Source organism: Giraffa tippelskirchi, chromosome 12 (genome assembly GCF_054371585.1).
Source record: "Giraffa tippelskirchi isolate mGirTip1 chromosome 12, T2T-mGirTip1v1.2.pri, whole genome shotgun sequence".
NCBI lineage: Eukaryota > Metazoa > Chordata > Mammalia > Artiodactyla > Giraffidae > Giraffa > Giraffa tippelskirchi.
This window is the reverse complement of record NC_137286.1, coordinates 100,981,441-101,052,678: the sequence shown is the minus strand read 5'-3', so window position 1 is coordinate 101,052,678 and position 71,238 is coordinate 100,981,441. Positions and strand designations below refer to the sequence as shown.

At 47.7% G+C, this 71,238-nt stretch overlaps 1 protein-coding gene and 1 long non-coding RNA gene across 2 annotated transcripts; one reads left to right on the top strand and one right to left on the bottom strand.

The window, feature by feature from the left end:
• Positions 1-12,396: 12,396 nt before the first annotated feature.
• Positions 12,397-35,798, top strand: ALOX5AP (arachidonate 5-lipoxygenase activating protein). Its single transcript, XM_081547229.1, has 5 exons — positions 12,397-12,523; positions 18,969-19,068; positions 26,916-26,986; positions 29,934-30,015; positions 35,080-35,798. The coding sequence occupies exons 1-5, from the start codon at positions 12,454-12,456 to the stop codon at positions 35,240-35,242; spliced, it is 486 nt and encodes a 161-aa protein (XP_081403355.1). The 5' UTR covers positions 12,397-12,453; the 3' UTR covers positions 35,243-35,798.
• Positions 35,799-48,982: 13,184 nt separating this feature from the next.
• Positions 48,983-56,412, bottom strand: LOC145528553 (uncharacterized). Its single transcript, XR_014070497.1, has 2 exons — positions 55,462-56,412; positions 48,983-52,825 (listed from the first exon to the last, which is right to left on the bottom strand). It is a non-coding gene; the product is annotated as an uncharacterized LOC145528553 (long non-coding RNA).
• Positions 56,413-71,238: the final 14,826 nt, after the last annotated feature.

Genomic DNA, 71,238 nt, shown 5'->3' with positions numbered 1-71,238 from the left:
CTTTTCATGGGAATCGGGACATAGTCTAAACAATTCTGGCATCTATGATGGGACCATGAAAAGAAAGGGAGAAAGAGATTCAACCTGTGTTGAACCACTGGTGTGTCCACGCTTCTCCAGGTCCCTCTCTCTGTTGGCTGCAGAGCCTAAAATGAGGGTTTCCTCCTGCCCCTCCTCCACTCTGCTCTCTCCACCAGACTGATGAGGCCGTTGTCAGGACCCATCTGATAATATATGTAAACTGCTTAGAGCAGTGCCTGGCACATGATAAGGGCTCAGAAATATTAACTCTTCTTATTACTAATAATCTGACATATATTTCTTCAGCAGGGTAGTGGGTCCATGGTGTTCATTTTATTAAGCTTCAAACCGTGCATATATCTTACGAATCCTTTTTATGTGTATCATATATTTTGCATACATTAAAACACACACATTAAAAATAAATGAGCATTTATGAGGTTTGCTTTAGCAATCATGAGTCCCAGGGTTCTAGGGCAACTATGAAGGAAAATATTCCACCTGATTACTAACCCATGTGCCAAACAGCAGGACTGCCCAGGTGTTCTTATTCAGGGATCAAAAGAAATATGGTAACAATAAGAATAGTCCTGATTCCCTGGGAATTAATTTGAGCACATTTTTGTTTTTTCCTTTTTTCTTTTTTGCTTAGAAGATTGATAGGTTCTAGATTCCTTGGAGCCCCTACCATTGAATCACTGGTGTGCCCATTCTCTCCAGTCCAGCCAGCATGGTCCAGAGCGGGGACAGCCAGCCCTGGGCAGTCCAAGGGGAGAACTGGCCTGCTTGCTTTCCCAGAGAAAGCACATTGATGGACTTATTACATAGAGAGCTTCAGTGCATCTTTGATCCTATTTCCTTTCCTGGCTCTCAATTCCCTGCATAGAAAGAGGCAGAGATTGGCACAGATATTTAGTTCTGTGGATCAGGGGATGATCCAGATCTTCCTGGATGAAAAAGACACAGCCTTTTCTCTCTGATGAAGTTTGTGGAGGTTACCGTGCTCTCAGCAGCTCCTACAGCCAAAGCCAGAGCCCTGCCCCGCGCACGCTGGCAGAAGATCATCTCTTGAATCATTGCTGAAATTTGTTCCTGCAGTGCTCCTGGCTGTGTCAGAGTCATTTCTGCACACACTTGTCTCCTCCCCTGGATTACAATGGTCCTAACAAGAGAAACTCCCTTATTTATCTTTGAATCCCCACAGTGACTTCCTCAGTGTTTTTTGAGCATAAATGGGTGAGTAGGTGAAGGAATGAGTGAATGAACAAATAGGAACCATCACACACACACACAAAACGCTGAGAATAAAGTGGAAGGACTTGGGCATGAAATCTTTATAAAATCTTATTCTAAAGTACTTTCAGGAATATTCTAAGGTACTGAGTTGACAGAATAGAGATTTTTCAATGTGGGGCCACCTGTCTGGTCATTTGTGAGAATTTATCAATGTTTCACTAGACTGGAAACTCCGAGGAAACAAGAACCATGCCTGTCCCCAAGAGCTGGCACCTAGTACGAAGTCAAATGAAATAGTCTCTTCCCAATCAGTAACCCGGGCAGGAAGAAAGACACATTCAATTCAGTGCCACTCAGTTTTGCATAGAGCATCGTCTTCAGATATTTTGCCAAGGATAGGTGAAAATGTGAACATCATGGATTCTCTCTGTAGGAGTTTTCAATCTTTTGGCGGTAGATACATTTGTACCCAACTATAATACAAGGTGGAGCTTCCCAGGTGGCACTAGTGGTATAGAAAATCTGCCTGACAATGCAGGGGTTGTAAGAGATGCGGGTTTGATCCCCGGGTCGGGGAGATCCTCTGGAGGAGGGCATGGCAACCCACTCCAGTATTCTTGCCTGGAGAATACCATGGACAGAGGAGCCTGGAGGGCTACAGTCCATGGGGTCGCAAAGAGTTGGGCACGACTGAAGCAACTTACCATCCAAGCACATGTAATACAAGGAAGAGCATGATAAGCACTGTAACAGAAGTAACAGTGCCACGTGAACCAGGAGTTTATCAAAGCTGATGAGCTCGGGGTGCCTTTAAGAACGGTGAGTTCTGGCAGGACTGGAATGAGTTTGGCAGCCAGGGATGGAGGAGGGTTATTTGGAGAGGCTACCATGCAGGGTGCATAGGAAGGAGACTGAGGGTCAAGATGGGAGATCCTGGTAGCTGGCCTCCAAGGTTGTTCCCAGGGATCCTCACCTACAGTCATTCATGCTCTTAAATAGTCCCCCCAACACTGTATGAGGGTTGGTCTGTGTGACAAGTTAAATATAGCAGAAGTGATAGTACGTGGCCTCTCGGACTAGGTAGGTCATAGAAGATGTTGCCACTTCCCATCCTGGAAGATCCCCTGGAGAACGGCTGGGCAACCCACTCCTGTATTCTTGCCTGGAGAATCCCATGGACAGAGGAGCCTGGGGAGCTACAGTCTGTGCGATGGCAAAACAGTTGGACACGACTGAGCGAGTAACACACTCTAGCCAAGTGACCGGGTTCTCTGAGCTTAATTTCCTCCTCTGTACAAAGGGCGATAACAATAGGGTTTTGTCCATGTTAAATGAGGCATTGAATGCAAAGCACTTGGTGAGGCACCTCGTGCATTTGCGTATGTTAGCTATTATTATGAGGAATGTTCTATGACCACATAGCTGTCCACGTGGCACTGGCCAGAGTGAAGGTGGTAAAGGCTCCCTCGTGCACTAGGGGCAGGGAATATCTCCTGAGCCGAAGGCCTCCCTATCAGCACACACAGAGGAAAAGGCAGCAGAACCCCCAGAGCCCGTCGGCAGAACGGAGGAGACAGGGTCACGCTAATGGGGTGAGAAGTGGTCCAGGCGCCCGCTCTGGGGGCCCCTCCTGGTGTGAGCCCCCATGGAAGCTGCCCTCATGATGGGAAGGGCCCATCCATCAGGATGTGTTTAGAGCCCAGAACATTTGAAAAGCTCCCTATTGAGCTTCCTTTTTCAGACGTTAGCATCCCTTTCTGCTCTTGGGCTTCTTTTCAGAAACTAGGGTTTAAGCAAGTGGCCCTTTGATTTCGAAGGTGATCCCTTCCTGACCATCAAATCCAGCATTGTTATCCAGTGATTAAAAAAAAAAAAAACAAAAAAACTTTGGTCACAGTCAAACAGAAATGTCTGCATCGAAGGGCCTGAGCATCACTGTGAGGCTGAGCTGGGGGCAACGTCTGCCAACTCATGCCCTTGAGCCCTCTCCCCCCAACCCCCAACCCCATCAGAGCCAAGCTGCTTCCAGGGGTCGGAGTCACTGGGTATGTGGCATTGGGGTGATGGAGCTACCAGCCTGGGGCAAGCAATTGGCAGGGGCCAGGGGAGCCCCAGATGGAGACACGCTCCTTGGTCAGTTTCACAGGGCTTGGGCTCATTTTCACGTTTCCCAACCATAAGCAGACCTGTGGGGCTACAGTGCGGGCTTGAGGTCATACCAGGAGGTGGGGGGGTCAGGGTGGCCCTGGATTCCCAGTGCAGCTTCCAGACCTCCTGTGAAATCCCTGGGTTTTGAGGCCACGACAGTCCCTTCCTCTGATGTTCCTGGCTGCCCCCTGACCTCCCAACTCTTCCTCCCCCCAAGTTCACTGCTCATGTGGCCACGGGCTTCACAGTCTTCTCCTCCCAAGCTCCTGCCCTCTTCCTGAGTGACAGTAGCATTTTTTGTACGCCCGCAGCCTGGGCAGCTTTATTTCTGTATTCTGGTTGCTTCTTGATTTTTTTTTCCTTTATTCTCCCTTGCTGTCAAGTTGCCCGTTCTTACTGTTGCCATAGTACCTGCTTCCAGCTGTCCCTCCTCCCGGTCAGTGCAGGAACCCAATGGGCTTGGAGTCACGTTGTTCTGGATCCGAGGCCCATCTCTGCTCTTGACTGTTTGCGTGATGGTAGGAAAGTGATTGAAACTTTGCAAGTCTCCGTTCCCTCCTCTGTGACACGGTTACAATAAAGAAGGGTCCCTTAAAGTTCTTTTGTAAGAATTAAGGGTTATAATGGATGTAAAGTGCTTGGGACCATATCTGGCACCCATAGAAAACATCCAATAAATGTTAGCAAGGACAGTTATTACTGTCATGATTCTCTAGGCTCCAGCAAACCTAAGGCTAGGATTTCAGCTTTATCATGTGCCTGTGTGACCTCTCTCACCCTCAGTGTTCTCAGCTCTAAAATGGAACAATAATGCCTCTTCATAGGGTTCTTGTAAAGATTAAACAGTGTGCTGCTATTGCTTCACTTAGCCGCTTTTGTTCCCAAAGCCTCATGGTCCTTCCTCTGTGTTTGCTCCCTGTAGGTGTGGACTTCAGAGAAAGAAGTGTGTTACCATCCTGCATACAATGACCAGGCTCTTTAGGGCATTTCAAAGAGTCAAATGGCATTTAGTGAGTATTCTCTGTTAAACCTGCTCGAATGGCTCAGGGTTGTTCACTGTGGGGTTAATGGGCAAGTTCCAGGCAAGTGAGGAGTGACTGTTTGGGATGTTTTGTTCATGAACTCCTGTCAGTTCTAACTGGAGAATGTGATTCAAGCAGTCAGAGAACAATAGCGCTGTGGTTCAGATGCTTTGATTTTTCTCAAGGATGCTTTTAAAATATGTGCTTGCACTTGGAAAATGTGATTGGCATTGTTTTCTAACTTTATATTACAGATTTTTTTTCTAACTTTATAATGTGACAGAAAATCAGATGCTAAGGATTATTGAAGCCTTGGCCACCTAAGAAAAATTTTAAGTGGTTCTCAACACCCCTCATCTACAATGTAAATTGTAATATCTCTCAGGATATGTGAGAACATCTGTTTTTCTTCTAATGCAGTAAACATATAAGGGTCCCTTGGGATGTCTTTTAAATAGACTTAATGCAACATTCAGGAATGATAAGCAAAATATAATCACAGTCGTAGGGGAATGTGAACATTTTATATCAATAATGTTGGAATCTTATGTTTAATGCAGTGTTAAAAGTTGACAATTAAATGTGCAGGAGTCAGGAAACTCAATTAAAATGATCACAGTAATATGAATTTAGCAACATCCTGTATTAGTTGTGAAATCCATTTAACACCACAAACAGTAATGTTTTCAGCTAGTTTATGCGAAAGAAAAACAGGAACAAAAACACTTTAATACTATATATCCTCTGTTAATGTGGTCAGGCTAATTTTGCCAGAAGAAGAATCTTAACTTTTGAATCTTTGAATGCCCAGTCATTTGAGTTCTATATACTTGCATGTTGCATAATTTCTGTCAATAAAGAAAGAACGACAAACAAAGAAGATTTTCTCTCTTCTGTCTGCTGCTCCCTAATAGAAAGGGGTGTCTGCATCCCGAGGGCCCCCTCTGGGGAGCAGAAGCATCATTCTGATTTCTCTCCCCACTTCTCTGCTGGCACCGGTGCTCTTTGGTTGTGGGGGGTGTATTTCGGTGTGGATGCTGTACCTCTAATCTAGAACTGGGAATCCGCTGTGGCTGTGTATCTGGGGGGAAATGAAGCTTGTAATTCAGTTCTCCAGCCATCACACTAGGCTCTTGTACTCTGTTGAGTCTACTCCATACGCCTTCCTTCTGCTAGCTGGGCACACATCCCCCCATTCCTCCTTTTATCAGGACACCATAGGAGATGAGCATCCATTTTTAGTACACGTACATCTGCATCAAGTCTAATTTTTGCTACATCTCAATAGTACTGTCAGGTGGATCATTTGAGAGCCGTGATGCTTATCAAAATTCACTCAAAAATAGCCAAAGTCAGCCAAGCACTGGGGCCTTCAGCTATGCACCCAAATAACCCCTGACGAGGTACTGTAAGAATGATGATAGTGAAAGGGTCTCGAGAGGAAATTCTCAAAGAGTTAAGTCAACCGTCGTCCAGATCCAGAGTGTTGTCAGAAATCTGAGAATCACACTTGTCCTCTCTCCCCTACCCCATATCCTCACTAAACCTTATAGATACTGTTTAATACCAGTAGCAGTATTAGTTGCTCAGTTGTGTCCGACTCTTTGCGACCCCTCAAACTGTAGCCCGTCAGACTCCTCTATCCATGGGATTCTCCAGGCAAGAATACTGGAGTGATTGCCATTCCTTTCTCTAAAGCATCTTCCTGACCCAGGGATTGAAACCAGGCCTCCTGCATTGCAGGCAGATTCTTTACCATCTGATAAGTAGCCCTCAAATCCATCAACTTCTGCCCAATTCCATTGCCACCACAGGAGTCTGGTCATCATCTTTTCTCCATAAATCTCTGGAATGGACCCCAGCTGCTTTCCCGTGTTGATGCTGGCTCCTCCAAATTGTTCTCTACATTGTGGCCAGGGTGATCGTCTGAACTGCAAATCCAGCCATGAGACAATCTTTTCAACATCCCCCAGTGGCTTCTCTTTGCCTCCAGGATCATTTCAAACCTTGTTGAGGGCACCTACATGGCCCTTTGCCATGTGGTCCCCCAGGCCCCTCCCACACCACCTCTCCATGGTGGTTATGGTGTTGAGCATCTCTTCATGCACTTATTGACTATTTGCCTGTCTTCCTTTGTGAAATATCTGTGCAAGTCATTTACTCATTTTAAAAACGAGTTGTTTATATTCTTATCACTGACTGAAATAAGTTCCTTATATATTCTGAATACTCTGAATATAGATTCTGATCCTTCATCAGATTTATATATTACACACATTTTCTCCCTGTCTCTGTGTGGCTTGCCTTTTTATTTTCTTAATGGTCTTTTAAAGTGCAGAAGTTTTCAATCTTGATGACATCTAACTTATTGATTATTTTCCCCCTTATCTAGTTCACCATTTTTCTGTTTTATCTAAAAATCCTCTTCCTTCCTCAGTCACAAAGGCTTTCTCCTATGTTTTCTTCTAGAAGTTTTATAATTTTAGTTTTTATGTTTAGGTTAAAGACTCATTTCTAGTTATATTTTGTGTGATTTGGGGATGGGGTCAGGGTTCATTTTCCCCACATATGAATATCCAGTTGTTCTAGTACCCTTTGTTGAAAAGACTTTTCTTTCCTCATTGAATTACTTTGTCAAAAATCAGCTAAGCATATGTGAGTATCACAATTTTCAATGCTGTTAGAACTGAATACTTCCAAGTCAGGTCATACTGTTTCTGGTCTCCCTTCCCTGGAGAGTTTATAAGGCAGACTAAGCTGATCCTTGGGTGACAGAATCTATGTCTAACATCTGTTTTTGTACACAGAACACAGCATGATATCTTCTGCTCTCATGGGTTATTGTTGTTCAGTCGCTCAGTTGTGTCTGACTCTTTGTGACCCCGTGGACTGCAGCACACCAGGCTTTCCTGTCCTTCACCATCTCCCGGAGCTTGCTCAAACTCATGTCCATTGAGTCAGTGAAGCCATCCATCCATCTCAGCCTCTGTCACCCCCTTCTCCTCCTGCCTTCAATCTTTCCAAGCATCAGGGTCTTTTCCAATGAGTCACCCTTTTGCATTAGGTGGCTGAAGTATCAGAGCCTCAGCTTCAGCTTCAGTCCTTCCAATGAATATTCAGGGTTGATTTCCTTTAGGATGGACTGGTTGGATCTCCTTGCTGTCCAAAGGACTGTCAAGAATCTTCTCCAGCACCACAGCTCAAAAGCATCAATTCTTTGATGCTCAGCCTTCCTTATGGTCCAATTTTCACATCTGTTGAGGATTACTGGGAAAACCATAGCTTTGACTATACAGACCTTTGTCGGAAAAGTGATATCTCTGCTTTTTAATATGCTGTCTAGGTTTGTCATGGCTTTTCTTCCAAGGAGCAAGCATCTTTAGTTTCATGGCTGCAGTCATGAGTTACTTGCTTAATTTTAATTTTTAACTTCTGCTTCTACTTGTTTCCTTGCACTGATATTATCATCCTGTACCTTGAGGTTCTAGAGAACTGAGATCATAACTGTCCATGTGATTTTGATTTGTGACCCATCTTGCCCGGTTGCCCTGAGCACATGTGGACTTTCATCAGGAGCACTGGGGTTGCAGCATATGCACTATCCCTCAGTTTCCCCACCTTTCAATGGCATGAGGGTTCATCTCTATCCAGCTCAGTTCAGTGTGGAACCACAGGCTGTTCATGTAAAGAAAAGCCGTCAGGTTGTGGGCGGGGAAGAAGACATGACACTGTGACCAGGCTGGCTGGTTCTCTTGGCAACTATCGCCATATGACATCTGTAACAGGCTGTGGTCTGGTCTTTGCTCCTATCACTTATTGTTCAGATCAGTATTGGTCTGATATCCTTTAGATTAACTGAAATTAAGAGAAAGTGCTTGACTTAGAGAATAGGCTTATGGTTGCTTGGGGGAAGGAAGGGGCAAAGAGATAGCTAGGGAGTTTGGGATGAACGTGAACACACTGCTATATTTTAAATGGATGACCAAGAAGGACCTCCTGTAGAGCACTGGGAACTCTGTTCAATGTTATGTGGCAGCCTGGATGGGGGGTTAGGGGAGAACGGATACATGTATACATAGGGCTGAGTCCCTTTGCTATTCATCTGAAACTATCACTTATTTTGTAATCAACCCAATACAAAAATGTTTCTTTCTTTCTTTCTTTTTTTTTAAGAAGCACTCTGTAGCCACTTCCAGTGTGTGCCTACAGACAGACCTGAGCTATATCTCTATGCTGGTCTAGAGGTGACCCGCACCCTGGGAGCATTCTGCACTCTCTCCCTCACACCCAACATCTATATGCAGGGAAATCCTCCTCATAATGGACGCTGAGGGCAACCTTGGCCGGAGAGCAAAAGGAAGAGATGGCATGAACCTGCAACATGCCGCTCTAGGTGAGATGAAGGATGCGTGAGTGCTCTTGTCTGTACTGGACCCATGTTGCCATGGTGATGGAGGCGCTGATGCTAAGTGGATGAGCAGCAGCTCCCATGGATTTTAATAGCAGCTGGTCAGTGCCAGCACCTTTGCTGAATTGCTGCCCCCCTGAGTCACTGCTTGGCCCTGGCTGTCCTGATCTCTGTTGACAAATGGTTGTCCTTCACAGTCAAACTACTAACAGTGCTCTAATTAATGAACGTGCTAATTATTCTTCCCTACTCCCAGCACATTTGTCTAACTAACCTGTCACACGAGGATAAGTGCAGCGTCTGCATGAGCACTGAGGGCACTGAGACAGGGGTCCGGGGGGCAGAGGGGGTGGGCTTGCAGCTGGGGAGCGATGGGCTGTTTCTTGTTAAATTACCTTTACTGAATGGTCAGGTGTCCAGGGAATACACTATTTCCTGCAAAATGTATACATTGTCCTTTCTTTTCTTTAAAAAGACCATCTCTTTAGGGATTGATCAGCTGTTGGTCACTTCACTAACCCCTGAAGGGGTTGCCAAATAGGGATGCAGAAGGGCCAGGAGCCCTGAGCTCTGAAGACTATTCCAGAAGCAGCATTCAGGGTGGTTAGAACTTTAGACGCTGGAGCTAAACAGGCCTGGATTTGAATCTCAGGTCTGCTCCTTACTTCCTGTGGTTTAACCCCCCTGCACCTCTGTCTCATTTTTTGGGCAATGGGAGGGATAGTTTGTCCCCAGAGGGGTGTTTTGAGGAGAAAATGCACAAGCTAGGTCCCCAGGACATGGCTGCACAGTGCCTTGGGTCCTGGACTGGGTGTGGTCTGGTTTTGGCTGGGCCAGGGGAGTTGCAGGCCTGGAGACTGTCCTGCTAGGAATCCGGAATCTGGCTCGAGCCTCTTCCTCCACCCACCCACCCCATGCCCCTGGCACCCCTCCCTTTTTGTTCTGTCTCAGCAGCTCTCTATTGAGATGAATGGCATTTCCACAGGCTTCACCTCTGATAAGTAAGTGCTCCTCTGCAGCTGCAGCCAGAATCCTAATGTGCAGCTGTAATTTAATGGCCATCTCGGCTGACTATTAAAATGCTCTCTTCCCGGGTGAAGTGGACTCACCCCAGTGGCACATGTGCCCCATTCAGGCAGGGTGACCCCAGGAACTCAGATGTGGGGGGGGTCCCATCACAGGTCTCTCCTTGCAGTTGCCTTCTCAGCTTTCTAAAGTGGGGCTGGCTGGGTATCCCCACCCCCGACCCTGTTTGCGGGGCTCCTGAGGCTTGGGAAACCAGCGGGAGAGGCTACTCCTTCCTGCATTCCTGGGGTCTGATGAAGTTTGCACAAGCGCCCTGGGCAGACCATGTAGGACTGTGCTGATACTGTGTCTGTGTGCCTGCAAGTCTTGGCACAAACTAACCCACCACAAACAGGAAGGAGATTAGAATAAGTCTTAAATACAGGAGACTATAGGATACAGAAACTTCTTTAAAGTTGAGCAGTTTAATGTGGGATTATGAGTCCTGAACAGTCTCAACAGGACAATAGACATACCCAGCACTCCTCACCCCCCACTGACCCCTGTTTTTCTTTAGGGACCAGCCTCCCTCAACCACAGGACGACTGTGGAAACCCCCAGGTTCTCTCACTTTTCTGCCAGCTGGTTGTCCCAGCAACCCCATGGACTGTAGCCTTCCAGGCTCTTCTGTCCGTGGAATTTCCCAGGCAAGAATACTGGAGTGGATTCACTGAGAAAAGTCAGTCCTTTACAGATGACAGAGCTGTAAAACGTAAAACTCCAGAAGTGGAGGTGGAAATATTTTCCACTGTGTGGAGAAAGCTGGTCTGCAGAGCAAAGAAGGCTGGTAAGCTATAAGAAAGTGGAGAGAGATAGAGAGAGAGACTGAGACAGGAAACTTCATCTGAGAGGCCCAATCTCATCTCTGCTCATTTCCATGTTTGGCTGTTCAGGTCCTTGGGGTCTTTGAATCAATAAAGACTTCCCTTTTGGCTCAAGCTATCTAGAGCTGAGCTTCTATTGTTTGTAACTAGAGAACTTTTCAAGGGTCTGACCTTCACTTCTGATGTACTGTTACTAAAATAGGAGGAGTCTTAGAAGGACCAACTTTATGGGGGCCAGACCCCTTGTCGGCTGAGACCCAAGTGTTCCCTGACATTTACACATCAGATCCCATTGAAGTGAACACATGCATCTTGCTAGTGCTGAGCCCCTAGACAATCATGTAATGACTCCACGTGGTGCAAAATGGTCCAGGTGCTTGGTTCTTGGGAGCATTGTGAACTGGCCAGGGCTGCCCTTGTTATTGGCCTCTGTGCATCCAAGCTCCAAATGCCTCCTCCAAGGACCTCTTTCCCTCCAGCTGGCTGCAGCCATTCAAATACAAGGCCTGTGTGATCTCTTCTCCTCGAGATGAAAACCCCACCACCACCAAGTAAAGTGGTCAGCGTTCTCTTTCAAAGTAAGGTTTTGATAAACACTCTTCTTTATCACTGTCAAATAGATGTTGAGTCTGGGATGAAGATCACAGAATCTTGCATGTTCTGTGTAACTTCTGAGTGGTTGCTGTTTACAGGGAGAAACCTCCTGTAAAATACCAGGTACCACCTACTTCACTCAGCAGGTTCCCTCTTTTACCTTTTCTCTACTCATCATTATGTGAAGAAGATTCCAGGGGAGCATCTCAGTAATGACCTCAGAGAAACCAGTTGAGGTGTTGAGCAATCCTTCCTGTGTGGAGGCTTTCCTTGGGAGTCACCTGTGACCCTCTTTCTGCTCCTTATTTTTATTTTTTATCATTTTATTTATTTACTTATTTTACTTTTAGTTGTGCTGGGTCTCCACTGCTGCTCAGGCTTTTCTCTAGTTGCAGCGAGCAGGGGCTGCTTTCTAGTTGTGGTGTGCAGACATCTCATTGCAGTGGATTCTCTTGTGGAACACAGATCTAGGGAGTGTGGGCTTCAGTAGTTGTGGCACATGGGCTCAGCAGTTGTGGCTAGTGGTTCCTAGACCACAGGCTCAGTAGTTGTGGCGCACAAGCTTTGTTGCTCCGTGGCATGTTGGATCTTCCCAGACCAGGGATCGAACCTGTGTCTCCTGCATTGGCAGGCAGACTCTTTATCACTGAGCCACTAGGGAAGCCCCCTTGGTTTAGTTTTCATTCTCTTGTTGCTTGTTTCCTGTAGAAACATCATCATTCCTTCATTAGTTCATTCATTCATCCAGGGCTTATGCGGCTGCTACTCTGGACCCTGCCATGTGTCAAGTATTTATTTATTTTCCTAGGAATTCAAAGAAAGAAAGAAAGAAAGACGGTACCCTGGACACAGACCTTTTAGGTGCTCCATGAATGAAAAACAAGTTTCACTTTTTATTCCCTTCCTTTTCTACTCCTGAGCCCTGCTTCTTCTGGCAGGAGAGGCTGAGCCCAGGGCACTTCAGTGGCTAGTTTAAAAAAATAAAAAGGAAGAAGAAGAAGGCCTGTAACTGTGCTGGGACCTTCGGAAATTCTAATGATGAAAGGCAGAGTCCGGCTCCCACTTCCCCTTCCTGCACAGTGCGGGCGTGGGGTGCCAGGGAGCTGAGCGGTCCTGCTAGGAACTCGAAACAACCATGGACCAAGAAGCCGTGGGCAATATCGTCCTGCTGGCCATTGTCACCCTCATCAGCGTGGTCCAGAATGGTAAGGGAAGCCCCTCCCTCAGGGTTGGCTTGGTGTCTCCGTGTTTGAGAGTCAGGCTTACACACTTGTGTGTTTGTGTGCATATATGTGTGTACACTTTTTCTTATCTGTATTTGTGTCTTTATTTGACTGTACAGGGATGCATACACTTCTGTGTGAATTGGGAGTTTTCCTTCTCCCCATCTTTGGCTTTAATGGGGATGATTAATCTTGTCTGTAGAGCTGGACCAGCAAGTTGGTTGTACAGAAACCTCAACGAAGTGTTTGCAATCAGCACTTTAACTATTAATTACTGTGGTCAGTTGGAGGGCAGGAAGCCTGGAAGCGACAATCAGATATATGTTCACCCAGACACTGGGTTATACCGAGTGCAGCAGGCTGAGTTCAGTGCAGTAGGAGTTACCTGTTACCTGTAGGCTAAAAAAAAATAAATTTGGCTAGTGTGAGGCGGGACTTCACTTTTTCATTATTTTACCTCTGTATTTCTTTTTTATTTCTTTTGACGAAATATGTTCTTTGCAATACTTCCTTTTTTCTAGCAATGTGTAATTTTGGAAGCATTCTTTGGTAGACATCATGTACTTACATAAAGGGAGAGAGGGTCAGAAGGATTTCCTTGTTTGAGGGTTGCATTTCCGTTAACCCTGTGCTGTGCTGTTTTTAGTCGCTCAGTCGTGTCTGACTCTTTGCAACCCCATGGACTGTAGTCCACCAGGATGCTCTGTCCTTGGGGATTCTCCAGACAAGAATACTGGAGTGGGTTGCCATGCCCTCCTCCAGGGGATCTTCCTGACCCAGGGATCAAACCCAGTTCTCCTGCATTACAGGCGGATTCTTTACCATCTGAGCCACCGGGGAAGCCTAAGAATACTGGAGTGGGTAGCCTATCCCTTCTCCAGGGGATTTCCATTAACCATGCTGTCACTTAACCCAGGCAAGGGACCTAGAACTGAGAAAGGCAGGACAGGGCAGAATTTCTCTTTAAATTTCTAAGTTAGGACTGTCTCAGACTCTTTTTATCAGCATGGCCGGTATGTTTGGGATTTGCAGTTTATGATGACAGAGGAAAAAAGGGGAAGACTTACTCTGTAACTTAATGGTAATTTCTGAATGTTCATATACTGTTAAACTTTGGAAATGTGGGTATTCACTCAGTTTGGGATTTTCTGATATTTTCCCCCAACATGAGTGTGGACTTAGGCTGGTGATAAGCCTTCTGGGCACAGAGTAAGGCTCCCCATGGCTTCCTGGCACCAGAGAGACCAACTTTGCATACTCCAAGTCTGTTTCCTCTGTGGAACAACACTTGGCAGCTTTCTGACCTGAACATTTTCATAGTAAGTGTCACACAACAGAGCTGCAGCTCTGAGAGGCAACGAATGGCCCTGGGTGAGGCTGCCATTGCCCTAAGCCACTGCTGTTTCAAGCAGGTGCCATGCTTAGTCTCTGTAAATCTCCAAAGGATCAGTCATTCAACCTTCATACTCCTACGGGGATTCTGCCTGGTCCAGGAAGGGTCCTGCATCCATGGGGACGTAGCAGCAAACAGGGAAACCAGGTTCCTGCCCCCAGGAAAGAGGAGGGTAGCAGGAGAAGATGGGTGGGCAGGAAGCAAGAGGCCTGCCGTGAAGCCTTGAGTTCTCGTGGAGGCAGTTGCATGGGTGCTGTTGTTTGGGTGCCCCCTCTGGCCCTCCCGGATACCCGTCAAGATCGGTGACAGGGGAGGGGAGCCAGGGTCCCCTCAGCCACCCCTGCAGAAGTTTGCTTCCACCCTGAGCTGCTGGCCCTCGGTCCAGAGCTGAGTGAGGGGATGCCGCGCGGTCCTCCCCCTGTGAGAACAGAGTCTCTTCCCCTCCCCCGAGATACCCCGGGACCTGGCCCTGGAGTGTCTGGTGAGTCCTGGGCTTTTCTGTAGAAGCGCAGGGAACCCTGAGCAGACTTGAGGCGGATGATGAGATTTCTAGTCATTTTTGGCAGATGAGATTAGGTCGTGGGGAGGAGAGAGGATAGATGGCCACATGTCTGAGTTCTAACCTCAATCTTTCTGCTGGCCATCTTGGATAGGTAACAACAGGACATGATGGCCTTGCTGACACAGTCCCATGAGCTGATGAGGCTTCCTGAGGGGGACGGAGACAAGAGTGGACCAGCTCCTGCTTTGGGCTGGACACTTTTCATCCTGGACACATTGTCAATTGGGCTGTGTTTGTGGCAGTGTGGACAGCACGGCGTCCATGTCACGGCCTCTGTTCCTCCCCGTCCCCGGCCCCGTGAGCAGCAAGGGCACCGTGTGGACAGAGTGATTTTGCAATGGTTGGGGCAGTTTTGAAGCCACAGAAGGAGTCCTTGTCTCCCTTCAGAGGCTCAGGATCAGCCCTGCTCCTCTCTGAGGCACAGAGCAAGGCTCGCTGGTCACACCGAGACCACGTTTTAACTCTGTTCAATGCGGTGGTGCAGGGGAACGAGAGAAATTCAAGATAACACCTCTACCTGTTTTAACCTTGGGCTTTTAGGCAAACACAAAGGTCCAACCAAGGTCCAGAACCTCTCTTTGCAATTCTAATTAACCTCGAGGTTGCAGCCATAGGTCTACCGTATTGAGTGCAGGAAATATGCAAAAACTCTGCCCCCACCCCAGTTACATTGGAAACCCTTCCTGTTAGCTTTAGAAATGATTTACATGCTGTTGCCAGGCACTGTGTACTTCATGTTTGTCTCAAGACAAGGAGTTCCAGCCCCTGTGTCTGTGACAGTATGGGGGATGAGGGGGGTGCCCTCTGGCTCCCAATTCCCCAGGGGAGAGACAGAGCCCACCAGCCCAGTGAACTTCCTCCTCTGCCTTCCAAACGCTTTGGAATCATCAAGATCATTGAACCTGAGTCCCCCTCCCAGCTTGATCCAACATAATGCACGTTTGGGAACCAGACCACATTTAAAGTTTGAGCGACTGGACCACAGCTACCAAAGCCGGGTTTCCCAGGTCGTGTCAACAGATGCATTTCCTCTGCGTAGCACCCAGAGGGCCTCCCACTTCTCGGCCAGGGTGCCAGCAGCTTTGACATTAAGCAAACCTGGGAAACATGGCTTTGGAGAAAATGATTCCCACGGGAAGCCGAACTGATTAGCTTGGAGGGGGAGAGAGTGAGCTGAGGGGAGGGAACCAGGGCCTTGTGCACGGAGACCTTGTGAATGGTGACAGCAGAAGTCTAGACTGCATTCTCAACAGCCTCTACTGAACACTCCCAGGACGGAGTGCTCACAACGCATTGGGCTCACTCTTCCCATTGTCAAGTGTATTGAGAATTTGCTTTGTGTCGTGTATGGTGCCTCTGCGCTGGTCATAACATGATCTCATTTAATCCTTGCACCCTATGAAATATTCTACTATTATTACTCTTATTTCACAGAATAACTAAGTGGAGCTTAGAGAGTTAGCTGGAGATTCCAGAGTCAGTACTGGTGAAACTGGGATTCAAAGCTACTTCAAAACGTGGAAGTTTACACAATGTGGATTGTCTTGGATTCATTCATTCAAACACTCACTGCTCGGGAAGTTCTCTGTTACACTAAACTGAAACCTGCTGCCCTCTAACTTCTATCCACTGGTGTGTCTGTTCTTTGGAAAAGCTTAGACTGTGCCTGCAGCTTCTGTGTTTCCAAAGTCACCTGGAACATCCCTGGTTCAACATATCATTTCTCAGCCACCAGCCGACTTGGTTTCCAGAGTCCCTAGTTATCAGATTACTCCTTCCCTCCCCACCCACCACCAACTTGCCATCTTCTTCCTAAGATGCAGGTGGGTGTTTTTTATGCAAGAAATCTGTTCCCGAAATCCAGACACCAGTTCTGTTAAAATGATGGAGGTGTGAGCTATTCTTGTGTATCACAGGGCTGACTCATACTAAACGAAAATCTCAGAATCTTTTTATGTGATCCTGAGAAAGTTATTCACCTTCTCTGACCCACAGTTTCCTCAACAGAGAGGTGGAATTACTAATACCTTCCACGTGTGGTGGCTGAAGGTGTTGCCTGAGATAATACCTGAGTCGCTGGCAGAGGCCAGCATGTGGCAGGTTCTTGGTGACCGTTTGCAGCCTTCCCCCTCTGGTCTCTCCCTGTCCCTCTGGTTTGGCCTGATGTTAGCAGCCAGCCAAGAGCAGTGTGTGAATGCTCTCTGCCTGCATAGTTTCTGTAACATGTTCAAGGATATGGAGTATGGCGTGTCAGTGTTTGGAGGAGTGGACAAATGTGGCCCAACTCTTTCAAGTTTAGCTTGGAAGGAAAGAGAGATGGACCCTAGTGGGGGTTCAGGACAGAGGCAGGCTTGTTTTTGTTCTGTTTTGGGGTTAGGAGAGATTTGAGCATGTTTCAAGGGTAAAGATTAGGAGATAAACAGAGACCAAAGACTTACAAAGTAGGGCAAACATCGATGAACAAAGACCCGAAGAGGCTGGCCAAAGCAGGGTCAAGGTCGCAGGTGGAGGGCTAAGACTTGAAAAAGAGGAAGGGGCTGTTCTTGGGCAAGGAGAGGAAGAAGAGAGGAAGGCTGAGAGGAGGGTCCCGCCGTGCAGCTGGTTGCAGAAATAACCTCAGACTTTCTTAACACTGTCCCTGCTTATGTGTTCAGAGGCACGGGCATCACCTTGGCATCTGGAAAGACAGTGATCAGAATTTCCACTATATTCTATGGGGAGAAGAGACATCCAGAGTGGACAGTCAGGTACTCAGACCCCAAATCGCTGATGGAGTCCCTGCAGTGAGCTTCCATGTGATAATAAGAGGATGAACACACTCTCGAATGCCCAGCTGGACTCGAATCCCAGCACTCCCCCTGCTCCCCAGCGGAGGGACTGAGAAGGTTATTCAAACTGTCTGAGCCACAGTGCCCTTGTTGACAGCGTGAGGATGTGCTGCCCGCTTCACAGAGCACGTGTCCGGCATCCACCAGAGTGCCATCGTGAAGCAAGCCCTGTGGCTCTACCCGGTGTGGGCACAGTCCTGGGGGAAGAATGTTCTTTCACCAAAAAGCAAATCACGACGGCTTTTATCCATGGACACAATGGATGAGGCATCCTTTTCAGGTCTTTTTGAGGAGGCTAATGTGAAGTTGATGACAAGAAATCCTGCGAGTGGGATCACTGACCGTCACACTTTTTCCTTTTTTCACTCTTGAATTAGGAGGAAAGGAATAAAATAGGAGGGGTGGGAGAGAGAGAAAGAGAAAGGAAGAAAGAGAGAGAGGGAAGGAGAGACCGTGTTCCCCCATCCCCACTATCCAGTCTATAGACAAGACAGACTGTCTTCCCAGCATCTCTTCATCCCACAGCCATCACCCTAACCAGCTCCCTGCTGTCTTTCCCCCTGTCCTGGGTCTCACCCCTCTAAGCCCTCACCACGCTAAAACAGAGTGGCTTTCTGGCCATGCCATTCATCAGCTTATACCTGTCAGTAACTCCATGTTTCCCCAAGATGGCAATAAATTCAGAAGTTCTTAACGTGGCTCTCCTCAAGGGCACAGTCACGCTGCTGGTTTGAGGGCCACGTCCCTACCACCGTCTGCTTGGCCTTGGCTCACTTACCACTTTTTCTCTGAGGCTCCCTCTGGCCACCCTGACCAGCATCCCCGGGGGCCCCTGCCCCGCTCTGCCCTCGCTTCTGTCCACAGCTCGGCACACCGTGTGATGTTAATTCTTGCATATTGTTTACGGTGTGTGGTCTGTCTCCTCTCCTTGTGTCCTCGCTGGAACACAAGCTCCTGAGGCCAAGGCTCTGTGTGTGTGTTCAGTTCTCTGATATAAGCTGAGTGTCTGGCACATGGCGAGTGATAACAGAGAAATGGCATTAAAAGAGCAATTCACCGCCTACCTCTCTTCGGCCTCATTTGTAATTCTACCGGGTTAATACGCCCCATTACCACCCCCCTCCCCATCTCCCAGTAAACTGGATGTACTGAACCCCAGAGGGTCTTGCCGCTGGACCTCTGCATATTCCATTCCGATAGAGGAAAGCGGACTGCTCAGCTGTCCCCGCCCCCTCCATCTGCTTGTTCTTCAGGTTTTATCTTACATGTCCTCCCTCTAGGAATCCTTCTGTGACCCAAACACTGAATTGTTACCCCTCTTTGACCCTTGATGGCTCCATGTTCTCACTCAGTCTCAGCACGAGTCTCTCTGTAGGCCTTTCTTTACTTGGTTGTCTATTTCTTCTGGTGGTAGTGTCCTTGAAAGGGGGGGCGTGTCTTGCTCACAGTTGCCTCACCAACACCAAATGTAGCAATTAGTCGAGAGTAGCGCTGAATACCTTTGTGCTCAGTGATATTTGATGGACGACAATTAGGGCTGTTTAGAGGTCGAGAGAAGGAAACATTTAACATTCCAGGAAAAAAATTAAGATACCAGGCTCTGGATACATGCTCATTATAAATCCAAACCTTTCCTTCTGGCAGGGTTCTTTGCCCACAAGGTGGAGCATGAAAGCAAGACCCACAACGGGCGGAGCTTCCAGAGGACTGGGACGCTGGCCTTTGAGCGGGTCTACACTGCCAAGTGAGTCCAAACTCTGACACTGCTCTTTGACCCAAAGTGGGCCTGGGACAACCTTCTGGAGGCTGGGGTGTGGCGGGGGGGTGGGTGGGTTCCAGGGAAGCTTGAACTTCACCCGGGAGACTTTGGAGGCACTTTCCATCATCTTAGCAGGCGCTGGTGTTTGAAGAGAGGAAGTAGAGGTGTTGGGGGTGGGGGAGTAGACTTCACAACTCCTGCCTGGTCAGGAAACCTCTCAGCCAGTCATTTGGTCATGGAGTTGACCAATTTCCTGGGGGGTTAGTGCCGAGGTGCCACCATGCAAACCAGCCATTACTCACCAGCCAGCATCAGAAGCAACAAGCAGGACTGGCAGGAGGCTGCCTGCTGCGCTGCGGGCACCTAAGCCTGGTCTCCTGGAACGACCGGGACAGAGAGCATGAGGGGACTATGCACTTGCTTTTCTATCTCTCCTTCTTTACTTCTGCAAGGAGAGGTGGCTAGAAAACACCGGAACAACTCAGGGAAGGAGGAGGGGTGCTATTTGGGATGCAAATCCAAATGGTATTGTTTGAACATTCATTTTCCTCTCTGCCAAATACGTTTAGACAAAGGGTTCAGCCATCAGCCTGTGGCCTGCTTCTCCACGCCTGTGGCTGGGGGCCTGTTAGGAAGGGCGGGCTGTAGCCCCAAGCCACCAGGGAGCTGGCCTTCACTCTCAGCTTGGAGGTGACTTTGACGTTTCCCAGAGAGCCTTCTAAAACAGGGCTTAGGGCCACACAAGGAAAGTTCTAGAAGGGTAGGGAGAAGTTGAAAGACATGGTTTTAAGCCATGTAAGATGTTCACATTTATAGGAGGAGGGGGGACCATGTGTGGGGCACCCTCAGCCCTTCTGTGCCATGTGCAGGGGGCAATGGAGAGGAGCAAAGACAGGGCGCTCCATCAGGGATGATGACAGAACCTCCCTGAAAATGGAATCCAAAAACCAGGAATCCTGCTCTACAGACAGACTGGAATGGGAAGCTTCTTCCCGCCCAGATCACTGCATTCTCACCAGCAGCACTGTGCTCTTATGAACACAGCTGGTCAGTATTGGAGAAGTGGCAGCAGGGGAATTCCTCTGTACCCAGTGGGAAGCCAAGCTTCCACCTTGCCAGCAATGAGGAAGAGCCACAGCAGGCCAGGCCACCTGGTTTCTGCCTTTTATTCCAGGAGTAAACCAGCTCTGCTTCTCAGAAGCTGCCCTGGGACTGCCCTGGTGGTTGAGACTCGGCGCTCTCAATGCAAGGGGCCTGTGTTCGGTCCCTGGTCAGGGAGCTAGATCCCATATGCTGCAACTAAGACCTGGAGCAACCAAATAAATAAAAATAAAATTAAAAAAAAGAAGAAGACGACAAAGCCACCACACTGACGCCTGGTCCCCACGGCCAGCCTCTGGACTGTGGAAGTGCCCTACGGGGGTGGCTGTGCTGCCATTGGAAAGACATTCTGGAAGTTCTGCAATGGCGTGGGGTCCCTGAGGTCAGAAGATGCTAGAGGAGAGTGGTGGGCGATCATTGTTGCCTGGGGGTCCTGACTTTCCTACTTACCCTTCAAGAGAGGGGAAGGAGACTGAGGGGAGGAGAGTGAGCTGCAGAGAGGTCAGACCTATGACGGGGGTGGAGGAGAATTTTCTGTAAGATAAAGGTCATCCAGACACTGCCATGGTTCTGTTACAGAGACCATTTCCTCCCTGGCCAGCTCGCAGCACCCTGTGTGTGCCTGAGGTGGGTTGTGGAAGGCGCTGGAGATAACGCAGTGGCTGTTACTGCCCACTGGCCACCCCCAGGGCCTCCAGTCTGATTGCCTTGGCCAGGAAGCTACCAGAAAGAAAGTCACCCCCAATAAGAGCTTCCCCAGGGGCCTCCAAAAGCACCCAAGAGGGGTGAGAGATGAGCCATGGGGATGCGAGAAGAGAACATGTATTTACTGTTGCTGTCTATAGGAAGCTAAGCTTTTCTCAGTTTTAATATACAGATCGAGAGGAGTATGTGTATATAATTTGTACATAAATGTACCTGTCATAGGCTTATATCATCAAAAGTCTTGGCTGATGGAGTGTGGGATCGTAAATGTTTAGAGACCATAGAAAAGGAAGATAGCATAAAGAATAAATGATGCTGGTGGACTGAAAGGATTAATGCACGTTTTTCAGCATAAAATATGGCTGTGAACTGATACAGACCATTCAAGATTTGGGGGCTGTCGATAAACAAGATGTCCCAGCCAGGTTATGCCGTTAGTTCAGACTGGACTTTGGTTAATGGGCTGTTCTACCACCTATAATATTCTGAAAGAGATGGGAATACCAGACCATCTAACCTATCTCTTGAGAAATCTGTATGCAGGTCAGGAAGCAACAGTTAGAACTGGACATGGAACAACAGACTGGTTCCAAATAGGAAAAGGAGTATGTCAAGGCTGTATATTGTCACCCTGCTTATTTAACTTATATGCAGAGTACATCATGAGAAACGCTGGGCTGGTAGAAATACAAGCTGGACTCAAGATTGCCGGGAGAAATATCAATAACCTCAGATATGCGGATGACACCACCCTTATGGCAGAAAGTGAAGAAGAACTAAAGAGCCTCTTGATGAAAGTGAAAATGTTGGCTTAAAGCTCAACGTTCAGAAAACTAAGATCATGGCATCTGGTCCCATCACTTCATGGGAAATAGATGGAGAAACAGTGGAAACAGTGTCAGACTTTATTTTTTTGGGCTCCAAAATCACTGCTGATGGTGATTGCAGCCATGAAATTAAAAGACACTTACTCCTTGGAAGGAAGGTTATGACCAACCTAGACAGCATATTTAAAAGCAGAGACATTATTTTGCCAATTAAGTTCCGTCTAGTCAAGGCTATGGTCTTTCCAGTGGTCACATATGGATGTGAGAGATGGATAGTGAAGAAAGCTGAGTGCCGAAGAATTGATGCTTTTGAACTGTGGTGTTGGAGAAGACTCTTGAGAGTCCCTTGGACTGCAAGGGGATCCAACCTGTCCGTCCTAAAGGAGATCAGTCCTGGGTGTTCATTGGAAGGACTGATGTTGAAGCTGAAACTCCAATCCTTTGGCCACCTGGTGCGAAGAGTTGACTCATTGGAAAAGACCCTAATGCTGGAAAGGATTGGGGACAGGAGGAGAAGGGGATGACAGAGGATGAGATGGTTGGATGGCATCACCGACTCGATGGACATGGGTTTGGGTAAACTCCGGGAGTTGGTGATGGACAGGGAGGCCTGGCGTGCTCTGATTCATGGGGTCGCAAAGAGTCGGACACAACTGAGCGACTGAATTGAACTAAACTGAACTACTCTGAGGGCAGAGCTGAGTCTGATTTTGAGAGAGAAAAGGCCCTTGACTGTCTTATCCTGTGTCTAACACGCAGCTTGAAGCTCTGTTCCCAGCTGATAAGTGCAGGCAGAGCAAAGTTTGATTTTTGGAGAAAAGTCTCAGTTAAGGGACCTAAGATTCTTTCCCAGGAGTGCAGGTGAGCACAGGCTGTGAAGAGAAGATGGGTCTCTACTACTACTACTACTAAGTCACTTCAGTCGTGTCCGACTCTGTGCGACCCCATAGACGGCAGCCCACCAGGCTCCGCCATCCCTGGGATTCTCCAGGCAAGAATACTGGAGAGGGTTGCCATTTCCTTCTCCAGTGCATGAAAGGGAAAAGTGAAAGTGAAGTCGCTCAGTCGTGTCCGACTCTTAGCGACCCCATGGACTGTAGCCTACCAGGCTCCTCCGTCCATGGTATTTTCCAGGCAAGAGTACTGGAGTGGGGTGCCATTGCCTTCTCCAATGGGTCTCTGGAGGTGTGTAATTTTCCAAAATGGGTCCCATAGGTTACAAGTTCGTGGGCTGCTAAAAAGGTGTGACAGGGAAACAGGTTCCACACAGCAAGACTTTTGAGACCCTTTAAAGTACTAAGAGACACTGTGATGCTTGGTTCTCCAAGAAGGGGAGGTCTTATTGAACTACAGAAAACTCTCCTTAAAAAAAAAAAAGCGTATCAAATGTAATGTCTCACAAAATGCATTTTGGTAAATGACACCCTAAGGTTTCTTCTCCCCTGCACCTCTCACCCTAGGCTCACTTCTAAGTAGCGTGGACTTGTCCAATGATTTGAATGTGATCCATCTACATTGGTTCTATTGATTGGTATTGATCCTATTACTGTTATCAATGATATTTGCTTCATTAATTAATTAAAGTATTATTGAAATAGAGTTGATTTACAATGTTCTGTTAGTTTCAAGCATACAGCAAAATGATTCAGTTACATGCATGCATTCCAAGTTGCTCAGCCGTGTCCAATTCTTTGTGACCCCATAGACTGCAGCATACTAGACTTTTCTTTTACTATCTCCTGGAGTTTGTTCAAACTCATGTCCATTGAATCTGCAATGCCATCCAACCATTTCATCCTTTGTTGCCCCTTTCTCCTTTTGCCCTCAATCCTTCCTAGCATTGGGGTCTTTTCCAATGAATTGGCTCTTTGCATTATATGGCCAAAGTATTGGAGCTTCAGCTTCAACATCAGTCCTTCCAATGAATATTCAGTGTTGATTTCCTTTAGAGTTGACTGGTTTGATTTCCTTGTGTTCAAGGCACTTTCAAGAGTCTTCTCTAGCACCACAGTTCATAAACATCAATTCTTCAGTGCTCAGCCTTCTTTATGGTCCAACTCACATCCATACATGACTACTGGAAAAGCCATAGCTTTGACTAGACAGACCTTTGTTGGCAAAGTGATGTCTCTGCTTTTTAATACACTGTCTAGGTTTGTCATAGCTTTCCTTCCAAGGAACAAGTGTCTTTTAATTTCACAGCTGCAGTCACCATCCACAGTGATTTTGGCACCCAAGAAAATACAATCTGCCACTATTTCCACTTTTTCCCCATCTATTTGCCATGAAGTGATGGAACCAGATGCCATGATTTTAGCTTTTTGAATGTTGAACTTTAAGCCAGCTTTTTCACTCTTGTCTTTCACCCTCATCAAGAGGCTCTTATTCACTAAGTGCTCCACCCCAAATAGTAGATCATTAAGGGGCTCCTGTCCTTTGGAATTATTGCTGTGTCCACAGGTCTGTGGAAGTTCTGGGTGTCCTAGTGAGTCACCTAGTGAGTCAGCAGGCTTTGTTGGCCCCCCTATGCCCATATCTCAGGGCAGGATACATGGGTTTCTTATCTTTTCCACTTGTCAGCTTCTCCAGTAAAGGATTTTTGACCATCAGAAAGACATGAAGGCCCCCATGGCCAAGGACACAGCCCAGCTTCCCTGGGGGCTCTGTAAGGGACACACCAAAGACCGGTCATTCCAGGGTTCTCAGTGGTACCAACTGAATCGTGAGGCCCTATCAATTTGAAGGTTGATATTTAGGAGAAAAATCATGAGAAGCTCATCAAGAAGCTGCCAGAGGAAGACTCTAAGAAAGGAATTTGGATAAAAGGCCAAATGTATTTTGAAGATTGCATTTTTTTTTAATACCTTTTTGGCTGCATCACACAGCATGTGGGATATTCACTGACCAGGGATTGAATCTGCAACCCGTGCATTGGAAGCACAGAGTCTTAACCACTGAACTGCCAGGGAAGTCTGAAGAAAATTGCATCTTTGAGTTTACCTCTGTAGTTTGAATTACCTTAGACCAGTGGTTCTCAAACTTGAGCATGTGTCAGAATCACCTGGAGGGCTGTTTAAAATCTTACTGAACAGCCCCCAGAATTTTTAATTCCATAGGTCCAAGGAAGGCATTAACATTTACATTTTTAAGAAGGTCCCTGGTGATTCTGATACAGCTGAAACAGGGACCACACCTTGAGAACCAGTGCATTAAACCATTGACTCTTAGAGGTTAAGTGGATCTCAGAGTTATTCATTATTCATCTCTTGGTTTTACCAGTAAGGAAACCAAGTCCAGAGAGATTGCTTTGCCAATGACAAACAGCTGGTTAATGTCAGGTTGAGGACTAATCCTCATCACGTGCCCCTCCCGCTGTGTTGCATCGCCTTTCCCTGTTCATCCTGTGTCTTGTCATGTTGTGTTTCCATGGATGTCCGGATAGATTGTCCTGATCGCAACTGAAGCTTTTCAAGAGGGCACTCACTATTTAATTGAGTGCAGGCATATCTCGTTTTATTATACTTCACAGATACTGTGTTTTTCACCAGCTGAAAATTTGTGGCGGCCCTGCATCATCAGATGATGGATAGCATTTTTTAGCAATAAAATATTTGTCATTAAGGGATGTACCTTGTGCTTTAGACATCATGCTATGGGGCACTTACTGGGCTGCAGTGTAGCATAAACATAACTTTTATGTGCACCAGGAAACCAGAACATTCCTGTGAGTTGTTTTATTGCGGTGTTTGCTTCATTGTGGTGGTCTGGAGCTCAACCCACGCTATCTCCGAGCTGTGCCTGTAGGGTCAAAGAGGTAACAGTCCTGGCTTTAGAGTCGTATTAAGTCCTGGCTTTGCTACTCTGTAGCTGGGTGACCCTGGGTAAGTTATCTTCAGCTTCTCCAAGATTCAGTTTCTCATCTGACACATGAGAAAACTGTGGTAGGCAGAAGAATGACCCCCCAAAGATGTTCACAACCTGATCCCAGAAACACGTGAATAGGTTATGTTACGTGGCAAGGGGGAATTAAGGTTGCTAAGCTGTTGAGTTTAAATTAAGAGACTATTTGGGATTATCTGGGTGGGACCCAATGTCATCGCAAAGGTCCTTCAGATGTGCAAGAAGGCAGAAGAGTTGGGGTTGCAAAGACATGATCAGTCATGGCGCACTTATTGCAGGTTGGGTGGGGCTTTGAGCTAAGGAACACAGGTGGCCTCTAGAAGCTGGGAAAGGCAAAGAGACAGCAGCAGTGCATCTCCAGAAGGGATGTAGCAACGCTGACATCTTCATTTTGGTCCATCGAGACTGACTTCAGACTTCTCACCTGCAGATAATACATTTGTCCTAACCCTCTGAGTTTGTGGCTACTTGTCCCAGAAGCCACAGGAAACCGTACAGTCACCACGTGTACTGGCAGGATTGCTGTAGCTTAAAGAAGACCAAGGGTGTCAGACCCCAGCACGGGGGCCAGGACTGCTCCCTGACAAAGCCATCAGCAAGATAACTCCCTGAACGCCACCTTTGCCTAATCCACCCTGGCTCCTGTAATGTGGAGGCTCACCTGTTCTTCTTCAGGTTGGCCCACGTATCTGAGCTGACTTGTATGTTTGAGCTAAAGGTCTCCTCAGTTGGGTCCCTCTCTTGACCCCACCCTGACTGCCACCCAGCCCTGCTGTCCGTGCCACTCACTTTTCAATTCCAAGAAGTGCTTTGGCATAGCTGGGAGCAGGACCCCTGCCAAGGAGAATCCATTAAGAAATGGCTTCACCAGGGAAGGGAGTAGATGGATTCCAAGCTTGTGTCCACTTTACCCTGCTGTCTGTTTCTGGAGGTCAGAGGAATTATGAATGGAGTCCATGCCTTGTGAGATGTGTGAGCATGTGTGCTAAGTGACTTCAGTCGTGTCTGACTGGTGTGCAACCCTATGGACTACAGCCTGTCAGGCTCTTCTGTCCATGTCTGCCAGGCTCCAGGCAAGAATACCAGAGTGGGTTGCCATGCCCTCCTCCAGGGGATCTTCCTGACCCAGGGATCAAACCCACATCTCTTATGTCTCTTGCATTGGCAGGCAGGTTCTTTACCACTAGGGCCACCTGGGAAGCCCGCCTTGCAAGACAGTGATTATTATTTAGGGTTTCAGGTAATTTTCAGACTAAACTGTGTCCTCTGATTTTTTCCCCTTGTTTATTTATTCTGCAGCCAGAACTGTGTGGATGCCTACCCCACCTTCCTCGTCATGCTCTGGAGCGCCGGGCTTCTCTGCAGCCAAGGTAACCCGGGCTTTTCTCCTTGTGTGTTCTCTCTCTGAAACATGTGTCACCAGGAGGTACAAGTGTAGGCTTTTTTGTTGAAAAGATTTTGCCTGCCCTCCAGCTCCAATCTGCAAAGACCCAGAGAGGTGAGACCCTCCGGAGGTCGTGTGCCGGCGGACTGGTTGCCGGCACGGGGCCCTGTGGTAATGCATCGCTAATGCTGGCTCCCTGGTGGCTGGTTGAGAGCGGCTGCGCTGACAAGGGTGGTTTCAGGCTAAATGTGACTCAGAAGCCTTAAGTAGCATAAGCTCAGACACAAGGGCATTCTGAATGAGAGCGCAAGGTGTCTGTTCTGGGCAACCGTCGCCTGGCTGACTGCTCATTGCCTTCTGCATGGCGCTCCTCCTTCCGGCATGGGTCGAGGTCTCCAGCCTCCCTGGTCCTCAGCAGCCAACAGTCTTGACTTCAGCAAGTTGGATTCCCCAAACTGATTTAAAGTTAAATGGAAACCGAGTGGTATTTTTGGTTCGCTTTGGAGACTGGCCTTGTGTCTGCTGAAGGTTTGGTGTGACCTGGCTGGCTTCCATGGCGTGGCCCAGCCGTGCGAGAGAAAAGGCTGCGAGTGTCCTCTGATAGATGATTTCATCCTTACTGTGGTCACTCACCCAATAAAGTAGGTAAAGCGGACATTGTTGCCCCCTGTTGTTACTTTTGAGGATCCTTTGATTCAGGGAGGTAAGTGACTTATTCAAGGTTGCTCAGCTGGTGGATAACAGAGCCAGGATGGACTCCCAGGGGTTTCAGGATAAATCCTGGGTTTTCACATGTGTCCTCTTACTTTATTCATTTCCGTAAAAATATACACTGAACACCTACTATGTGCCAAGCCCTGTTCCCTGGACACACAGCTTTAAATAAGACTGAGATGGTGGTGAAGCACACAGCAGTTGGCAAGATGGACCACAGAAAATAAATGAATGGATAAATTCATTGCCAAGAGTGAGACACGCTATGAAGGAAGAGAATCAGGTGCAGTGAGAGAGGAGAGAGCAGAAACCACTTCAGGAGCACGAGGTGATCCATAAGGCTGTCAGGAAACATGTCTTAATCTCCCACTTTCTACCCTCAGTTAAATAAGAACCATGTCTGGCATCACCTGATAAATGAAGTCAAACTACACTTAGAGTAGGAGTTATGATTCCTTTGATGTCTTCTTAGATGATACTTGATAGAGATGAATCTGGAGTTATTCTGGTTGGATAAAGGAAGTTGAAAAGGGTTTCAGGGCCTGGAAGTAAGCATTTTCTGCCAAAACAAGTGTTGGCATTGCTGGGAGACAAAACTGTCAGTCACTCCTGCTCAGTGTAATAGTCATTTCCTGTAAATATGGTAGATTGGATAATTTTTCAGGTAAAAGGAACACCAGCCTAAACCCATCACATTACAGAGCAGGAGCCCTGACTCATTACAGAGTCAGGGGAATCTGCTCAAACCCGAGAATTTTAGAGACTTGGTTTGAATGCACGACATCCCTCCTGGTGTTCCAAGCAGCTCAGGTCCAAGCCAGAGGCAGGCACCGATTCCCAAATATGGGCAGTGAGTTCAGTCACTTTGCACCCTGATTTCTATCAGTTCATGTTCAGTTCAGTTCCTGGTGACAGAAAGTTGGGCCAGTAAGTTAGTTCAGAGCCATCTGGAAGGAACCAACCAGGAAAAACCTTGTCCAAGGCAGCTGTGAGTTGTCACAACTTTGAAACCATCGGAGAAGAGAGGATTGGAGACCCGAGTAACCAGAGTGCCTGGAGCACTACCCGACACATAACAAGTGCTCGGTTAATGTACTTTATTTGGTATTTGAATAACGCTGGGGGGGGGGGGGATAAGTTTCGAAGAACTTTTATACCCATACTTCTGTTTCACCCTCATAGTAATTCCTGATAGGTAGGAAAAGTGTAATCAGCCCTTAGTCAAATACATTAATAGAATGAGTTAAGCATTAGCTCCTGATCGTAACAGTCCTGATGGGGCTGGGTTTCTAACTCTTGGCTCCAAGTGTTCAGGACTCCATGGGTTGGTTTGGCTTGTGTGTATTCCTCACAGGGTTGGAATGCAAGGGGCATTTCTTTCACTGGAGATCTTTCCTAAACCGTAGCAATTGTTCAGAAAAGGTTGAGCATCATGATTCCCGGAGGTCCACAGGTGAAGGGTGTACTTTGTAAGGACCACCTTCAGAGTAGGGCTCCAGGAGCAAGTCTAGCTTTCCTCCTAGATACACACACACGCAAACACACACACATGTACATGCACCTACCAGCTGACAATCTTACACAAGTCACTTGACTGCTGGAATCCACGTTTCCACATCTGGAAATAGAAAAGACCATACCAAGACTTCCCTGGTGGTTCAGTGGCTAAGGATCCGCCTGCCAGTGCAGGGAGCACAGGTTTGATCCCTGCTCCAGGAAGATCCCACACGCTGCAGGGCAAGTAAGACTGTGTCCCTCAATTACTGAGCCCGTGCTCCTGAAACACGAGGAGCCACCACAACGAGAAACCCACTCGCTGCAACCAGAGAGTAGCCCCCACTTGCCACAACTAGAGAAAGTCCAGGTACAGCAAGGAAGATCCGGCACAGCCAAAAATACAATAAATACATAAAAAAGAAAAAGATGATACCAGTCATGTGAAAAGGATTCAGATTAGATGATGGGTATGAAAAGACTGTATGAAACGACACTGTGATGCCAGTACAAGGTAGCATGACTATTCTTAAGGATCTCAGGATGCTTCCTGTCCCTGGCTCTTTGCTGAACTTCACGTCAGCCCTGACTGGCAGAAGCTGAGGCCTCTGCTCGATTTTGTGACCAACACTGATTACCTATTGGCTGTATTAGTACTGGGTTCACTTAGTACTTAGTTTTGGCGTCTCGGACACTAACACGGGTGTTGTCCTTTCTCCTCTTAGTTCCTGCCACCTTTGCTGGACTGATGTACCTATTCGTGAGGCAGAAGTACTTTGTTGGCTACCTGGGGGAGAGAACTCAGAGGTAGGTCACTGGGATGGTGTAAGAACCATGGAGAGAGTGGCACTTTTCCAGCCGGAAGAGTGGTCATTCAACAATATTCTGCTGACCGGGCAGGACCATGAGGGGTCGCAGAGGGGAGGGCGACTTCGATCCCTCATCCTTTTTCCTCCTTGAACTTTGCTGGTTCTGGAAATACAGCCAGGGTCCTTGACTAGTTTTCCCATTAAAAAAAAAAAGAATTCCTCCACGTGCTGCTGGGCTCCCAAAGGATGCTTTAAGAGCACGCCTTGCAAAACCACAGCCTCTACTCCCACCCTGCCGCGTCTGGGCCTTGAATTACATCCCCCTGTCTGGCTTCCCAAAGCCTGCCGCGAGTGAAGCATGCCATTGTTTGCCTAGGGGAAGGAGAACTAAAGCTTGCACCTTGTGATAAGTTCTCTTGAGTAACAGACATGTCTGCGATGACAGAGACAGCGTAGGTGACAATTGTCCTTTCCTTAGACCTGGGTTGGGAAAGCTGGGTTTTAGTAAAGTAAATGACGATACTTAGAGAAGAAAGGTTCAAGTTACAGTTTGCCACCAGTTCCGGAGCGATCAGAATCGCTGATGGGTTCCAAGGGTGGGGAAGATGCTGCGGGGACTGCTGCCCACGTGCTGGCCCCAGCGCCCACCCCTGCATTCCGCTTCTTGTCCCTCTCCATGTCTCACAATAGCTCCCCCTACCTCGCCCCTGTTTGATTCCTGGAATGGGAAGATCTGCTGGAGAAGGGATAGCCTACCCACTCCCGGATTCTTGGGCTTCCCTTGCGGCTCAGTTGGTAAAGAATCTGCCTGCAATGTGGGAGACCTGGGTTTGATCCCTGGGTTGGGAAGATCCCCTGGAGAAGGGAAAGGCTACACTCCAGTATTCTTGCCTAGAGAATCCCACGGACAGAGGAGCCTGGTGGGCTGCATTCCACGGGGTTGAGAAGAGTTGGACACAACTGAGCGACTTCACTTTCACTTTCTGGTGGATAAGGCCGCCCAGTTCAGAGAGGCTCCTCCTTCACTTGATCTTAGCCGAAAGGCCGAGAAGTGATCAGAGAGGCCTCTTCAGCGGCGACAAAGGCAGTGACGTCTCTGGAGAAGTTGTCTGGGAAGAGTTAAAGCCCCAGAGAACCGCCTCCTTGAGGGGCGCTACACCTCGAGTCCTTAGAAACATCCTGCCCAGACCAAGAACACCACTATTTCATCGGGAGGCACTCCTGTTTCATCCTTCACTGTAGATTTATCTTGAACAGGTTCTGAAATAGCTTCACAAATCACTTTCCCTCCTTTCTGTAATGAGCATATGGTGGCCTCATTCATGTGATAAATCTGACTCACTACGATATTTGACTTTTAACAATTTAATTTCTCTGAAGCCTCTATTCTCTGGCTAAAAAAAAAAAAAAAAAAATAGACTCCTTTACTTCTTTCCACTTCTTTACCAACATTAGTAGGTAATTCTCTGTCTTTGAGGGTGCCAGAACAAAGTGCTCCGTGCAGACCAGGGTGTTTAAATAACAGAAATGTATTTTCTTATCATTCTGGAGACTGGCAGTCCAAAATCAGGACAATGGCAGGGTTGTTCTTTCCTGAGGCCTCTCTCCTTGGCTTATACTTGGCCATCTTCTCCCTGTGTCCTCAAGGATCTTCCCACTGTGTGTATCTATGTTGTAACCTTCTCTGTAAAACATTTTTTAAAATTTATTATGTATTTTTGGCTGTGCTGAGTCTTTGTTGCTTCACAGGTTTTTCTCTAGTTGCAGGGAGCAGGGGTTACTCTCTAGTTGTGGTGCGTGGGCTTCTCATTGCAGTGACTTCTCTTATTCTGGAGCTCAGTTCAGCTCTAGGGTGCATGGACTTCAGTAGGTGCAGTGCTTGGGCTCAGTAGTTGTGGCTCCTGGGCTCTAGAGCACAGACTTCAATAGTTGTGACACATGGGGTTAGTTACTCCACAGCATGTGGGGTCTTCCCAGATCAGGGATTGAACCCATGTCCCCTGCACTGGCAGGTGGATTCTTTACCACTGAGTTACCAGGGAAACCCCACTAGCCTTCTCTTTAAAAAAAATTATTTTTTGGCTGCGTGGGATCCCAGCTTGTCTGACCAGGGGATCAAACCTGCACCCCCTGCATTGAAAGCATGAAGTCTTTTTTTGTTAATTTATTTTAATTGGAGGCTAATTACTTTACAATATTGTGGTGGGTTTTGCCATACATTGACATGAATCAGCCATGGGTGTACATGTGTTCCCCATCCTGATCCTCCCTCCCACCTTGCTCCCCATCCCATCCCTCTGGGTCATCCCAGTGCACCAGCCCTTAGCACCCTGTCTCATGCATCGAACCTGGAAAGGTGATGTATTTCACATATGATAATATACATGTTTCAATGATATTCTCTCAAATCATCCCACCCTCACCTTCTCCCACAGAGTCCAAAAGTCTGTTCTTTACATCTGTGTCTCTTTCGCTGTCTCACATATAGGGTCATCGTTACCATCTTTCTAAATTCCATATATATGCATTAATATACTGTATTGGTGTTTTTCTTTCCAACTTACTTCACTCTGTATAATAGGCTCCAGTTTCATCCACCTCATTAGAACTGATTCAAATGCATTCTTTTAATAACTGAGTAATATTCCATTGTGTATATGTACCACAGCTTTCTTATCCATTCATCTGCCGATGGACATCCAGGTTGCTTCTGTGTCCTGGCTATTGTAAACAGTGCTGCGATGAACCTTGGGGTACGTGTCTCTTGCAATTCTGGTTTCCTCGGTGTGTATGCCCAGCAGTAGGATTGCTGGGTCATATGGCAGTTCTATTTCCAGTTTTTTAAGGAATCTCCATGCTGTTCTCCATAGTGACTGTACTAGTTTGCATTCCCACCAACAGTGTAAGAGGGTTCCTTTTTCTCTGCACCCTCTCCAGCATTTATTGTTTGTAGACTTTTTGATAGCAGCCATTCTGACCAGCGTGAGATGGTACCTCATTGTGGTTTTGATTTGCATTTCTCTGATAATGAGTAATGTTGAGCATCTTTTCATGTGTTTGCTAGCCATCTGTATGTCTTCTTTGGAGAAATGTCTGTTTAAGTTATTTGGCCCATTTTTTGATTGGGTCACTTATTTTTCTGGAATTGAGCTGTAGGAGTTGCTTGTATATTTTTGAGATTAGTTCTTTGTCAGTTGCTTCATTTGCTATTATTTTCTCCCATTCTGAGGGCTGTCTTTTCACCTTGCTTATAGTTTTCTTCATTGGAAAGCACAAAGTCTTAACCACTAGACCACCAGGGAAGTCCCTGACCTTCTCTTTTTATAAGAACACTGGTTATAGTGAGTTAGGGTCTACTCAGTGATCTCATTTTACCATTATCACCTCTTTAAAGAGCCTCTTTCTAAATGCAGTCATTCTAAGGCACTGTGGTTTAGGACTACATCATATGAATGTGGGGGCGGGGTGCATGTGCAGTTCAGCTCAGAATGCTCTCTTTTGGGACCATACTTTTTTTCCTAACAAAGAGCTAGAATAGGTCACTTCATGAGCAGGACTGTGAACAGGAAACCAAGGAGAGAGGGAGGAGAGCCAAGGAGCAGGGAGCTGTCAACTAGGGTTGCCTCTCAGATCCTGCTGTGCCCGTGAGTCCCAGGGGGAGCTTGTCCACAGTGTGGGCTCTGATCCAGTGGACCTGGGGGTCTGCATTTCCAACAAGCTCCTGTGCTGCTGGTCCATGGAGCACTGTGAAGAGCGAGGAGGTTGATACTCAGCTGTGAAATTATTTTCAAATTCTTGACACAGGAAAACTAGGAGTTACATCATGAACCTTTGGGGTCCCTTTCAATAAGATAAAATTTCTAACACTGAACCTATGGATACCACATTGTACTCTCTAGATTATAACAAGCAAGGACCTGGCAGCCTTAAGGCACCTGTTTAGATGAGTTGGCTGTTCTTGGGGAGCCCTCCTGAGTGCCAAGGAGTCCCCTTGCTGGGGTCTTTAACAGCCTTAGCAACTAACAGACTTGGCGACCCATGGGGCTTCCCTGGTGGCTCAGACAGTAAAGAATCTGCCTGAAAATGCAGGAGACCCGGGGTGGATCCCTGGTTTGGGAAGAATCCTCTGGAGGGGGGCATGGCACCCCACTCCAGTATTCTTGCCTATTGAGCTACAGTCCATCGGGTTGCAAAGAGTATAACACAACTGAGCAAGTAACACTTTCACTTTTCACCTGGTGACCCACTTGGCTGAACTTTCAAAACATACCAGTGCTGCAGGAATGGACTATCCAGAGCCATCACAGAAGGATGCTACAGATGAGGGGAACCAGGGCAGCTACTGACCACAGCTGTGTGATCACATGTCACTGGAGAGATGCCTCCTGACCCCAGTGGATGCTCTGTGCAAGCAGTGCAGGATTTAGAGCCTATGAGAGAGGGAGACGAAATCATCCAGTACTAAAAAGTCTCCCTTCCTTGATTCGCTTCATATGTAAGGGCCTGCCTTCCAGCCCTGGAGGCCAGCTCTTATTAGTGGGAACTTGAGTTATTCCCAGACAGCCTCAGGAGACTAGATTGAGCCCTTGGATGCGCGAGCAGCTATCAGAATCCACCAGGCTTCTTGGTTCATGTACACCATCCCTTCTCACATAGAGGCACTGAAAATCCTGCATCACACACAGCTGCCAGCATGGCTCTTACAGGTGCTCCTGAGAGGGTCTTCATGAATCCATGGGTTCCTAATCTGTGGTCAGAACCCCAGTGACCAGTGGAAGCCACCACATTCATGCCATCTGGAAGCTGGCATTCCCATGGCACAGAGAAGCCAAAGAGCAGAGCCCTGATGGTGATGGGTTTAAGGCTCTTTTTGTTTGGTTCTGAACTAGATTCAATGACTAATACTAGCTAAGACAAGTCCATCCTTCATATGAAGTAAATGGAGCATTCTTGAGTAAAAGGAGGTATCCTTTAAACCATATATATTTCAAAGCAATAATATTTTTTGTTAAATTGGTGTCATTTGTGCTCTTCTCCAGTTTTCTCTCTCCTTCCTTTCCAGCACGCCTGGTTACATATTTGGGAAACGCATTATCCTGTTCCTATTCGTCATGTCCCTCGCCGGGATACTCAACTATTTCCTCATCGCCCTTTTTGGAAGTGACTTTGAAAACTACATCAAGACCATCAGCACCACCATTTCCCCTCTCCTTCTCATCCCTTGACTCTGCTGAATTCCGGGTGGGTGTGCTCAGCTAATCGATACCTAGAAGCCATCATAACTCAACCCTTTAAAAGAGGCTGTAAATCTAATGACCTGCTGGGCTTTGCAGCTTGAGTGAACCTCGCTTTTCCTGGAAGAGGAAATGTTCACATCAGCCCTCCCCTCTGAACAAGGCCGTGGCCCCACATTTGCAAATTTAGATCCCTTCTGTGTGTTTCATGACTTATCCTGCTTTCCGAAGACGTTTTGTGACCCAGTTTATGTTTTCCTAAAATAAAATGCAGACATATGTTTGAGGCTGGTGGTTGAGTTTTGGGTGGGTATATTGCTACAGTTGAATAACTAGGCTGTTTTCCTCAACCTTAATGATGATAATAAAAAATATGCTATTTACACACACACACACACACATACATACACTCCTGGAAGGTCACCAATGGTCAACTGTGAATATCTCTGGGTGAAGAGATATGTTTTTTACTCTCTTGTTTGTATATTTGCATATTATTTGGAAAATTTTAAGGAGGAAATAAATACGACTAAACAAAGTAACAGGACACAGTTGAAGACTGCCTTTTCCAAGATGCCTTCCCTAACTCCAGATTGGTCTAATGTTGCCCCCGACCCTCCACAGCGCCCTATGCACATCTCAAGTGCAGCAAATTCATACCACAACGTCAAGCTGTTTCTTAGTCTGTACCACTGGTCCCCACTAAGTCATCAGCTCTTGAATACTGTGCTGTGCTCAGTCTTTGTGGCCCCATGGACTGCAGCACGCCAGGCTTCACTGCCCTTCACTGTCTCCCAGGGTTTGCTCAAACTCATGTCCATTGAGTCAGTGATGCCATCCAACCATCTCTTCCTCTGTGGTCCCCTTCTCCTCCTTCCCTCAATCTTTCCCAGCGTCAGGGTCTTTTCCAATGAGTCTGCTCTTTGCATCGGGTGGCTACAGATTTGGAGCTTCAGCTTCAGCATCAGTGCTTCCATGAGGGGCCCCTCTCTGAATAGGAGGCAGTGTGGCATAGTGACCAGACTCTTCAGAGTTCCAGCCCTGGGCTGGACCCCTGCTCCCACATCCTCAGTCTTGAGCCTCAGGTTTTGCATGTGCTAAATTGGGGTAATAATAGTGCTGGACTTAGGGGGTGCTGTGAGGAATGATGAGATAAAGCAATTGATTATGTTTAGCATGTAGTAAGTGTTGAATACTGTGATCTATTATTGTTATATTTATTATTGGATCTTACTGCATTCATTTTCTGTTGTGGCATAATGAAATCCCACACACTTTATGGCTTAAAATCACATACATTACACTGCAGCACTATTTACAATAGCCAAGACATGGAAACAACATAGATGTCCATTGACAGTAAATGGTTAAAGATGATGTGGTACATATACACAATGGAATATTACTCAGTCATAAAAGGGACAAATTTGAGTCAGTTCTAGTGAGATGGATGAACTTGGAGCCTGTTTTAGAGTGAAGTAAATCAGAAAGAGAAGGAAATGGCAACTCACTTCAGTATTTTTCCCTGGAGAATTCCATGGACAAAGGAGCCTGGTGGGCTACAGTCTGTGGGGTCTCAGTGTTGGACAGGACTGAGCAACTAACACTTTCACTTTCACACATTGAAACAATAATCTAGTGGATGCTGCTGCCGCTAAGTTTCTTCAGCCGTGTCCTACTCTTTGTGACTCCATGGACTGTAGCCCACCAGGCTCCTCTTCTCTAGTCAAGAATACTGGAGTGGGTTGCCATGCCATCCTCCAGGGACTCTTCCCAGCTCAGGGATCAAACCTTCATCTCCTGTGCTTCCTGCATTGGCTGCAGATTCTTTACCACTGTATCACCTGGGAAGCCCAATATTGTGGCTATGTTGTGTTAAATAAAATGTATTAGTAAAATTAATATCACCTATTTCTTTCTACTTTCCTTAATATAATGACTAGAAAAGTTGTAATTACACGTGCAACTTGCATTGTATTTCTATTGGACAGCACTGAGCCAGAGGTTCTGTGGGTGCCAGCAAAATCCCCCAACTGAAAAAACTGCTGGACCTCACCCCAAGCACGTGTCTCCGGGTAATGATTCCCGAAGGGGATACTGAAAAATACACTGCTAAAATTGTCACAAGATGCAAACGGATCCTGCCTAAATCTGGGAAAGAGTTCTTTGAAGCTTGTTACCATACGATCATCGGAGTGTTTCATTAAGTATTTCTGATCACAGATGTGGCGCATGATTAAAATATCATTTTTCCAGTCACCCTAGAGGCGAGGGTTATCTGAATATGGAGAGCGAAACAGCTTGTGGAGCTGTTGTATAAATGAAATTACTAGAAAGTAGTGCACTCGATTGTATATTGGCTTGGGGGCTTATTCTTATTAAAATGTTTAGATAGCAGTTTCTGTTCATTTCTGCAGAATTGCTCTCCAAATTAAAAACTTGGCTTGGCACACCAATAGACCAGAGTCCCAGGAGAGGTTTATCCTCCTTTTTCCTTGTTATCCTGGCCTAAGTGTTTCAATGCTGGGCTGATAGGTAGTGCAGATTGATTGTATGCAGCAAATGTATTAAAATTTACCGCAGCCCCTCAAATTTGCACATTCCCACTTGCCTAAAAGAAGTCAGCACAGGCTTCAAAGAAATCAGAAAGTTCTATCTATAGAAAAGCAACAACTCTGTCTCCCTTTGGATAATTTTTTAAAACAATTTTTAATGGAAATTGGCCTTAATGTTTGAAGAAGTTTGCTGCAAAGAATGGACTTGCTATTAATAGACTGGAAACCATAAACGTAATGAAAGGAAACACAAGCCTTCTCAGAATTCCTACTAATAACTGCTCAGCCAGTCAACAAGAGGGCAAAAGAATGAAGATTTGGTCTGTGATTACTTGATTCTGTATGTATATGTTCAGGTTCTCATCGTCAATGCTGTGGCCACCTGGATGTGGCCACAGCACCAACTAGAAAGGTCGATTCTCACCTGGAGCCAGGAGACCACACCCACCAGGCACACAGCCTCCCTCCCCCACCCCAATTATATATTCATCGATGCACCCAGCCAGTGACAGATGAAAAGAGTGCTGCTGGCATGACTGATGCCATGAGGCTGGAGATGCTTTTTATTTACAGCCTCTGAAAAGGGCTGGGGGGGAGGGTTGGAGGGAAGTGTGTGTGTGTATGTGTGTGTGCATGTGTGCGTGCCCAGTAAGAGGAAGAAAACCACAATAGCGTTCTGTGATTCAGCTGACACATCCTTTCCGTCACCCTTTCAATCACCTGGTTAATGGGGACCACAGAGAGCAGAGTTAATGAGTGACCCTCGTCTCGTGTTAACCCTCTGTTTCAAAGCTTTTCCTCTCATGAGGTCCCTACCTTCATTCTTCACATGGTGGGCTGTCACTGAGACAGGAAGTGGGTCTCCAGAGAGCTGACAGTTGCTTTTCTGGAATGTTCCAGTTTCCTCAGTGAGGGATTCTCAACAGGCGTGCTATCATGAAACAAGTCAAATAAATCTCTGAGTACAGGGCCTGACTTTAATAAAATGCTAAAAACAAACAAACAAATACATACATAAGCCATTCTTTGTTACTCTTATCACTCTGTTTATTGTTCTGTCGGAAGCATTTGAAAGCATGGCACAGAAAAACTCCTACCATTGAGAGATGTCAGTGTTTGGTTCATTCAGACCTGAAATAGGAGAAAGGAGGAAAGAAATGCCATCAAAAGACAGGAGAGAAGGAAAAGAGAAGAAAGAAAAAAAATTAATATAAAATGAAAATGTTAAGAGACACTTTAAAGCATTTGAGGAATACAGAAGACATTGCTGAGAGCCATTTGTGCTTAGAGCTTCATTCAACACCCAGGGAATAGATAATGGTGTAACAGAGACTCTTAGTCTCAAAGAGCCTACCTTTTATTTGGGGTAACAGAATTGTTTATGAAAAGGTGGTCCATAGTTTAAGCTATAGTGGGTAGGATCAAAGAGGGGGTGGTGACTGCCGTCCCCAATAGTCAGGGTAAGGAGGAGGGAACCCAGGAGGACTGACTGTGGGTTTGTTGGGGAGAATGGTGCTCTGCTCTGTGGAGCCCGCCAGGCTCCTCTGTCCATGGGATTTTCCAGGCAAGAATACAGGAATGGATTACCATTTCCTTCTCCAGGGGATCTTTCTGACCTAGCAATCGAACCCAGGTCTCCTGCATTGCAGGCAGATTCTTTACCAACTGAGCTATGAGGGAAGCCCGGGTCGCAAAAGCCCAAGAGGGGACAGTTTCAACTTACAGTTGTGTGTAAAATTGTCATGAGAAATAAACATCAAAAGACACAGGAAAGCCACTTATAATAAGGAGAAAAGAGAATCCCTAAATACCTAATCATCACCTTGATGACGTCTTTATCACTCTCTCACTGTGAGCCAGGTACTGTGAATGTGCTCTGTAGGCCTGATCTTATTTAATCCTTTAATGACCCACTGATGAGGACATCTGCCCAAGGATAAAGGACTAGGAAGTAGCACATCTGGGAGTCAAGTTTGTCTGTCTTATCTTAAAACTATTGTGGGGAATTCCCTGGTGGTCCAGTGGTTAGGACTTTGCGCTTTCACTACCAGGCTCCTGGGTTCAACCTTGTTGGGGAACTAAGATCCCACAGATCTCACAGTGGGGTCAAAAAAAAAAAAACTATTGTGAACTGACTTTATCCAATAGGGCTGAGCACCACTCCAGTAATTTGTGTTTATGACGTCACTAAGATATTTAAGGTGGGTGAGAGTTAGCTATATCCTCAGATCTCACTATCATGTTATTAAGAAAACAATTATCAGGCCAAATCTGGACATAAGTACAGGCTTTTATTAAAGTTCTGTTGGAAGCATTTGAAAGCACTTGAAAGCATAGTGCTTCCCTGTCCTCCACTATCTCCCGGAGTTTGCTCAAGTTCCTGTCCATTGAGTTGGCATTAGGCAAACAGAAATTTTAACCAATGGCAGCTCACAGGACCGTCTTTGGCCTCAGGGCCATCCCTATGGACATGACCCCTGGCCATACTAGACAATGCTGCTGCTGCTAAGTCGCTTCAGTCATGTCCAACTCTGTGCGACCCCATAGACAGCAGCCTACCAGGCTCCCCCGTCCCTGGGATTCTCCAGGCAAGAATACTGGAGTGGGTTGCCATTTCCTTCTCCAGTGCATGAAAGGAAAAGTGAAAGTGAAGTCGCTCAGTTGTGTCGGACTCTTAGCGACCCCATGGACTGCAGCCTACCAGACTCCTCCGTCCATGGGATTTTCCAGGCAAGAGGACTGGAGTGTACTAGACACTACAGCATGGATTGGGGGCACCTATACAGGTTTTTACGCAGTCTTCCAAACTGGAATACCTTTAATTCTACCATGAAGTCTATTTCTGACATTCATCACGCAAACTAACAAGTCTCATTTTTGCCAATGAAAACTCATTTCTGACATTCACTATCTTAATTCACATAGCCTCAGGTGATGCTGGAGACGTGAAGAGCCGACAGCTTTCTGATATGTTTCCAGCTGACCACCCCCTGAGGCTGAATTTTCTATTAGAGCAACTTAATGCCCTGAGAGTTAAGGCTTCAACTCATCCCAACTCGTTTCCATTCTAGTGTCAAGCTCTTTTCAAGAAACTTATGAACATTATAAAATAAACTCATGCTCTTAACTGCTACTCTGTAAAACCTGTCCTTTAGATTTTTAAAAATTGATAGAGATAAACTATAAAGTACCTATATTATTTTTTTTTGACCAGGGAATCTTAAATTCATAGCCCAGGCAAGAAACTAACAGCTAACAATGACCAGCTTTTGTTATGGGCAAGATATTGCACTGAGACCCTCATATTGTTGTTGTTGTTTAGTCGCTAAGTCATGTTTGACTCTTATGACCCCATGGACTGACTGTAGCCCGCCAGGCTCCTCTGTTCGTGGGATTCTCCAGACAAGAATACTGGAGTGGGTTGCCATGCGCTCCTCCAGGGGATCTTCCTGTCCCAGGGATTGGGCCCGCATCTGTCTCCTGCATTGGTAGGTGGGTTCTCTACCACTGAGCCAATGAGGAAGCCTAGAGGGATTCAGATACATCTGCTCATTTAATCTTCAAAATCAATAGATGAGTGAGATGTCATTAACCCACACCACTTTACAAAGGAGATGAGTCTTAGAAAGATGTGATCCTGATCTCAGAGCTCGGAACTGATATATGTGTTTTCACGGTCTGGATCTCCCAGGTGGGAAAGCTTGAAAACCCTGAAATTATGCTCAAAATGTGCATGCGTGGACATCTGTGTTGTTCATGTTGTTCTGGGTATGGCTTCCCTGGTGGCTCAGGGGTTAAGAATCCACCTACCAATGCAGGAGATGCAGGAGACACAGCTTTGATCCCTGGGACAGGAAGATCCCCTGGAGGAGGGCATGGCAACCCCCTCCAGTATTCTTGCCTGGAGAAGCCCATGGACAGAGGAACTTGATGGGATACAGTCCATGGGGTCGAAGAGAGTTGCACATGACTGAGCACACACACTGATGGGGGTTGGGAGGGGCTTGGTAAGGGTCTGTGACTTTGAAGGGGGTCTCCAAGGCTTTCACCACTCGGTCTGAATCGGTTCAGCCAGGATCCCGATGCCGTGTCTGACAGCTGCCCATTGTAAGTCATCTTCCTAATGGAGGCTCGAAGTAGATGCTTCATTCCCTCTTCCGTAGACAGACATATTGAGCTGGGTCTGTCAATCTAAAAACCCAGCATCGTTGTCCTAATTTATGGAAAATATGTCAGGTAAGAAAAATCACATTCATAAGAAATGAATTGATTCTTTGTATTTCCCAGTGTAGGACCTTACTCAAAGAATGGGATGGCTCTTCACAGATGAAAAATAAAAACCCAGATCTTTTTCTTACTGTTTGTTAAGGAAATAGACTTGAAGGAATTTTTCTGATAGTGATCTTGCAATCCTTGCAGACCTGATAGGTATTTCTAACTTTATATGGTTCCTGGCTGTTTGAAAAAATAACCTGTTCCCATATTTATTTATACCAAAGCAAAATGATCATGTTTGCCTTCCTTTGGTGAGGTATTGACAGAACAGATAATTGAGATATCTGTCACTAAGGGCTTTCCTGGTGGCTCAGATGGCAAAGAATTCACATGCAATGCAGGAGACCTGGGTTTGATCCCGGAGTCAGGAAGATCCCCTGGAGAAGGAAATGGCAACCCACTCCAATATTTTTGCCTGGAGAATCCCATGAACAGAGGAGCCTGGCGGGCTACAGTCCATGGGGTCAGACATGACTAAGCAACTAAGCACGCACTGTCACTAAAAAGCAAACTGACTTGAAAAAGAAGACAATTAGAAATAGAGGAAGTAAACTTTTTGAAAAAGTACTTTATCCTTCTATCTTCCTTCTGAGGTCTCTTTAGTCTTCCTGGAACAGTATTTCAGGAATTAGTACAAAAAGAAAATATATGGTTTCTTGGATCCCTTCTCAAGTTACACACATTTACCTTAAAAATTGCCTAAGATTTTTTATAGAAAAAGGTGTATAAATTTTGCAAAAACCTGAAGCATATTGCCCAGCAATCCACCACTTTACCACCTGGCTTATACTCTAGAAAAGAGGCTAAAACAAGTAAATGCCTGACTGTCCTTTGAGGCTCATCCACGCCTTATACAAAGAATGCCTGTGAACACCGGAGGTCTGCTCCTTATAATATGGGGATTTGGTTATATTAATGCAGAAATTCATGAATTTCCTACTGTAATGCTGGGGTGTGCAGAATTGAAAACTATTTCGGGTTAGTAGATCAGACCTGAGAGAGAAATTGGTGTGGAAATCGATTTTTCCAAAGCCTCCACATTTCAAATGCAAAACCGCTTTTATCTGGTTACTTCTGGGGAAATAACAGCTGGGAGGTGATGAATGGGAAGAGACATGGAGATATCTAGGCTCCCTGTTGGTGCTAATTCCCCTGCCACCACCAGCCCTAGGGAATGCTGGTCCTGAGCCTGAGCTCCTGGGAAAAGTCTCCTCCTACAGTCAGCCCGTGGCCAGTGGACGTCAGGGTCACTTGCTCAGAGGTTTTCATGGTTGTTGCTGTTTCATGCACATCTCTTGATCCCCAACTTCCTTGGGACCCTCAGTCCCTACACATATGTGAACCCCAGCAAAAAGGGAGACATTTCAGGCTGGAAGACAGTAAGAAGACCTTTCAAAATGAATGGCTTTCTGCTTCTTCCAACACTTAGAGCATCTCCATTCCCCACTATGTCTCCTCTAAGTATTTCATTTCTGTTTATACCCAAGCTCCACAACTAGACTGTAAATTCCATGAGACAGAAGCCTTTATCTCGCCTTTTTCATGTGTTATTTCAGCCACAAGCTGTGAATACAGCAGACACCCACTGAGTTCTGATAGATTAATTCCTTCCTTTGATGTGGCAGGAGCTTTTGTGCATGTTGTATTTTCCTTAGCAGATGGAAAGCTTCATGAGGACGGGAAGTATGTATGAATCATTTTTGCATCTTGTGCAATATCCAATTTAATAATCTATCAGAATAAGTGGAGAGACTGCAATAGATAAGGAAGTGATGAGTGGACCGAGTTGAGGGAGTCTGCACCAGATCAATTTCTAACTTTGGGAAATGGGGAAGGGGCGGTTTTTAGTTTTTCTTCCTGGCATGGGAGTATTTCCCTGACGTGGTTTGATCATGCTCGTCTCTGGGAACACTTTCTTCATTTGACTTTCTTCTTGCTTCATCCTGTCCCTCCCCAGCCTCTGCAGGGTTGGAGGTTAGCTACTGTCAAGAAGGAGTGCTCAGCCTGAGGGCAGAATCTCTTGGATGTACTCTTACATCTACGCCGAATTCCTTGGTGTGCTTATTTACATTGGTCAATTTCTAAAAAAAAAAAAAAAAAAAAAAAAAATTTTCCTACCAAAAAAGACCCCTTCTTTTACAAAAAAAAAAAAACGATTTAAATCTCCAGTTTTTCACATCTCCACTTAACATGTCCACAACAAAACTCCTGATGTCCCCAACCTTCAAATCACTTCCTGTGACCCCACCCCACTCCCATGGTCCTCACCTCAGTAAATGGCAACTCGGTACTTACTTCTCAGGACGAAGCCCTGGGATCACCTTCCATTCCTCTTTCTCTCATTCTGCACTTCCTCTCCTTAGAAAATCCTGTTGGCTTTTACCTTCAAAAGAGAGAAAAACCTGGCCATTTTGTCCCCTCTGCCACCTCCACTCTGTTCGAAGCTTCCACTGTCACCACACTGTAAACTCCTGAAGGCGCAGACCTGGTCTGTTTGGTTCGTCACTGTATCTTCAGTTCCTGAAACATTGCCTGGCACATAGTAGGTGCTCAGTCACTATTTAATGAGTAAATCTCTTCCCTGGATGTTTGCAGTAATCCCTTAACTCGGGATTTCTCAACCTTGGGACGACTGACGTTTGGAGCTGGATAACTCTCTGTTGGGGCGGGCTTCGTGTGCAGTGCAGGAGGGCTGGCAGTGTCCCTGACCGATCCTCACCCAGCTGCCAGTCATCCACTCCCCTCCTCCCCAACTTGATGACCAAAACCTGTGTCCAGATGCTGTCGGGTGTCCACTAGGGGGCAGAACCACCGCCCTGGCTGGTCTTCCCCTTGCACACTCATGTCCTGCAGTCTCTGAGTAGCCAGAGTGACTCTCGAAAACTGTCAGTCAAACCATGGCTTCCTTTTGACTCAGAGTGAAATCCCAACACCTCACAGCACCTGCAAGTCCTCTCCCTTCCCTGACCCCAGCCCTGCTCACTGCTGTCCCGTCTCCTACCCAGTCCTGCTGGTCTTCTGGACACGCCAGGCACGTTCCTGCCTCGAGACCTCACCCCTTGCCATCCCACAGCCTGAACACCCTGCTCTTGGGCTCCCTCTGGAGCCTGTGGAGCTTCTGTTCTATCCTCAGCTCCTACCCCTCTCTTTCTCTGTGCCTCTGCTGTTCTCACCGCCTCTTCATAGACAGATGCGCCCAGAATGGTGCCTGGAGGTGGTTAGGTGTTGGGTGAATGGCCAGTGGATGGGTGGGTGGACATGGGAGATGGTGGTTCTATCACGGGTCCTCCTCCACCTTCTGTCTTTGGCTCGCTCCTAAGTCTTCCCAAGTCACTCTCTGGTTCTGTTTTCTCTTGACTCTGAAATATGACCAGAACTCAACAAATGGAATAAAAGAAAGGACACAGACAACCGAAAGCCTCACGGGGAATACCCTCCAGAAACCTGGTCCCTTTGTGTCCCTCCATACCATGTGCCTGCTCAGCCGTGTCCGACTCTTTGTGATCCCATAGACTGTAGCCCACCAGGCTCCTCTGTCTGTGGGATTCCCTAGGCAAGAATACTGGAGCAGGTTTCCATTTCCTTCTCCAGGGGATCTTCCCAACCCAAGGATCGAACCCGTGTCTCTCACGTCTCCTCCGTTGGCAGGCAGGTTCTTTACCACTAGTGCGACCTGGGTTTTTGTGTCCCAGGCTTTGGGTTTATTTGGAGTCGTCAGCACAGCTTAGTGAGTGTGGAGGTGGATTGCCAGGGTCCATCCAGTCATCCTCTGACCCTGTGTGTGCTCATGGGCAAGGGCATCTTCTACCTGTGCCCCAGGCCCTAACGTCTGACATGGGATGATGACATGACAGAATTCCCAGGGCTGATGTGAGGATTAATGGACTGAATCACACATGTGAAGTGCTTAGCCAGGTAGTGAACCCTGGATAAATACTTGTTCCGAGTTTGTGTGTATGAGGATTTGGTGCCTGGTGATAAGACGAGCTTCCAAAAGTTTCTGCAAAACCTTCGTTCAGTCAGTCTACAAGTATTGACAGTTTGCCATGTGCCATGTTGTTCCAGGTGCTGGGGAAATGGGTTAAATAGGACAAACAGGGCTCCTGTCTTCTTGGAGTTTATATCCTGTTTTGAGGATGTAGCCAACAAGCAAATAAACAAAAAAAGATCAGATGGTAGTAAGTGCTACGATAAAAATAAAACAGGGTGATGGGGGAGAATGGCTACCTGTATATGTATGGCTGAGTCACTTCACTTCTCACCTGAAATGACGACAACATTGTTGATCGGCTATACCCCAATACAAAGTAAAAAGTTTAAAGTTTGGAAAACAAAAAACATGGTGATAACATGGTGAAGGATGAAGGGAGAGAGTTGCTTTAGGTTTCATGATCTGGACAAGTAACTTCAAAAGGCAGTTTTTGTGCTGTTTTCTGCATGACAGCAAGGTAGCAACCAGGCAAACACCGAGGGGTCAGGATTTTCCAAGCACAGTAGCCAGCTCATGGGGAGACCTAAGCACGGATGGAGCTTCACATGAAAGCAGAAAGAAGGCCAGGGTCAGTGGGGTGGGTGGAGTGAGGGTGATGGGGCGACTAGGAGGGAATGAGGTCAGAGAAATGGAGTCTGGGGGCACCGTATACCACAGTAGAGGGATTGGTTATTTTGTTCAAGGTCTGGGGACTCACTGGAAGGTTTAAAGCAAGGAGATGGCATTTTCCAAAGGCTCCTCTGGCTGCTGGGTGGGGAACAGACCTCAGAGGGGCACACGTGACAATCAGGGCTCCCATGGGGCACCATGACAAGGAAAGCACGTGAGTGGTGGGCGCGCGATGAGGGCGGAGGTCCTGTCTGTGAGACGCTCAGAGGCTCTCACTCCTGTCGTGGACAGGAGGCGTCAGTGCCCAGCGAGGCTGTGGTCCAGGTACCTGACTTGTCCGCTCAACCCTGAGGGAACCGGACTTAGCCCTTCCGGCCTCTTGCCTTTTTTCTCCCCAAGAAGATTTTTTAAAATTTATTTCCTTTTAATAGGAGGATAATTGCTTACAATATTGTGTTGGTTTCTGCCATACATTTGCCATGAATCAGCCACAGGTATCCATATCCATATGCCTCCTCCCTCTTGAACCTTCCTCCCACCTCCCACCCCTAAGAAGATTTCCATGTAAAATTATAATGTGATCAGCATCAGGGAAAAGGGTGAAGCTAGACTCCCTTTACTTCTAGAACTTTCTCCCATGGCTCCCAGGAATAATAAGAAAATAAACTAAAATAGTGTTGAATCTAAAGGGAGAAAAAGAGCATCTTTACAATCGCTGACCAAGAATTCTGTGCTGACAATGGATTTGTTTATTAAGTAGCAAGTTTTTGACAGTGACAATAACTACATGTAGAAACTGTTTGTTTTAAGAATCTTGAAAAAAATACACAGAGACTTCTTCCAAAGGTTAAAAGCAGAAAGGCTGCTTGTTCTCCCCATTTTATAAATTCTATTCTGAATAAGACTGTATGTTTCACATTTAATAAACAGTCACTGGGTTGGAAGGATTTCTTTTCTGGATCTAGTAGTGGTGGTGGTTTGGTCACTAAGTCATGTCCGACTCTTGCAAGCCCATGGACGATAGCCCGCCAGGCTCCTCTGTCCATGGGATCTCCCTCTAGTAGACTAAAGGCCAAACGGGTTTTTAAATTTTGTTTTGGTTTGGTCTGTACCAGCTTCCCTGATGGCTCAGATGGTAAAGAATCTGCCTGAAATGCAGGAGACCTGGGTTTGATCCCTGGGTTGGGAAGATCCCCTGGAGAAGGGAACGGCTACCCACTCCAGTATCCTTGCCCGGAAAATTCCATGGATAGAGGAGCCTGGCAGGCTACAGTCCATGGGGTCACAAAGAGTCAGACAGGACTGAGTGACTCTCACTTCCATATGAGGGTTTTTTTTTTCTGTTCTAATTTACACCACTATTTATAGACCAGCCATTTTCTGTACTTAGAATACTTTCCAAAATTTAGGAAAGAGGTCCGGTAGAGTTGCTAGAGTTCTTATGTCTCCTGGCTCTTGAAACAAAGTGAATAGCTGCTGATCTCTGAAGCAGCGGTCTTTGATCAGCTCACGTCAGAGGTCTCCCACATTTGTCCCTATAACATCACTTACTGGGCAGCCAGGATGAGGGTTGTCACATCAAATACAGAACATTCAGTTCAATTTGAATTTAAGATTTTAAAAAGTAAATAGTATTTTAGTATAAGTATGTCCCCAACATCACAAGGGCAGATAATAGTCATTTATTTGAAATTAAAATTGAACTGGGCACCCAGTCTGTGCTCTTATTCGATTAAGTGGCATCTTGAACTGTGGTTGGGACTGGGTGGGAAGCAGTCCCAGCAGTGGCAGACATGCCACACATCTGCTGCCTCCTTGAGCCTGTCCATCTCTGCTCACCTGCTCTTCTCTACCCAGCTGGTCTTGCCAACATACAGCAAGAGGATGTTGTCACTGGAGTGAGCAACTCTCTCTCTTTACCATCTTTCTCATGTCTCAGACTCCCATGTCTATATTTAGGACATTCCCTCTTGCTCTGCCCTGTAGTAGAAGCCATTGTCCACCCATCCATCCACCCATCTAGCTATCCATTCATCTGTTTATCCATCCATACGTTTATCCATCCATCCATTCATCCATCCAACCATCCATCCATCCAACCATCCATCTATCCATCCATTCATCCATCTATCTATCTATCCATCTACCCTTCCATCTGTCCATCCATCCATTCATCCATCTATCCATCCATCTATTCATCCATTCATCCATCTATCCATCCATTCATCCATCTATCCATCCATTCATCCATTCATCCATCTATCCAACCATTCAATAAGTATTTACACAACATCTTTTAAGTACCAGGAGTCATGCAGCAGAGCTGTAATCTCTCTGGGGACACATTATGTGAACAATTAATGGTCTGTCTTGGAGCTAACTTCTTGGATGCAGCTGTTGTGAAGAACAGAGCAGCTCTGATCCCAGTATCTCTGGACCTTTCCAAGTGAGTCTGCATACCTCAGATGCTACCAGTTGCCCTGGCACTAGTCCTGTGAAATGGAGTACAGAGAACCTGAAAGTGCCCTATCCCATCGTATCAGTCAGGGAAGGCTACTTGTATCAGACAGACCTCAACATGTGTAGTCACACGAGAAGTTTGCTTCTTGTTCAGATAATATTCTTAGGCAGGGGTAGAGGTTGGTGGGCAGCGCAATTCAGCACAGTTATTCAGGGGCTTGGCTTGGCAGAGTTCTACCCTCTTTGCCAGGTCAATAGTCACTTCTAAGCTTGCCCAGAGTCATCATCATTCCAGCCAGCTCGGACAGCATGGTGGCATGCATGGGAGACTTTGAAGACCCACTTTGGAAGAGGCTCACATCACTTCTACTCAGATCCCTTAGCTACTAGCCACATGGCCACGCTTAGTTGCAGGGGATGCCCGGCAGTGTGTGCCCAGGAAGATGATTAGAACATGGATTTGGTTAACTTCTCTGAACCTCGGCTTCCTCATCTATGAAATACTCCACTGATGTTGCTCAAAGTCGGTTGGTAAAACCTCTGCAGGGACCCACTGTCGGCAGGTCTGACAATAGTCCCTGGTGTCCCTTCCCCGATGTCAGACCTCCCTACACCCCGCCAAAGCCAATCTGTGGTGAAGGAGAACTGGGCCCTGATCTGTTTCCCCATCCTGCCTGCTTCTTGGTTCTGCCCTTTTCAACCTACTGCCAAGACTGACGACCCTTCATCTAACAGGGTGTGCTCCAGCAATGCATTGACTGGCTGGTGTCTGGGGAATGTTGAGTGCCCCTCTCTATAGAAGCAGCTGTAGATGGGGTGGTTAGATGCCCACCAAAGCCTAGCCCCCGTCTTCTGGCCTAAGCGGTGGGCTGGAGGGAGGCCCTGGCACCTGGGCAGCTCCCATGGCAGCATCTCAGGAGGATCAGCAGCAGGGAGTGGGGGTGGAGTACAGAGTACTCCCCCCCACCAAGCTTTGTAAGTGGCTGGTTCCCATGGCAACCGTGGGGTGGCCTTCACAACAGCCAGGAACTGTGACCCTGGCTAGAAACTGACAGTGAGTAAGCCCAGAGCTGCCTGTGGCCGCAACGTGGAGCAGGGCGCCTTTCAAGCCAGGCTCTTTCCATTACCAGCAGGCCCTGAATAGCTCTGTTTCTATCTCATTGAAAGAAACATTTACTGAGCATCTGAACGACAGACACTGTTGTGGGTGCTCAGAACTGAGAAGAAGATGGTCACTGGCCCTGGCTTGGCAGGGTTCCCGGCCTGGAGGGGGCGTTGGGCAAACCTCCACGCAGAGAAGCTGTGCCCATGTGACCCAGGCAGGAAGGAAGGGGTGGGGAAGACTCTGGGACCGTGAGAGGCAAGAGGATGAATAGGTTTCAGGAGGAAGGGGGAAGATTTGATCTAAACAGCACCTTCAGGGCTTCCCTGGTAGCTCAGTGGTAAAGAATCCGCTTGCCAATGCAGGGAACATGGGTTCGATCCCTGGGTTGGGAAGATCCCACGTGCTGTGGAGCAACTAAGCCTGTGCACCACAGTTACTGAGCCTGTGTTCCAGAGCCCAGGACCCGCAATTACTGGAGCACACGTGCTGCAACTACTGAAGCTGGAGCACCCTAGTAGGAAGCCCGAGTGCCCTAGAGCCTGTGCTCCCCATCAAGAGAAGCCGTTGCAAGGAGGCTGTGTGAGGAGACAGCTTATTAACAAGGCCAGGTCTGGATCTGCTGTCCTCCGGAGACTGGAATAGTGTTCTGCTCGGCTTCTCCACTGGGCCATCTTTCCACCCCTCACCGCACCTCACTTTCCACACCTCACCACCCTCACTGTGTGCCCCTGATGGCTAAATGTCATCCCTAGGGCCACTTGCATCCCCTTCACCTGCTGGGCCTCCACCTGGAGTGGCCACAGATTGGACAGTGACCACAAGCATTTCAAACTTGAGCTCTCTGTCCTTGACAGTAGCATCTCACCAGACCATCCCAGGTAGCAGGTGAAGGAGGATTTGTGTGCTTTGCATTTTTCTTTGCACACTTTGGGTTTTTAACAAATGCAGTAAATTCCCAAGCAGGGCCCCCTAAACTCAGTCTCATAAAATGCAGGCTTGTGTTATAATGTGGTAGGTGGAATGATCAGGTGAGCTTGGTGCCAAGGGCAAGAAATCAATCACCCTTCTCTCTATAGCCATCTGATCTTCCATGATGGTAGGTGCACTATCTTGGGACTTCATTATGTATGGAATAAAGACATCATCTCTGCCAAGTGCAGAAGAAGCAAACTCTACCTGCAGATCTTGCAGACACAATTAGTGTGGTGATGAGAGATTCAGATGGTTGGGTCGTGGTTCGAGCTAGGGAGGTGGTCCTGGGGAAAGTCCCTACCTCAGTACTACACTGGTCCTGTCCCCTGAGCCAGGTGTCCATGGGTGGGTGCAGCTGCCTCTGGTGCCCACCGGCAGAGCCCTGGGGTCAAGCAGTGGGGGTGTCGAGCCCCCAGGCCGGCAGGGAGCCCCTCAGGACAGTGCCTGGATGACTCCCCTCCCCCAAGTGCCCTCCTCCATCTGGGCAGGCCTCCTGGATCTCATCAGGCCACAGCTGCCTGGCAGCCTGGACTCAAGAGCAGAGCGTGGCCTGGTTCCCATCGCTGGAGTGCTGAGTCGGCCCGTAATCATTGTCAGAGGGCACATTCCAGGTCCGTGGTTTAAGAGGAGAGCACACTTTAGTTTATACTCGAGGAGCCGTCCCCCTCTGGATGTTTAATGCTTCTCTGAGGCTCAGCACCACTCCTCCTCCGGTCTAGACCTGATCGCCCGGCTTTGATTTCAGACACAGGCTGGCAGGATGCTGGGAGGGGCATGGGGCCCCCTTCCCCCACCACCACCTCGCCAATCTGGATCTGCCTCCGATCTTAAACTCGAAGATGTGGCCAGATGAATGTGCACCATGTAGATTCCCCAGGGAGCGCAGGACTCTTCGTCTTTTACTGAAAACACCCAATAAACCGCTGGCCTCAAGGCTCTGTTGTTTCAGGGCAGGGCTTGAATGCAGCCCCCTTCAGCCTGCCAAGGTGCCTCTGACCACATCACTGCTTATGGTCCACACAGACACAACTCCCTGAAGCCCTAGAAGGGAGCAGAGGCGGGTCCGGTCTGCTCTTTGTGCGCCAGGTGGGTTCTCTGCAGTAAGCACTCTGCTCTGGTCACCAGGTCACATAGGGACCACCTGTCACCAGGGATGGGGAGGCAGACGAGCTATAGATCCCAGCCAGGCATCCACTCACCCTCAGGAGGCTCTGAAAGCTCGCTAGCTGAGGTTCAGGGTGCACCCTGGCATGAAAGGAAGAGTCTGAGTGTGGTGAACACTTTTCTAGGTTACAGCCAGCCCAGTGGTAACAGCCAGCTATCCCATAATGAAGCGCTGAGAGAATTACTATCGGCCAGAGAGCCAGAAAATGAAGGCCCATGTGTTAAATGGCTTCACCAAAGAGGAGATGCTTGTTGGAGCTACAGGGAGGTTGTGTGGTCCCTGTGGCCAGGAGAAGGCAGGCCCAGGGCTGGGCTGACTCACGCTCAGAGGGCGGCCTTCGAGCTGGTGAACATATGCGCAGCGGGCCAGCCGTCCACAAGTCAGGGCCAATCCCGGCGCTCAGGAATCTGGGGTCAATTAGGGATCCATGGTGCCAGAGCATCTAAAACAATTGCAGACAGCAGGGCGGGCTCTGCTGTAACAACAGAGGAATGCAGAATGCACGGGTACAATTGTGCGGTCCCTAAAGTAAATCAACATTCTCCCCGTCCCCACTCCCATCCCTGCAAGGCCTTTTTCTCCACAAGCGGGATTGCCCGTGGCTAAGTCTGAGCCACTGGTCCGTACAATGACCACCGACTCCATCATTTACCCTTTGCCGTGGGTGCAGAAGTCATAGTCATTTAGGGGAGGTGTCTGTTAGCTTCAGAAGGGCCACTGATAACTCTCCTCCTCCGATTTCACCCACACGGGACGTTGTTAAGCTAGAGGTTTCTGTGATTCTTTGACCAGAATGTGAGGTCTTTATTTGCCTCTGTTGTGGTTTCTCATTGCTGTGTCAGCTGTTATCTCCATGGTGGGGCTGAGTTTTGAATGCAGACTGACTCAGGGAAGTGAAGGGTAAGTGGGGTCACTTGGCAGAGCTCAGGGGCAGCGGGACAGAACCTGGACACCCAGGCGGCGGCATCTAGGAAATGACAGACCCCTCCCAGGTGTCCTGCCCTACAGGCTGCTGGGCCTCCTCTGAAGCTTGCATCCTGGATCGGAATGCCTCCTTCCTGCTTCCGCCTCTTTAATGGAACTGCCTTTGGTCCCCTGACTCCAGCCATGTAGTCCCCGAATGAGGCTGTCTTCCCTCTCATGTCTCTCCCTCCCCCGACTACAGTCCTTGCAGGGTAGGACGCCGGAGCCAGCCCCTCCCTGAGGTGCATTGAAACGACAGCTGGTTGGGGAGAGGTGTTCCTTTTTGGGAGATGGAGAAGAACTAGGGGGCTGCTGGTGGTCACGGCCCCCACCCACAGGAGAAGAGCGTCCACCGCCTTTCAACGACAATAAAGCCAAAGTGCAGAGAGCAGCTCGTGGCGAGAGCGGCCGGCAGGTTTGTCTGAATTTGAACCCCGTTCCCGTGGTCCCCGTGGACCTCTTGCATCACTTGGTTCTATGAACCAATATTCCTCCTGTCCAAGTCGCATTCGTGCTATCATACTTGTGAAGAGTTTCTTAGTTCTGCATCATATTGTCACTATTATTTCTGGTGCACAATTTGGGGCACATTTCGGCAGCTAAGCACACATTCAATTCAGCACCTCCCAACATGTGAGGTGGGCTTGGGAAGGGGTCATCTCAAGCGAAGGCTCAGTCTTTGCTTCTTCCCATCAGAATCCGACATTGAAATAACATGTTCAAGCTCCTGTTTTATAACCGGGTCAAGACTCAGTTATAGTCAGTTATAAATAGCCAGTGCTCAGTATCAGGAGTGTTATTTCAATTTGCACTTAGTGAAACATTTACCAGGAAAGATGAAAGACAACAACAAGAAAGATAAACCCGAGATGACTCTATAACCTCTTGTGAATACTAGGGTTTGTGGTCCGTATGGAGGTTGGCAACCGTGAGCTTCCTTTTCCAGCGAGGAGTTAGCACGTAGGATTTAGAGCAGATGTCAGATTTCCCTGTTCTTGAAGTCCATCCTACAAATCTTAATTCAGTCCAACAAAGCAAGTACCATTAAGGCAAGTCTCCATCTTACAGTCAGACCCATAAGTGATCCTAACACACTGATCTCATCCTGCTATTCAAAAACCCTTTAGCAGGCCATCCAAATGCCCTCAGTGTGAAGACTTGGCTGCAGGTAGCTTTCAGGCCCTACAAGACCTCTGCACCCAGCCTGCCATCCCCATCGTCCCCGGAAATCATTGGGGCTCTGCTGAGTTGCTCCCTACAATCCCCCAGCTGCCAGCCTCTGGGAGGACCAGGCTCCAGGCTGAGAAGGTTCTTCCTTCATCCTCAACCCCAGCCGTCTACATCCTATCCACCCATAATGGCCAATTCACATTCCTCCCATCTTGACTTCTTCCCCAGATTCATTCTTTTGCATGAACCTGATGGAATGGTAGAATTTCTCCACCATTTACTTTTTCTTTCTTTTTTTTGGCTGCACTGCTTGGCATGTGGGAATCTTAGTTCCCCGACCAGGGACGGAACCCACACACCCTGAATTGGAAGTACAGAATCTTAACCACTGGGTCACCAGGAAAGTCCCCTCCACCATTTACGTTTAAACTCTCTCAAACAGGAACTTCTGTGGTTGGTTTAGACTGGGCATGTATCTGGTTGCCCTTTGCAGATTGTAATCTTGAGGGCCACCAGCAGCTATGTCCTATGGGCAGTGTCCTCAAAGCAGAAGAAAGGGCAAGGGACGGAAGGTCTAGGTCCAGTCTCTGCTGTGGGACCTTGGGCCCATTCCCTACTCTATGGGGTGTCCCCAGCTCCCCCACCTGCTGCACCCTCCCCTGGTCTGCCTGGTGGCCTCTGCTGTCTGCTGTTTCTAGCTCAAGACTCACCTCATTAGAGAGACCTCCCAGTAAGCTCCACTCTCCTTCCTCTGGGTCCCCTCCCGTCCTGGGCACCCCCCTAACTGGTCTTGTCACCCATGCTGGCTGTCTTTGTTATGCTGTCTGCCTCCCCGTTTGTCAAGAGCTCCCAGATTCCTCTTGGGTCCCTGGTGTCACTGCAGGGCCTGGTGTCCGACAAAGACTTAACACAGCTCATTTCATGAATATGAGGTGATCTGCTTACCTCACAGGATGATGGTGGTGGTTTAGTTGCCCAGTCGTGTCCAACTCTTTGCAACCCTGTAGCCCGCCAGGCTCCTCTGTCCGTGGGATCCTCCAGGCAAGAATACTGGAGTGGGTTGCCATTTCCTCTCCAACCTCACAGGATAAGATCTCCCAAATAAATAACAATGAAATAATAATTCTATGATAATAACAAGTAACAAAATGGCTTCGCATTTGTCACGTGTCTCGTCTGACAGCACAGTCCATGAGATAAGGACCATTGTTACTTGTGTTATAAAGATGCATGGATTAAATCATAATAAATCACCACAAACCCAGTGGCTTGTAACAATACACATCCATTACCTCGTGGTCCTAGGTGTCAGAAGTCTAAAATTCAGGTGTCGGCAGGGCTGTGGTCCTGAGTGATCTGAGGAGAAGCCATCTCTTGCTTTATTCAGTCTCTGGAAGCTGCCTGTGTTCCTCAGCTCACGGCCACGTCACTCCAACTGCTGGCTTCCCTCACCTCATCTCTTGGGACTGACTCGGACCCCCAGCCTTCCTCTTACAAGGACCCTGGTGATGATGCTGGGTTCATCTGGATAAATCAGGATTATCTCCATCTCAAAATCCTTAATCATATTTGCGAAGTCCTCTTTCCCCTGTGAGGTCACCTAGTCACAGTTTCCAGGAATTAAGAAAGGGGCATCTCATGGGAGCCATTACTCTGCCAACCACAATGAGGAAACCGAGAAATACAGAAGCAATTCTGTGGAAGAGTGGTAAGTGTAAAGCATTTTGTAAGCAGGAGATTATAATAGTGTTGCTCATAGCATCAAGCACTTGGGATATATTCAATTAACACTTTGAAGTGGAAGTGATTCCTTTAAAGTGAAGTGAATTGTCCCAGCATCTATTAAAGCGCCTGTTTGAAGATTTTAACATTTAGTTTTCCAATCTTGCAAAATGATCTTTGAATTCTAGAATTCTAGGGTCTTTCTGTTCTCATTTGATTATGATCTTGTGAACATTAGGTTATCACTTAGTTCTTGCTTATTCCTTAGGCGATCTCTGTGAGGCAGTGTAACCTTATTTACTATCTGAAGAAGCAAAGTCATTCTATCTTTGAGTGAGTCAATACCACATTAAGATTGCAATGAAAGCAATGATCAGACACTTCCTGTCACATAATATGGATTGAAAATACACAGTCTCTCTTTCCAGGCCACTATGCATACATTTGGGCTCCCTTGGAGGCTCAGATGGTAAAGAATCTTCTGGCAATGCTGGAGACCCAGGTTCGATCCCTGGGTCAGGAAGATCCCCTGGAGAAGGGAATGGCTACCCACTCCAGTATTCTCACCTAGAGGATCCCATGGGCAGAGGAGACTGGCGGGCTACAGTCCATGGGATCACAAAGAGTCTAAGCTACTAACACTCAGTTTTGACTTTCATGCATACATTCATCTGCCATTTGGCATCTATAGGGTGTCTTTCATGTGCCAAACCCTGGATGACACACATGAGGAGCACTGATGGACATGAGATGTTCCATCCTCTGACGAGCTTGCAGTTCACAGAGGAGGACAAATGTACAAACATGCAATTATGATGCCACACAAAAGAAGTATAAACCAGGAGGGAACTACAGGCTGTACTCCTCTCCAGGGGTGTCCAGGGAGCCCAAGTACCGAGACGTGTAAGAAGGAACTGTGGCTGTGAGCGATGCAGGGAACAGAGGCTGGAAGGGTCTCCTGTGGCTGGTGAACCCTGAGGTCTGTGAGGAGCAGAGGGAGGATGCCCAGGAGGGAGTGGGTATGGGGGGCAGGATGTGGGGGAGATGAGGGTGAAGTGGGTGCTACCTCTTTCAATTTGACTTCCTCGGTTCTGCACACTGTGCATTGTCCTATTTGTTTTTGTCCCTGATGTCTTTCAAGCCTTTTAGTCTTAATAAATGCATATGTTGAGATAAGACACAATGTGTTTGCCCAGGGGGCACCCAGGAGGTATCAGAGGTTTAGCATTGACATGGGAGATACCTGGAGGCATCCCCACCAACACGAGCCTTCTCTCTAAGTCTCTGAGGGTAAGTTACTAATGAGGCTGCAGGGTTAAAAAAGGGCTGCACCGGTTCCTTCTCTCCGTCAGTAGAGCTCCCGACTTTGGCCTCATCTTCAAGCCCCTTCTCTCAGCAGATCATTTAACCTCTCTGAGCCTTCATTTCTTGGTGACAATAATATAAGTTCCCTCATCTCTTGTAAGGGTGAAAAGATTCAATACAGACGGTCCCCAACTTACGATGTTTCGACTTAATGATTTTTCTTCTTTCAGTTCAGTAGCCCAGTTGCATATGACTCTGTAACCCCATGGACTGCAGCACGCCAGGCTTCCCTGTCCTCCACTGTCTCCCGGAGTTTGCTCAAACTCATGTTCATTGAGTCAATGATGCCGTTCAACCATCTCATCCTCTGTCGTCCCCTTCTTCTGCCTTCAATCTTTCCCAGCATCAGGGTCTTTTCCAGTGAGTCAGCTCTTTGCCTCAGGTGACCAAAGTATTGGAGTTTCAGCTTCAGCATCAATCCATCCAATGAATATTCAGGGTTGATTTCCTTAGGATGGACCGGTTTGATCTCCTTGCTGTCCAAGGGACTTTCAAGTCTCTTTTCGTCTTTACGATTGTGCAGAAGCGGGACGCATTCCATAGAAACCAGTAGAAATTTTGAGCGTGGCTCTTTTCCTGAGCTAGCAATATGTGGTGCGGGCCTCTCTCGTGATGCTGAGCGGTGGCAGCAACCACAGCTCCCCGTCAGCCATGCGATCCACAGACTGACACACTCACAACTTTTCCAAACCCAGACAGTCACTCTGCTTTTCACTGTCAGTACAATGTTTGATCAATTGCATGAGATATTCAACACTTTGTTATGAAACAGACTTAGTGTTGTGTGATTCTGCCCACCTGAATGCTGATGTAAGTGTTCTAAGCATGTTGAAGGTAGGCTGGGCTAAAACTGTGAGGTTAGGGTACTAAACTCAATTTCATCTTCAGATATTTTCAATTTATAATGGGTTTACCCAGACGTAACCCCACTGCAAGTCAAGGAAGATCTGTATATGCAGAGTTCCCAGCTCAATGCGTGCCTGGAGCTTAACAGGCACACAAGAAAAGTGCCAATCACTGGAAAATTGTGCTCAAGGGAAGCTTTAATTACAGTTCCTTTTTCTCTCTCCCAACTCAAGGATTCACTTCCAAGACAATTAACAGGCCACAGAATTCTACCACCTCTCAGCTGCTGCTGATAGCCAACAGACTTCTGGAAGGGTTTCTTGAAGTGGGGACACTCAGGCAGGTGGTGGCGTGTGGCTCCACGGCTTCACGTGCATCCAGATTGGTGACCGTTACACAAGACACGTGCTTAAATATTTACTATGTGCAGAGTCCCCCCAGCATGGCGGGGCTCAGGAGAAAGTCCAAGAAGCAAGACAGCTTTGGCATCAACCACTCCTCGCCTGGTGGAGCAGATGCCTTAACGGGAGGCATTGTCAACAGACGGGGCCACTGTTGCTTTAAAAAACTAACAACAATTATCGCCCCTCAAACTCAGGAATAAATATCAGGCGTGACAGATCGGATGTCAAACATAGGCAATTAGAATGGTTCCCTGGTACCATTTCACTGAGTATTCCAGAACGTAAGTTCCTGGCATGGATGCCTGGTGAGAATGCTACAGGCAAGGAGGGGGAGGAACAGACATGATTCAGCATCATCTCAATGCTGCAGGAACATTCTTGTAATCACTATTATTTCTCTTTTTTATAAAAGGTATTTATTTTATTTTGGGCTGGGCTGGGTCTTCACTGCTGTAGGGGCTACTCTCTAGCTGCTTTCTGCTGGCACACCGGCTTAGTAGTTCCACGGCATGTGGGATCATCCCGGATCAGGGATCGAACCTGTGTCTCCTGCATTGGCCGGCAGATTTTTTAGTTCTGAGCCACCAGAGAAGCCCTCTTATTTCTCCTTTACAGAGAAGAAAGTCTCTGGCTCAGAGAAGGTGAGTAATGTACCCAAGGCCACACAGAATGAGAGGCAGGGCCAGGGTTTGGTTCTTGGCTCTTGGCCTTTACAAGTATAGCACAGAGGAAAGACTCATACAAGAAGAACGTCCCAGCATCCTTTCAAAAGTCTCCTTGAGAACACAGGCCTCAAGAGCTGTCTGGGTGGCCAAGAGGCCCTGGCTTTATTTGACAGTCAGAGGAAGGAAATTCCATCCACTAAAAGCAGCCCTGATCCTTAGGCCTCTCTGTCAGTTTCCTTCAGAGATGGTCACAGCAGTGTGTTCAGGGAGACGGACAAGATAGGGCCAGAGCCAATGCCAAACAGGCTGCCAGGGGGACCATGGCCATTGCCAGGGTAACCGAAATCCACACTATCGAGGGATTTCTGGAAGGATTCAATTCTCTCTTGGATCCTATCCAGGGACATCGAATGAAAACAACAGACAAGAAGATTTCAGAGTTCAGAGGGGAGGTAGGCACCACCTGCTGACTGCTGCATCTAGAGGGCACGTCTCCGGGGTCCCCTGCAGCCCAGGGAGCCCATATTTCTGCACCTGGAAGGAAAGCCTGCTCAGACTCTCATGGGAATCCAGGAGGGCAGCCTGTTTCAGGGGCATGGAGGCCGATGCAGAAACCCTTTACGTCTCTTCCCTGTATCACAGACCTGGGGCTCCCCAGTCCTGGGAAGAATCTGATTCTGTAGGTAGGGGGGCTGGTGGTGGTGAGGATGGGGCTGGTGGTGGGAGTTGGGGCCTGGTAGGGGTGTGGGCTAGTGGTGGTGGGACTGGTGGTGGGAAGGATGGTGGGGGTGCTGGTGGTGGCGGAGGGACTGTTGGTGGGGTAGGTTGGTGGGGGGCTGGTGATGGGGCTGGTGGTGGTGGGGGCTTCTGGGGGTGGGGGATGGTGGTAGGGGGAGACGGGGGTGGATGGTGGTGCTGGGGGATGGTGGGGGGGATGGTGGTTGTGGTGGGGGGGATGGTGGGGGTGGTGGTGATGGTGGGGGCTGGTGGGGGGGCTGGTGGCAGTGGTGGGACAGCATCTGCATTTCTCCTGGTGGTTGGACGTGGGAGGTCTGGGGCTGGATTTTGAGAACTACTGCTTTTCCTGCCAACACAGCTTCCACTGCAGGCCCTCTGACTGCCTGGAGTGTCCACACTAAAAGGTGTCAAACAGAAAAGGTGTCCACAGAAAAGGTGTCCACACTGGAGTCAAGAGGAGTCTTCCCTGGGCTCATGGTTGAGCTGTGGGGGCCCGTCAAGTCTCAGGGGGAGGGTTGTCCCTGTGACTCTGCTCAAGTAGTCCCCCAGCCCCAGAAGAGTGTCTCCCTGGAGTGGGCAGCCTGGGCTCACCCAGAGACGGACAGACAAGAGTTCAGAGCTGGCTGGCTCCCTGCAGCCCGGTGGCCCCGAAAGGGTTAAGGGTCTGCCTGGAAGCCTGGATTCCAAGGAGTAATTTGAACCCCTGGAAAACAGGGCCCTTTCTATCTGGCACTCTGGCACCCCAGCTCTGGAGTTTGTCCCTGGGGGGGCCCAAGACCTCAAGCCTCCCCTCCTGCCTTCCCCCTCGGTGAGGGAAAAGGTTAGCCAGCATCCCCACCCCCACCCCCTCCCCAGGACACAGAATGCACATGCAAGAAGAGGGGGCTGCATCTACACAGCACTCCTGAATGTTCTGGAGTATAAAATAAACAAGTGTGTGAAGTAGTGACTGAGAGATGCAAAATATGTCCCTTCAAAGCAGGAGAAGTCTGTCTCCTTCCTCCTGCTTCACTGTAGGCCCTCTGGCTCTCTTGATCTTGCAGGGTTATAACCGCTATTTTGGTGACTGGTAGAAAACTCTTTCTTTAGGAAGGGAATTAATGACTTTGAAAATTTAGTGCTTTGTAAACACAGTAAGGAAAGCATTTCCCCTGGGCTCGCCTTATTCCTTGGCAGGGAGGGAGGCTGGACGGGAGAATAAATGGTTCCAGCCCGTAAGAGGCCCCTACACCAAACGCTGTCTGCTTCTTGTAAAGCCCAGCCCCACAACACCGGGGTGCTCCAAACCCTGAGAAAGGAATCTCAGAGAAAGCAAAAGAAGCAGGGGGAATGAGACCCATTCATTGAAAAAAATACCAAAAGGTGAATTTTTCTAAGATAAATGCATATTTCAGTAAAAATGTATGTCTTTGGCAAGTCCAGCTTTTGACCTGAATTAGAGGAATCTGTTGTTTACAGAGCCCAAATCCGCAGACTAATTACTCTCTTTGTTCTTTTAAACTTTTAAGGCCTGGCCAGTGACATAAAACCCTTGGAAATAAAAAACCTCTCGGGACAAACCTTCAGCAGTGGGCATGGGAATCGTGATGGTGGGGCTGTATTGCAGTGAGGGGGGAGGTGGTGGCTCGTTTGATAAAATAGCAGCGTTCCAGGTGCTTTCCCAGAGAAGTTTCCTGGGCCCCAAGATCTTTCTCCTTCAAAGCTGCCTTTCCCACAGGCTGGCCTTTTCTTGCCTAGTGACTTCCTCCTTGAGAAAACCACCTGGCAACCTCATTTTAGCAAATCTTCACATCTCTGAAAGTTAGCCAGTCCCTCCTGGGGCCCCAGCGTGGGGGTCTGGGGTGGTGGAGGGGATGGGGTGGAACTGCCCAGGTCTGATCCAGGGGATTCATTCATTCTTCCCCAGCATCTTGGTTTGGTTGCGTAAATTCATTTATTCTTTGAACAACCGTATTGAGTGCTGAGTATATTTGGATTTTTTTTCGTTGAATCCTTGAGATTTAGGAATTGTCTCAACATAGCAACAGCAGCCAAAGAAGTCTATGACTTTGAGGACGTCTGAGTTTTTCAGTCAGCCCGCCACGACTTTCTGCTTCTTCCTATGTTTCCACACGCGGCACCAGCCAGACTAGTGAAATGGTATTGCTGGGTGTCCTCTGGGCCTTGGGGTTCAGAATGACCCTTCCTATTATTTCAACATCATAAGGAATTTCAAAGATTTTTGAATCTGGGAACTGTGTATAATAAGATTGCAAACCAACTTAAAATTTTTAAAAATGAATCTGCTACCCAAGTCCTCTGAGAAATAAGAACATACTTTCTGAGGTCACGAAATCAGAGGAATTAGGCTTTGAGAGTCCCGTGGACAGCAAGGAGATCAAACCAGTCAATCCTAAAGGAAATCAACACAGTATTCACTGGAAGGACTGATGCTGAAGCTCTAGTACTTTGCCCACCTGATTTGAAGAGCTGACTCATTGGAAAAGACCCCGATGCTGGGAAAGATGGAAAGCAGGAGGAGAAGGGGGTGCAGAGGATGAGATGGTTGGATGGCATCACCGACTCGATAGACATGAGTTTGAGCAAGCTCTGGGAGTCGGTGATGGACAGCAAAGCCTGGTATGCTGCAGTCCATGGGATCACAAGGAGTTGGACACGACTGAGTGACTGAACAGCAACAACAACTGCATACATAAGAGCGAAGTCTAGAAGAAACAGCTTGGAGGTGTCCATATTAAAGGCTAAGTAGGATTAAAAGTGCTGGTAAGTAGCTAGTTTTGGAAAAATACCACCACATAGGCAGGCTGGCAGAGAATTTTAAAATTCTCTTTTCTTGCAAAAGATTACAGGCAACAAGTACTCAGGAGCCCTTTGACCTAATGTTGTGCCACAGAAAGGTTACATCTGAGTCTTATTTTATTTTATTTGCATTTTGCTCTGTTTCACAAAAAGATTTAAGGGAGTTTACAAAGGAGACACAAAGTATAAGTTTAATATACACTGAAAATAGGAGCAAGGAAAAACGGAAAGATAAGGGTGGCAACATACAATGGAGCCAGGAGTGAAGTGAAAAAAAATGAAAGTATACTGTGCAGATTTATAGACTTCCCTCCAACGCGCTGCCAGTTTGGCACTAGGGGTTGAAGAAGAAAGGGAAACGGATGGGTGTTTAACATGAAAGTGAATCAATTACTTCGGAGACCACTGTGTTTGGAACCAAGGAAAGACAGGCATCTCTCCTGAGGGCCTTTCCTCGCCCATGTGTGTAATGTAGTAAACCACAGCCTTAATAGCATCCTGTACCTGACCTCGCCTCAAATAGTTCAGAACCGAGAAACTTGCCTAGGACTTCAATTCATTTTTTTCTTGGTGCATAGTCCACTCCCAAATATCCTATCAGTTCAGTTTAGTTCAGTCACTCAGTTGTGTCCGACTCTTTGCAACCTCGTGGACTGCAGCATGCCAGGCTTCTCTGTCCATCACCATCTCCCAGAGCTTGCTCAAACTCATGTCCATCGAGTCAGTGATGTCATCCAACCATCTTACCCTCTGTCAACCCTTCTCCTCCTGTCTTCAAGCTTTCCCAGCATCATGGTCTTTTCCAAGGAGTCAGTTCTTTGCATCAAAGAATACCAAAGTTTTGAAGTGTCAGCTTCAGCATCAGTCCTTCCGATGAATATTTCGGAATGATTTCCTTTAGGATGGACTGGTTTGATCTCCTTGCAGTCCAAGGGACTCTCAAGAGTCTTCTCCAAAACCACAGTTTGAAAGCATCAGTTCTTCAGCGCTCAGCTTTCTTTTCCTCTGGAGAAGGGAATGGCAAACCATTTCAGTATTCTTGCCTCAAGAACCCCACAAACAATATGAAATACTCTATCCCCGGGCACATACTTCTTCAATTTGGATCTGTGACTTTGGCCCAGACAATGGAGTCTTCCAGAATCTGCTCTACAGATCAAGTAGACAGGATAGAAAATATCCCCAGTGATCGTGTTTTTTTCAGCTTCCCTATTATAAAGAACATCCTGACAACAAGAGTGTCCACGTGGGACTCATAAGAAAAACGGCTTTGAGGCAAAGATGACCTGACCTGTGCGGAGAATCGGACAAGCCCCCAACCTTCAGCCTGCATGGGGAGGGGACGGGGCTACCCTGGATCCAGACACACGACACACATCCCAGGTCCAGTCTGCACTCCATGGAGACCAGAATGGGCAGTTTGATATGCTTACACAGTAGCAACCCTCTACTCCATCCCTTAGATGTTTTCCTTCCCTCTGGTCACATTTAAATATGTTTAATTGATGCTTCTCCATGTTAGAGGATAAATAAGCCGCTCCCTTTGATAGAAGCCTGGAGCTTTCCCTAGGAGCAGGGTACCCTGGGATCAGCCTTCTCATTCAATGGCAATTAAACGACCCGTTTCCTCGCCCGGTGCCCTGGCTCCCGTGCTCCGGAGTAGGAAGGGCGGACGCGCCATCTAGTGGCCGCTCTCAGAGCGTCCCCCACGGGCGCGCTCCTGACGCTCCCGGGGCTCCCGGATGGGAGGCACCGGCATCGCAGGGGTTAACCAAGAGCTTTTTGCGGGGTGGTCTCCCGTTCTCCTTCCAGCCAGACTGAGCCTTTCCACTAAGAGGGTCGCAAAGGGGCCTGGGCTGGCCTGGGCAAGAAACCTGGTTAATACAGATGCGGCGCATCTTCCCTCCTGACTCAGACCCCTCCTCGCCCTGCATCCCTGGGCTACGTGGTCTGTTAGCCTGCGAGGCGCCTGCCAGCACCGCAACCCCCACCCCCCTCCTGCCCTCTGATGCTGGCAGCTTTCTCCTTGTCCTCTCCTGCGCAGGGTTCCCTGGCAACTCAGAGGAGCTCCACCTCGGGGTCTTGGAGCTCAGGCTGACCCTTCCTACTCTTCCAACATCATCTGTTGTTCAATCACTCAGTCGGTCCCACTATTTGCGACCTCATGGACTGCAACAGGCCAGGCTCCCCTGTCCTTCACTATCTCCCAGAGTTTTCTCAAACTCAAGTCCATTGAGGCAATGATGCCTCCCAACCATCTCATACTCTGCCTCCCTCTTCTCCTCCTGCCTTCCATCTTTCCCAGCATCAGGGTTGATTTCCTTTAGGACTGACTGGTTTGAGCTCCTTGCAATCCAAGGGACTGTCAAGAGTCTTCTCCAGCACCACAGTTCGAAACTACCAATTCTTCGGCACCCAGCCTTCTTTTTGGCCCAACTCTCACATCTGTACATGATTACTGGAAAAACCATAGCTTTGACTATACGGACTTTTGTCGGCATCATAGGTTTTTTGCAAACAAGCCCCAGGAACCATTTATAATAGGATTTCCTTGAGAAGATGTATTCCAAATTCCAAACAACCAATGTGTATGAAACTATTTGTGAGATAAGCACTTTGCTTGTCTATAACTTTTGCTACCCAGTACCCCCCTCCACCCAGTTCTCCTGCCAGGTCAAGACCATGACCCAGGACTGTGGAACCCAGTATTTACCAAGTCAGAGGTGAGGGGCCCCAGTTTGGCTTAGACTGGGCCACTTGTAGGATTCAGATCTGCCTGGGCAAATCTGGTGGGCTGTGGAGTGGACTGGCCGGGAGTTACGTGCAGTGGCCACTCAGAGCACGCAGCAGGCAGAGCGATACACGGCCCGGATCCCCGTCCGTAATGGACATGAGGTCCAGTTACCAGGAGCACGGCTGGCTGACGGTCACCAGCTGCCCACTCCTCCAGGACATGCCTCGGCTTTCAAGCCTGATTGCACACTTACCCTTCTTAGGGTGGCCTGGACCAACTTCAGAGCAAGGCTGTGGTCCAAAGGCCCAGCGTTTCTGCTTAGCACCAGACTCCTCTCCAGGGTGGGCTGTGCCCCAGAAAACCTGCTGAGAACCAACCCCCCTCCCAACCCAGCCTGACAACGCCCCTCTCCCTTCCCCCAGGAGTCACTGGGCTGCATGTCTGCCTCTGTCTCTGGGTCTTCCCTGGAGAACCAATGCAACAGATGGCCCGACTCTGGGGAAGCCAGCGTCCTTGGCATCTTGGGGCTCTTGGCCCCCATTTGAGAGCATGACAATAACTGTAGGGGCCTTCTCAGGAAATCCACACCCGCACCCACACACACCCACCCACCCACCCACATACATACACACACACACACGCACGCGCGTGTACTCACTCAGTTTCGCCAAGTGCATACCTCCCAGGTCATCCCAAGGACTTTTGAGCAGGTTGAGAACCCCTACCGTGAAGGAGGGGAGGGGGATGAAGGAGGTGCGAGTGGGAGTTGATAAGAGAGCTTCTGGCATTGGCAGAGAAGGCTTAATTCTAATTTCTGCCTTGGATGTGACCCTCAGCCCAGCCTCCTATGAGCTCATGAACTCTGCAGACGAATTGGAAGCCAATTCCCTTAAGTGCTGTGCGAGGCCCTGCAGGCAGGCTGCCCAGCTGGCCCCGTATGGCTCAGCTCTGGCCAAACGAGGCCTCAGAGAACGGAGCTTTGAGCTGGCCTTGCAGCTGCCCACCTGGCAGGGGCAGGGTTGGGCACCGCCTTGTCTGGGGAGACCACCATGCCCACCGGGCCCTGGAGACGAGGTGTCAGGCACCTTTGAAGGTGGACATCACCGGACAGAGTCCAGCTGGAGAGAAAGAGATGGCAGCTCAGTAGTGGCATATTCCAGGGCCTCCTCCAGAAAGTCCCTCTGCCTGAAATCATTGGGGTGGGTTGGCCGGGGGATAGGTGTCCTCCATGAGTGGGTGGAGAAAGGAACCAGCAAAACAGGATTCTTCAGGAAGGCCAGTGGTGCTGTAGGACTTAAAAAGACACACACAGAGCATTTATTATCCATCAGGCTCAACTTAAGCACTGAAATATAGTACCTGATCTCATTCACACATAACCTCGGGTGACAGGGCCCATCCTGAGTTCCATTTGACGCTCAAAGCCCTGATGCACAGAGAAGTTGAGCAATCTGTTAAAGTCACACAGCTAAAAATCAGCAGAGCTGGGGTTTGATCCCAGGCAGCGGGGGCAGGGGGTGGGGTGGTCATCTGTGTTTTTGATCTCTGTGCTGGCTCTGTGCTCCATAGAGGTCAGGAACTTGGACGTTGGTGCCAAATGGCCCCAGGTACAGGTGCCAAATGGCCCCAGGTACATTCCCAGCTCCCCCTCTTACTAGTTGGAAGATGTCAGTAGGTTTCAGGCCTCTCCGTGACTCAGTTTCCTCAGCTGGGTGTAAAATGACGTTAATCCCACCGCACAGAGATCTATGAGGTCCAGATGAGCTAACCATGTAGAGAGATTTTGCTGGTACCCAGAAAAACACTCATAGTGACACGGCACATACACGAAGTCTACGGACATATGCCGGCCACAGAATTCAAAGTGGCTTCTTCAAGGAAACTTGTGTTCCAAACTGCTCAGGCCAGCCAAGTCACAGCAGGCCTTGAGGTTCAGAGGCCTGGGGCCGCCACGGAGCTGAGGAATCCAGGCATATCTTTCCCCATGGGTCTCTTACTGGGCACAGGGCCCGCGGCGCTCCTGGTTGCCTGGTGCCCTCCGTCTTCAAAGGGTTTACATGCTGGGCATTTGCCCAGCCCCTGCTCATGCCTACCAGTGCTTGAATCAATAATTCCCTTGTTTCCCTGAGAGACCAGGGGTGTGTGGGAGAAGGCCCAGGGGACCCTATCATCCGCCCAGCTGTCTGGAAGTTTGGCTGAGCCGGGGGAGGGGGGTGAGGGCTGCACCCACGTGGGTCTCGCCTGCTTTCCATCAGGCCAGCCTGGGGCTTCTCACCACAGAGCGGTTCCAGGGAGCACTGCTTGCTTTGGAAAAGGACACCCTTCCGGGGAGTTTAAAAGCCTCTGATTAATACACATTTAACCAATGTGACACTCTTCTACTACAAGTGCTTGGTGTAAAGCAATCTGTACTCATATTCAGGAATACCAAACCCCAGTTCTACAAGAGAGAATGTGGTTTTAAGACTGGGGAGGTTGTCCCAGGGCTGCATAGGTGTAGAGTATGGGGCACAGCCTGGGGAGAAAGCAGGAGTTTTTGAAATGAATTTTTACTGATTTATAAATGATGTGGGTATTTGTTTTAAAGTAGGATATGAGGCAATTAAAAGGACAATGTAGTTGCACTCTGCAATTTGCATTCCATCAATCAGGATCCCCAAATACTCAAAGGCCTTCAATGAGATGTTTCTAGAATGAACCTAAAATTTTAATCTTTTACTTCTCATTTCAGAATTCATTAGTCTTATCTCCTTAGAGGCTTTTTTTTTTTTTTTTCTCCTGGCATGGCATGGCATTAAGAGCTGGAGAGTGTAGTCTCATCACCTAAATCAACTTTATAAGCCACCAGTGGCTCTGTCCTCACTTTAACTGGAAGCACGAGCCACTTGCCAGGACTGAAAATGTCATTTCGTCCCTTGACTTTCTTTCTCTGTCTGCAGCATCAGAACCCAGGTCACTTTGGGACTTACCTAGTGGTCCAGTGGTTAGCACTCCACACTTCCACTGAAGGGGGCACACGTTCAATCCCTGGTCAGGGAACTAAGATCCTGCAAGCCGTGCAGCGCAATAAAACAAAACAAATAGAAAACAAACAGAAAAAACCCAGATCACTTAGCATCTTTTACAGATATACCAAAAAAAAGATGTTTTTTTTCCCCTATACAAATTTGTATAAATATAAAAATGATGTGTGATTAAATCTGTTAATTTAATGAAAAGAGCACCAGGAAAGTTTATTTAAAAAAAAAAACTGCCCTGAAGTTTTTAGTTTTCATTTTTCAGCTTTACTCAACAAATAATAAGTGTTTATTATAAACCAAGCACATATCTAGCCATGGGTTATAACACTGAACAAAATCAACAAAGATTCTGCTTTTCTGGAGCTTGATTTTATAATAAGCATATTTTTCAAGCGAGTGAATGAATTTCAGAGTGTTAGGGTAGCGGTGTAATGGAGGGGCTCACTGGCAAGGCCTTTGAGAGGTGGGGGGAGTGTCTGAGTCGAGATGTGGATGCCAAGGTGGAAGCGGCCACAGACAGTGGGGCGGTAGGCCATCTAGGGAGCAGGACGCACGTGTAAAGGCACTGAGGTAAGAGTCCACACAGTGAATCCAAGAACAGAAGGGCCTCCAGGCTGGAGCAGAACAAAGAGGCCATCAGAGTGATTAGCAGGGCCCCAGTGAGGGGTTGGACTTCCCTGTTGATGCCTTAGGAAGCTGTGGTGGGACATTTGGCTCTTCCGAGAAGGTATGAGAGGTGGTGGGAGGCCAAGAATTGTGGGAGTTTTCTTTCTTATGGGCTATGACCTACTGCCTCGACAGTGGTACTCATGGTCCCCTGGTGACAGCTATAGCTGGACAAGGGTGCCAGTCCCCATGGGGCTGTGTGACCACCTGGCTGATGGAACCAAGTGGAAGCTGTGTGGGTCACTGTTGGCCAAGTGGGTGACGTGTCCAGATGTCTTCCCACAGTCTCTTGCTCATCGGGGTCACCTGGGAAGCCAGGTGTTGAAGGTGAAAGTGTCATTTGAGAGAAGGATCCTTGAGAAACTCCTCGGAGAAGAAGATTCATGAATGAGAAATAATTCTTGCGTTCATTTGAGCTTCTGATATTCAGGGGTTATTTGTTAAAACAGCTGGCCTATTTTGACCAATACAACTGCTTGCTCTGAGTAGACAGAAATCTCATGGATAACTGTAGTAGTAAATAATCCCCATGTGATTTAGTCAGTAATTAGAGCTCTGGCCTGACGAAGTCTTGTGTGGACTCAGAGAAAGAGAAGCAAATGGCTTTTTCTGTCCACTCCATGATAAGGATTGTTAATGAGAATCAAAATGGCCAGGAGTCTGAGAACAAAAAGCCGGAGACCTGAAAGCCCTTTAAAAAATGCACAAATCGAACAACCAAACCTGAGAACATCACTTAGACCAATTGTAGAGGGAACTGTGAATAAGAAAAATAAATCAGGGCAGTGACTGTCAGATCAGTCATCATTTATGCAGCAAATATTCAGTGAGCACTTGCCATGTCCAGGACTCGGTGCACCATGGAAAACAAATCAGACAGGGTGCCTCTCCTGAAGGAAATTACAGTCCAGATGTAGGAGATGGAGACAAAAATGAATGCATAAAACAGTGTTGTTTTTATTCAGTTGATAAGTCGCGTCTGACTCTTTGCAACCCTATGGACTGCAGCACACCAGGCTTCCCTGTGCTTCACTAACTCCCAGAGTTTGCTCAAACTCATATCCAGTGAGTCAGTGATGCCATCCAACCATCTCATCCTCTGTCACTTCCATCTCTTCCTGCCCTCAATCTTTTCCAGCATCAGTCTCTTCCAATGAGTCAGCTCTTTGCATCAGGTAGCTAAAGTAAGGGAGTTTCAGCTTCAGCATCAGTCTTTCCAATGAATATTCAGGGTTGATTTCCTTTAGGATTGAGTGTTTGATCTCATGCAGTCCAAGGGACTCTCAAGAGTCTTCTCCAACACCACAGTTCAAAAGCATCAATTCTTTGACGCTCAGCCTTCTTTATGATTCAACTCTCACATCCATACATGACTGCTGGAAAGACTATAGCTTTGACTATACAGATCTTTGTTGGCAAAGTGATAAGTCTGCTCTTTAATAAGCTGTCTAGGTTTGCCATAGCTTTTCTTCTAAGGAGCAAGTGTCTTTTAATTTCATGGCTGCAGTCACCATCTGCAGTGATTTGGGAGCCCAAGAAAACAATATCTGTCACTGTTTCCACTTTTCCCCCGTCTATTTGCCATGAAGTGATGGGAGTGGATGCCATGATCTTAGTTTAAGTGAAATAATTTTGAGTTCTATCAAGGGCTTTAAAGGATTAAAAAAAGAAGTCTGAAACAGAAAAACTGTGGAAAAGTGTAGGGGAAAGAGAAGAACTCTCCCCCCAGGGCCAAAGAGAAGAGAAGGGTGGACTATAGGCTG

Bases quoted from the DNA above. Each gene is read 5' to 3' on its own strand.
- ALOX5AP (XM_081547229.1), top strand. From the start codon at position 12,454: ATGGACCAAGAAGCCGTGGGCAATATCGTCCTGCTGGCCATTGTCACC. The intron at 26,987-29,933 runs GTAACCCGGGCT...TTCTCCTCTTAG, and splicing joins CGGGCTTCTCTGCAGCCAAG to TTCCTGCCACCTTTGCTGGA. The intron at 30,016-35,079 runs GTAGGTCACTGG...CTTCCTTTCCAG, and splicing joins CTGGGGGAGAGAACTCAGAG to CACGCCTGGTTACATATTTG.